Source organism: Lichenostomus cassidix, chromosome 2 (assembly GCF_008360975.1).
Source record: "Lichenostomus cassidix isolate B80296 chromosome 2, HeHo_3.0, whole genome shotgun sequence".
Lineage (NCBI taxonomy): Eukaryota > Metazoa > Chordata > Aves > Passeriformes > Meliphagidae > Lichenostomus > Lichenostomus cassidix.
The window spans coordinates 52,663,743-52,724,690 of record NC_139482.1 but is presented as its reverse complement, the minus strand read 5'-3'; the positions used below and the strand labels follow the sequence as shown (position 1 = coordinate 52,724,690).

The 60,948-nt window shown below is 44.1% G+C and overlaps 1 protein-coding gene and 1 long non-coding RNA gene across 7 annotated transcripts in view; one reads left to right on the top strand and one right to left on the bottom strand.

Annotated features, from left to right (window-relative positions):
- The first annotated feature begins 2,646 nt into the window (after positions 1-2,646).
- On the top strand, positions 2,647-37,125 carry LOC146441374 (uncharacterized). 3 transcript variants are annotated; one of them, XR_014849871.1, is made up of 8 exons: positions 2,647-2,799; positions 3,666-3,701; positions 4,275-4,418; positions 12,667-12,807; positions 14,724-14,949; positions 16,474-16,548; positions 34,372-34,470; positions 36,828-37,125. It is a non-coding gene; the product is annotated as an uncharacterized LOC146441374 (long non-coding RNA). The 3 variants fall into 3 exon arrangements; XR_014849872.1 differs by lacking the exon at positions 4,275-4,418; XR_014849873.1 differs by lacking the exons at positions 3,666-3,701; positions 4,275-4,418.
- A 17,127-nt stretch (positions 37,126-54,252) lies between these two features.
- The window catches only part of GLI3 (GLI family zinc finger 3), a 217,461-nt gene continuing 210,765 nt past the window's right edge, over positions 54,253-60,948 (bottom strand). For all 4 annotated transcript variants that reach the window (XM_085051565.1, XM_085051567.1, XM_085051566.1 and 1 more), the window contains one exon: positions 54,253-60,948. This exon is cut by the window's right edge and continues 249 nt beyond it. In XM_085051565.1, the coding sequence (XP_084907691.1) occupies positions 58,907-60,948 (2,042 nt within the window). In that variant the 3' untranslated portion in view covers positions 54,253-58,906.

Here is a 60,948-nt window from a genome sequence, read left to right as displayed (position 1 = left end):
CCCACACAACTACTCTCCTCATTTGTTTTATTTTCCCTGTTGGTAACCCATCAGAAATGATCCCCATCCTGATTGGTTTGAGAACAGATAATAATGAACAGCAACTAGCCACAGAAAATCTTAAATCTGAACAGGATGTTTTCAGATAAATAAGAAACATGCTTCTGCCTGGGAAAAAAAAAAAAAAAGAAGAGGAAATTCAAATGCAATGGCTGTTTATGTACATAAAGTCTTTCCCTTCTTTCCCCCTAGCTGCTAGAAAACTATAGATTGCTGATAAATTTAGAATTGGATATTTTTTCCACCTTTATGATGGAAAATCATGAGGGAAAAGAGCATGGCTATTGCAAGGACTGAGGTGGCTTCACCTTTTCACCACAAGCCTGGCATATTAGAGCTTATAGAAAAGTACCTTGCTGGCCCAGAGACTGGGCAGTAATTTGTCTTCAACTGTCAGAGGTAGTGGTGGTTGGGAAATGAGTCACATCTCCCTGTGCTTCTGTTGTTGAAGCAGAGGGATTGCCAAACTAATGACCTGCAGGATTGTCTAGCTTTCTCAATTTATAAGGTCACAAAGGAAAAAAAATCATAGCTTGTGATTTGGGCCATCTCTATGTACTTGCATTGCAGCCAGCAGAAATAGGTTTCTGCTTCATTTCAGCCTTCAAAATCCATGGGATTTTTTTCTTACGTCCTTGAAGGCAATGCAAAAGGATTGGTATTCCTGAGCATAGAAAGAAGTGGTCCAAGTGATGCCCTGGACTGACAGGAAAGGGGAAAAATCCCAACAAGCAATATATTCAAATCCAGGGTGGGCTGCTGAAGAGTAGGTCTACATTTTGATCCAAGTTCATTCTGGCCTTGGAAGCAAATCCTGTCTAAATCAAGCAATGATCCACATGGACATTTTCTCTTCATCTCTTTCCCTCCACCGTGCTGTGACTGTCAGCATACTCCCAAGCCTTGCCTAAATTAAAACATGGCGCTGCACACACAGCTCTACCCTAAGCAGCAGATGAGAGAAATGTTGTATAGCTTAAGCCATCTTTGGAAAGTTTAAAAGTGTTATACTGATGTAAAAAGAAGTGTCATGCTCAATGACAGTAGAGGCTTTTATTTGTTCGCTGACTGTTGGAGATTTTGATTGAAAATTTCTGTAAGTTCTTAATCTTTGGCGCAAGTTTTAAGTCTCTGTTGAATCCATTAAAACACTAGGTTGTAGCAAAGAGGCACATCATTCCTTCTTTAAGCACTTTACTCCTGTTTATATCAATGGAAATTAGATAATTCACACATCTGGTTCTTCTAACTTTTCCAACAGTGTCCTTGGGGTCCTGAACATGAGAAACTGAAAAGGGTGTACTTTTAATATAAGAAAGAATACTTTCAGTATTCTAGGTGCAGTTACAGTGAGTAAAACTTGGCATTCCAAAGTGGAGGCACCTAAAGTCCCTAATTAATTTCAATCTATTTTATACCTTTATTTGCTCTTATTTAAAGGCAGGCAAAACAATATACAACTTCTCTAGCTATATTTGCATCTCCCATCTTTAGTTTCATAATAACACTGAGGTCATGGGTTCAATCCCTGCATGGGCCATTCACTTTCAGAATGGGAGTCAGTGAACCTTGTGGGTCAATTATAACTCAGAATATTCTGTGAAATCTGTCAATTTAAGGTACATTGATAAGTATGCCTTTTCTTAACTTTGAGGGAGGTTTTTCTCCACTATTCCTTGCTATTCCTTGATCCATCGTAAATGTCCTTCTTCATATTTTTTATTCTCATTTTTCAAATTTGTTTCTAAAAATACACACATGCACATATACCACTACACATACATGTACATCCATAATTACTGTTTAGGTGATTACACATAAAGGCTGTGCATTTTACTTGATATAGTAAAAACCTCATTAAAATACGGTTTTTATTGTGCAGTATTCATAATGTCCACTTCAGCATCATTCTCATTTATGTAATATGTGCATGTTTAAATTTAACACAGATTAAAAGGCAGGCAGTTGCTTTTCTCTAAAGAACTTATTTTTCTCTAGGTAGGTAAGACACTTGCTTTTAGTTTCTCATCACAGAACATCCTTTCAAGTCTAATGATAATTTCACTGGTTTTGTGCCCAGAACACTTCCAGGAAGTTAACTGGTTTCAGAAATAAATACAAAAATTCAAATTATGTCAAAACCAGTATGAAGATATCTTACAAAGTAGTAAGTACACTGAGTGCAATCCAGAAAATACATTTATCTGTAGGCACTCCCTTGTAGTATTTGTATGACTGAAACTTTAAATACAGCCATATCAAAGTGATATCAAAGTGAGATCCTCCTTTCAGCCCTGTAATGCTGGGGCTCTGCTCTGCTGGTCTTTAACTGGTTGTGAGCACACTGCCATTCAGCTGGGAAGAGGGATCCTTATCTTCAGTGACCTCCTGCTCCATGACACTGACTCCATAGCAGTGCCTCAGCTACGATCCTTCTCCTAAAGCACCACGCGTGTATTTGGGTCAGATAGAATGACTTTATTTTGTGTCTTCCTGGACACACATCTAAACATCATGCAGGGAGCTTGCCGGGTTGGCTCTGCCTCAGAAATATGCTTGGAGTCCTTTATTGGCAGTAGCTGTAAGAAGCCACCATGATGTAAAATTGGAGGTAAGTATGCTGAACATATTCTAGCTGCTGGCCTTTGCAAGGGACTTCTTTTTTAATACAGAAGAGTGGAGACAAAAGGGCCAAGGGTTCCTGGTGGGGACACTGAAGCAGACAGCAGCTAAACATGGGTAAGTCTTGTGTGAGAGTGTGTGGACAAAAAGGATGGGCTCATCCCAGCCCTTGCATTCACAAGAAAGGGTGACTAAGCCAGGACTTTGCCCTTTTTCAGAAGTCTATGATTTTCAAATCCATTTAAGAGTACCATGTCTGTGGTTCAGACATTCTTCTGCTTAAACTTTGATCCTTGCTTTCGCATCACATTGTCTTGGTGGGGAGGTTAAACTGGAAGTGTGGAAATGCTCCCCTGAAGCCCCAGATGAGTTTCCGAGAAGTGTGCATGAGCCTCAGGCAGCACAGGGTGGGGCTGGCTGTCCTGTAGGGTTTCACCTCCCTGGAATGGAGTTATAGGAGCTCTGGGGCCCCAGGGAGTGCAAGGGGAGGGCATTTGCCTCAGAAATGTCTGGGTTTGAAGCAGGTGGGACCCCATGGATAGAGCCCACTCACAGCAGACTGGTGACCTTACACAATGGGACTGAGCCAGGTTGTGACAGATGGTATCCCTGGATCTGAAGCTGGGTCCTGCCTCTTACTGTTTATTTAATTGGGAGGAACACAAAAATTAACTTGGTAAATTGTGTATACTGTATAAAACCCCCTGATTTTGTAGATAGAGAATCCTGTGCTGGAGTAAAGTGACAAGTATAACCAAAGTTGCTGGTGGATTTTGGTGTTTTTTCTCATGGTTCTTGTCAATTGATTCCCAGAAGTAATTTTGGAAGGATGCAGCTGAAAGACCTATGAGATGAAGAGGTTTATTGGACGGGCAGGACTGATGGGATAGAGCCATTCCTGGTGCTCATATATACCTCAGTAGCATTTATCTCTAAGAAGTCCTCATAGAAAAACTGATTTTGTGGAATGTATTTTTCCACAGCAAACAAAATCACCTAAGTGATGTATATTACAGCAGGTAAGTGTTGAAGTCTTATTTCTGAGACTTTTGCCTGAAATGTTTTACTTAGTAAAGAAGGAAAGAAAAAGAGACAGAAATATCCACCCTCTGTTGATACTGGCTGATATCCCTGTGCCAGTGGGAGAAATGAGTAGATTGAGTTCCTTGCTGTGCTTTGGGGTGCAGGCTTCCACTTGGGGAAGGGCTGCACCTATCAGATGCAAGCCATCATTTTGTGTATCCAGAATGGCACAGGAAATCAGAGGTGGCAAGGAAAGGATGAGCATTGGCATGAAGCATTTTCTTGCAGGCATTTCCTCCATGCCAGCAGCTCAAAGGGAGTCAATTGTCCCAGTTAAACCCCTAGAGAAATGTCCTTCCTTTTGGTGAGATTCCAGTTAACACACATACACACACACACACACACACACACACACACACACACACACACGCACACTTTAAAGCATTTTTCTATCCCAGCAGTGCCAGTCTCAGGGCACGAAACCCACCCTCTTTAGTAAGTTCTTTGGAGATGTGGATGATGCCTCTGTGCCAAGATAGTCCGTTTAACTCCACAGTGGCTTTTTCCAGCAGGTTTCCAGGAATGAGAAGAACAGCTGGAGAAACTGAATGCTATGCTTCATTGGTGGGGGGAAATTCTCTGTACTGCAATACTAGTACTCACTGCCTGTTGTGGTCACCAAGCGCTGTCATCGAGAAGATTTCAAGGGGCTGGTAAGGAAGTGGGATGTGCTGAAGCACTCACGCTTGAGCAATTCAAGTCCAGAAGGGTAATGCAGGGAGTTTGTTTATCATGTAAACAGTGAACCGTCGGTAAAAAGGGAAGTTTTGTGCAGTGATGGAGTTGTGGGAAATGAGAAACCACAAATTAATGAGAAACCCAACCAAGGTTAAAGTTATTTACTGATTAGTTTTGATTTCACTTTAGTCAGAGTGGAAGGGGGAAAAGACATAGCCTTGCATGATAAATCTTTTATTGGCATAGATCTGAGATTATTCATAAGTGAGACTAACCCACATCAGTACCAATGGCTTATGCTGTGCCATTCTGCCAGCTGGATGTGCCAGCTGAACAGCTGTTTCAGGCAAATTTTCTTAAACCTTACTAGAAAGTGTCTCTTCTCTGTTTACCTGTACAGGTCCAGTAGGGTTTTCTGGTATTTATTCTTTAGGGGGATTTTGGAGAAATAAACAAGTCACTAAAAATACCACTGCAGTTATGTTGTGATTAAAAGGAACCTAACTTCCCAGTCTAATTTTTTGGGGCCTTCCAAGTATAGTTACTGGGTTGTGTAATCAGGAATCTCCCCTTTCTGTTCAGCCCATGCCTCACCCTCAAGGTCAAGCAGAAAATTACTTCCCTCCAATATCAGGATTTAATCTGATTGTTCCTTTTGGGTAAGGTGATATAGTTGGAATGTTTTTCCAATTTGAGGAAAGGCTGAGAATGGTGGGATGGTAGAGGATAGTTTCATTTTTAGGAGCAGAGATGGGTCACAATTTTAAAGGTTGGGTATTTTTTATTGATGCAATTTATGACAAAATGCCAATTTCTGATGATATAGAAATCAGAGTAATAACTTGCAGCCCAGTACAATGACACTTGAGGTGAAGGAAAGGGTGTTTTACTAAGGTAGGGACAGCAGTGGAAATTTATTTTGCAGCAGAGTTTCAACTGTTTGCTAAACCTTCATTAAAGAAAGAAGGAAGAAAGAAAACATCTAAATTCTAAAGCTGGCTGGGCCTGAAGAATTCAGGGCATATTTAGCTCACACATAATTGCCATGCATCCATTACTTCTAGCATGCAGCTGGTTTGCATTTGACCAGCTCAATGCATGGCAAAAAGTTGTTTGTTGCATCTCTCCTTTGGACTTGGCTCAATTGCTTTTGTTTGTTGCAAAATGTAAGGTAATTTATGCAATATTGCTGTAAAAGCGAGCTTGAAAGAAATAAGAAATCTTTGGGTTGCTTCAGGAATGTTCTTCCTGTATTGTGGTCATGTTTCACTTGTACTTTATGGCCAAATTTTTAATTTCTTGATGTTATGATATCACTATGATCTGAATGTACAAAATTACTTATTAACAAGGTAAAAACATGAGAGAAAGAGATAGTATTCCCCTCCAGATTGCATTATATGAGAAAAATATAGCCATTTGGGAAATTATTGTCCTACATATAAGTAACAGGGTAATTTTAAAAATGAAGTGTCTGCACAGATTGAGAGCAAGACTTTTGAAATTGTTCAGAACTCTAACAGATGAAACATGCCTAAAATGCTGACAGCTCCTATCAAAATCTACATGAAAATACTTTAACTTTCCAGGTGATACACATGTGTGTCACTATTTCAGAGCATCAGAGTTCATGGTTCCATATCTAGAAGTACAGCTTTGACTTTCTGTGTATAAGCCAAGAGAATAATTTCTGGATTTAAATCCAGCTTAGGACAAGGTCAGGTCTGAGTTCAAAGAAATCTAAGGTTTCAGTTCAGATTTGTTTACTCTGAAATCTTGCCAGACCTCTATTGTCCATTATGTCCTCTGTGTCTTTTAACATAGCAGTTCAGTTATGGTGATTAATACACAGGAGCCCACAAAGAGCTTCTTGGTCATGTTTTACCACCTAATTGAAAATAAAGTTGAGAGTCTTCTTTTCTTCTCATGATGCTGATGGAGAAGTGGTAACCCTGGGACTCATAAAAATATTCCTATCTGTATCACATTTTACAACAATAAAACTTCTGACGGATAAAATCCATCTCCACATTCCAGCTTCTCCCCGCTAATGATGCCTATTGTGTAATGCTGTCATAGTTACTGGGTCTTATTAACATAAAAGCTCTGATAATCCTTGTATCTAGACCAAGAAAGAGCAAGATACTTCCTGAGATTTCTGAAAGGAAGTTCAGAAGACCTAAATAAAAAACTTGCACCTGTGAAAATATATAAGCATTTCTTCGTAAGGCATGTCTCTTTTAGGCCACTTGATAAACGACTGACAAGTCAGCAATGTGAAAGCTGCAATACTAAAGTCACACTTCTACTAATATTTCTACCATCAGGTCTCAATATTTCACCTGATATCAAACTCAAAGCAGACTCAGTTTCCACTGAAAATTCACAGTGCCTGAGTCCAATAGCCCCACTCACCTTTGGCATTTTGCATATGATTCCCTCATTATGGAGTACTTGTGGGTTTTGATTCAATTATCCCCCTAAGACCCCGTGCGCAGAAATGCGTCATGTGGTGCTGTATGTTTGGAGTGCTATTCTCAGCATGAGCAGTTTGTCACAGTCAGGGCCTTTCACTCTAGTTCAAATGTTCCTGAAATCCAGAAGGACTCTGATTTCATAGGTCTAGTAGAGGTTTCTCACAAAACCAGAGGTATTTTCAAGATACCCAGAACCACAAATTCAGCCCCCATTGAATTTCAGTTTCCCTTACAGGTCATTACTGTTTTCACCACTTTATAGAGGTACTGGCCTAAATCAATCTTTTACAACTCCACTTCCTACTGAAATGAAAAGAAAAAGGTTGGGGCTTTTAATTAGAGCTATTTATATTTTCAAAATAAGGAAGACATTCTGAAAAAGGAATTGTTTCTGCAGCCAATTCAGGGACCTTCTGTCTACAAAATCTGCTCTAGACACTTTCCCACCACAACTTTCTTTCCATTATTAGGAACTTACACCACTTTGTATTTAGCTTGGTATTTTGCCAAAAAATGTTCTTTAGGTCTCTATAGTACAAAATCTGACAGAAAGCATAACACAAGGAAAAAAAGGTATTTTTAAGTCCCTACTTTTTTCCATTTTCCCATCAGAAAAAAAAATTAAAATATTAGTAATATAAATCCATCTCTGTTCCAGTTTTTGCTCTGGTTATTTATACCCTTTAAATGTGATCCATGTAGAGAAGTCAAAAGTTATTAAATCCATTCAGATAGTTCTTCAATCTATTCAGGAGCTGAGTGTACCTGGCACAGGCACTGAATATTTCCTTTTGGTTTCTGAGCTAGAAATAATACTTGAAGTAAATTATTTTCTGTGATAATGATGATACTACCAGACGTCCTGAGTGGAAAAGGCCAGGGAGGTTCTGACCCTGACTCTCATTCTGATATTGTGTCTTACTTTTTTGCCCTAAGAAAACTCATTCCTTCTGTGGTTTTCAGTAAGAACAGTCCTTTTCCCTTCTTCCTGCACAATTTTTCAGCCAGATTGACTGAACTATGAAAAGGTCAAATGACTTACTTGAAGGGTAAACCATGAGTCAGTAGCACAGCTAGCACTGAATCAAATCCTTTCCTGTCTTCCAGTCCAACCACTAGACAACACACAATTGCTTTCATTGACCAGGGGGCTTTAATGAAGTCAGCATTAGCTGTGGTATATGCTAGCACGAGTCTCTGAACAGTTTTAGTATACATGAGTATGAGTCTGTCAAAATCAGTCACCTTTTACCAGCAATTCATAGGGTGTGTGGCAGACAGCAGACCTTGGCTCCCTCTCTGTGCATGCCTTGTGTCCTGTCTGTGCATTTTGCTGCTTGCACACTCAAGCCATGCAACTGTGCTCCTGTCTGCACCGGGGCTGGTGTGTGCTGTCCTGGTCAGGGGTTGAACCTTTGCTCCCAATCCTCAGTTCAGCTGCCCTTCCTTTACAGTCAAGAAGAGGGAAAAGGGCCTTGTATTCTGCACTGTAGTCATATGAGATCATGATTTGGAAAATGTTCAGAAACACTGGAAAAGATAAACTCAACAATCTGTATTGACCTTAGAGTCTACTGATGCTTGCTTTAGCTGACCTATATGCATCTGCGCGTATTTTGGCAGATTGATGTCTGGCAACTTTGCAGAGAAACCGATGGAAAATACTGTAAAAAAAAAAAAAAAGAAAAGGCTAAAAAAAAAAAAAGGCTGAAAAGGAACTTGAGCAGGCATCTAATCTCTCCTCATCTAAAGCAAGATGGGCTTTGTCTACATTACTTCTAGCAGCTGACTCTACTGCTCTCCTCTACCTCTCCAGGAAATTTCTGCTGTCACTTCACAACTCAAATTATTAGGTTAAACATTCAGGAAACATTTACTGCCCTCCATTACTGAAATGAGAGTGTGTCACTCATGTATACGATGTAAAGCAATCAAAAAATAGAGCTCATGCAATATAAAAAGGTATGTATTACAAAGTCAACAGTACAGAAGTGTCCTCAGTGAGAATTTCCTTTCTCTTATTCTACCTTTTGCAGTACAGACAGCCTTCCCTCACCTCCTATTTTTACTGAATAATGCTCAGTACTGCCTTTCTCCTAATAAGACTCTATGTGCAAAGATTTTCCAAATGCTATTCTACACAGTTGCCTGAGTATGCGAAGAAAAGGTAATAGGAAAAAGAAATGGTTTTAAAATGGCACTGAAGATTTGACATCTCAATTCTTCAAAGCCAGGAAATTAATATTGAATCATCAGACTGTGCTTTGCAGTGATGTTTTAGCTCATAGGGCACTCAAGATAACCACTATTCGCAGACCCTGCAGTAACTCAGCAAACTGTGATGACTGGAGGATGACGTTTCTGCTATAAATCATCATGTCTGTAGTGTATATGTGTAATAAACAGGACTTGGGAAGTAGGGAAAAATGGGACTTTTGTGGAATGCCAGAAGGACTTTTAGCATGTTTCTTTTACTGATGACTGGTTGGCAGCTCAAAAAAAGGCTCTCTAGTATAAGGTCATCATATAAATTAAAATGGAAAGAGCTACTATTAGATCCTCTTTATCATCCCCTGTCACTGTGGAATTGTTCCCTACAGTGTGTTCTTGAGTGTTTTGTCCAGTCTTCCCTGAAATAACTTAAGCAACAGGGTTTTCGTTGCTTCTCCTTGGAATTCTACCCCACACTGTAGTAGATCTCATTAATAGGAAATGTTACTCTAAAGCGTAAATCTTCCTGCTCTCTGTTTCATCTCATTAATTCCACTTATACTCCCTTCTCTGTTCCTAATCAATCCCTTTGCCTCTTAAGTGTTTATATCCTCCTAAGACTTATGGGGAATTATCATACCCCAATTAGATATCATTCAGCCAAGATATGTGCAAAGTCCATTCCCTTCATGTTCCTTCAGCCCACATCTAAGCTCTGGCTCATTTTTTCCCTTCTCTGAAGTCCCTTCAGTTTGTCATCAAGTTGCCCTCAATTTAAGTGGAAGAGAGTTCTGGTCCCTACACTGCAGCCAGAGATGTGGTGATCAGGTTTCCAGAACACCAGCGATCCCCAGCTCACCACAAAGTCAGATGGAGTGGCAACAGAGACCACTCAGGAAGAAGAAAATAAAGGAGAGTAGCAGTTTTCTGGGAGAGAGTAAAGTAAAATGGCGACCAAACAGCACAAGCAGTGCCCCTGCAGGAAGAATTGCCACGGCAGAGCTCTGCAGGAGTGTTGGAAGCTGCTCCATGGCAGTGAGGCATGGCACCAATGGCTTACACCCTGGCTGGCAGCCCTGGGGAGTGCTGGTGGGGTAGAAATGCCCCCAGGTCACTCCATGCCCACCCCACACCAGTTGTGGCAGACAGGGCTGGCATCACCTCTTTGCCAGCATTGCAAACCACTCCGCACTGTCCTGCACCATGACCTCATGAGTGGCAGCCACCTGGGTGAGCGTGTGTTCTGCAGATGGACAAAGCCCACTCTGTATACAGGTTTTTTCCTTGTGGCCATAAAATTAAGGAGTGGGAGCAAAACCTGGGCTGTATCATAATCTCCTGGTGGTCCAACCCCTCCACCCAGCCCTGCAGACCATCCAAAATGTTGTCATTTTACCCCAGAAGGCAAGCAGGCCTGGGGTAGATCCAGAATGGATTACAACATAATCCAATTCACAGGGAGGGGTATTTCTGAAAGAGGACTATTTTTTTTCTCTGGCTGGGTGCCAGAAATAAATACATGCTGTAAGTATAATGTCATGTTTTAAGAGAGCATGGTGATGGAATGCGAAAGCTCGTTTCCATATCCACATTAGAGAGAGAGAGAAGGTAATTTGCTTTTTTGCAGCACTGTGCAAAGCAATCTGAGGATATGTAAGGTATAAATGCTGGTATTTCACAGTGGAATTTGAAATACGGTCAGAGTCTGAAGAAAACAGTGCTTAATTTCTAATCAGAACAATGTACTATGGCTGTTTGGTCTGCATTTCAGCATCAAAAAGCCTCTGCCTGAACCTTTTGTGACCTTCAGAGAGTTTTGCATAATTAGCTTGATTAAAGACACAGCACAGTTTTAGCACCAGAGACCAAAAACCACAAATTACTGAGGATCACATGTTTTGCAAAATAATACCATTCATGTGATTATTTGTTTTGCTCTCATCATTTTTGAAATATTACTCCATTGCTTTGACTTGAATTTCTGGTTGTAACAGATAGCCAGTTCCCAAATAAAATGTAAGTCTCTACAAAAATGTTTCCATTGCATAAAAAACTGTTATTGGATTTCTGTAATGTCATAGGGCTGAGCTTGATATTTGTATTAGGGATATGACTGAAAAACACCAGCAGTACGAAGACTTTCAGCTATGTAGGCTGTCATTTCACAGGGCCTTCCTTAGACTTTGCTTTCACCATCTTGATTTTAGTGTGTTAATCTCAAATTTTAAAGTGTGACAAAGCCAATAAAAGACCAGATCAAGAACATATGGTAGATAACATATCAATCAACTTTCACATCCAGAGAGCATTGGGTCATTTTACAGGGAGCAGTTTGAGGACTGCTTTTATCAAAGAATCCAAAAGATAGCTGTGGGGGCTTGCAACACAGGGGAGAACTTCTGTAATGTTCCTTGGACCATGCATACACAGCACATGCCCAAAGTATTGCCAGAATGGACATTGCTGGCACTGGGACCCCCCTATCTCCTGCATGCTGAAATGGAGACTGCCTAGTTCTTTTCCTCTCCACACTCACAAGAGGTAGTAATTTCCCATTGCCTGAGGGCGGTGGAAAGAAAAGTGCTCAGAATGTCCCAAGCATCCCAGATGGAGAGCCCTTTTATAGGATCCTCATCCTCTGCCAAACACCATTTTTCCCTCACTGCTTTAGTGCAGAGTGGCTGTGGATTCCTGCCCACCCGCTTGCCTTTTCTAACAGGTTTCCTGACACACTCCCTGTCCCTCAAACTATGGATAAAAAGGAATTGGACAAGTGCAGTTGGGCTCAAACAATCTGTGTTCACGTGCCTACGCAGCTATGTGAGGCCAAGTTTACATCTCCTGCTCCTCTGTCCTGTTTCCAGTAGCTACCAGGCTAACGAAAATGGTCAGCTACATTACAGGGCTGGCAAGCTACTTAAAGTAACCCTGCCCTTTTTCACACTGTACCTACAGCCTTCATGTTCTGCTGGAAAGGCTGCACAGATTTATGCAACCCTCTGCTGTTAGCACACCCTCATTGCTGCAAAAGATCTCAGCTTGAGACCTTCATGCGTTAAAAGAAATTAAGGAAGTTGCAAAATCTGTTGGTACAATAATAACAGTGGGTGTTCTTACAGAAACCAGTATAAGCTGGTTGAGTGGCACATCTGGGACGGTTTTAAGAAGAAACTTGATTAATACCACAGATGACTGCTATTTAAAGCCATTCATTTTGATGCATAGTTTGGGGGAGGTTCAGTTTACCCCTAAGGAAAAAACAGGAGTTAATACAGACAGTGAGTGTTTGTGCTCCACTGGACGGTATTGATCTGTGGCAACTTAGATTTGATATTTTAAAAGTGGGGAACTTGATTACAATAAATATGAGGACATTTCAGTGAGGCAGAAAGTGCAAGAATAACAGTAGCAAATCTGTCTGCCCATTAGATCAGACATTTAAACTGAAGTTCAGGTGTGACAATCTTATTGGGAAAATAAACACATTTGCATGTTGGTCATTCAAAGATTCCTGTTTCCAACACTCTCCTTTCAGGGATGTAAGCTCATGATCAGACTTGAAGACTCTTGGATTGGAAGAACTTGGAAGAAAGTCATATTCAGTAAAGTAATGGGATACCAGAGTACTCATCCAAAGGAAGTGAAGTATGAAAAAACAGGTGGGATACTGGCACAGGTATACATTCTAAGCAATTAGATATAGCTGTTGTTAGCCAGGACTAGAAAGTCCACGCACTGACTATTTGTAAGAGATGAGAGGAAGAAGCTGGAAACTTCCAAAAGTTAAGCTTCACATGCATCCTGGCGAAAGTGAGGAGTTAGCAAAAGTGAAGGACCACATTTGCAGTGTACGGCTTACAAAAGACCAAGGCTACATAAACGCTACCAACGAAATTGAGCTCTGCTCTTTACCAGAGAGCCTGATCTGAGCATCTCTGTTCAGAAGTAGGTGGAGATGGGTGGTGAATCCTCTGTAACCACACTGGAACTCTTAAGAAGCTGTATGAAAATGTCTGTGTATTTGTGGGGTGCAGGGAGGTGTTTCTCTTGGTGTAAGAGAGGCTAAGATGGATGCAGCTTTTGGGATGAACAGATTTTAGGCAATATTCAGTTCAGCATACGGACTGGTTGATGCACCATATGGAAGGTGATGATATTATAGCAATAGATGTAATGGATCTGATTGTGATCTGGCTTGCACCAGTTCTAGGCAGATGCAGCTCCTTCAGCTTTAATGGACTTACCACAGCTTCACACCAAATGAAGTGAAACAAGTTTGGGGTACAATACATCTACATTAAGCAATGAAAGACTGGTGATTTGTGTGATATCTTTTTTAATTTCTTTCTTTTTTTTAACTAAAGTGCTAGCATGTTGTGTGGGGAGGCATTTTTTATTCTTATTAACAGTTGGCATTCTGTTTGTTGTAAGCTGTGTGTGGGTTTCTGTGCAAGACAAAGGCATGGCACTGCTCTGGCTAGGGAGCTTTGTGCCAGCTCTTCACTAAGGAGCTTCACAGCAGTTTTGGACATATTTTTCTACACTGGGAGTGGAGGGAAGAAAACAGAGCATGTGTGCACAGCAAAGCGAACTTTCCAAACCTGGTTAATCTCACTGTACCCATGCTGTGCAAACCTCGGCTGCTCTAAATTAAATGGAGCTGGAGGAAGCAAAAGCACAAGGATTAAAAGGGAGAAAACAAAGGAGAGAAGCAATGAAGAACATGAGGAGGTAACAAGATAGGGAGAGAGCACCGAGCAGAAGGCAGGCTGTGATAGTAGCGCTGTTCTTGGAAAAGAAATACATAGAGAGAAATACTTTTCACAGATATAAAAGACCTAGAGATTTGGAGTTATGCTGCCTTTCCTCTGTGTCAGAACTTGCTTTCTGACAATCCATTTCCCATCACTACTCAGCAGCCTTTCCCAAGAGTATGTGGCTGGAGACAATGGGCAAATGCTCTTCTAAAAGAAGAGCTCCTAGCTTGGTTTAGCACATATATACAATTCTCCCTCAGCTCTTGATCAGATCTCAGCTCTTCCCATAGCTGCATAAATTGATATTGCCTCAAAGCAGGCAACCCTGCATTTGGAAGGACAGGGAGGAAAATGGGGGAAGGTGAATAAGGTAGGGAAGATGGAAAACAGCAGAGAAGGTCAAGGCAGAAGAAAACAGCAAGAAATTAATTCCATGGCACTCTTCCTCCTCTCCTAGCCTCCTACTTGGCTGTGGCTAGAGCACATCTGATGTGTAGGCAGCACTCAGGGCCCAGGAATTTGTATGGTCTTGACATTCAGAGAAATAGGCTTCTACAGTTGTTAGAGATGCTTTTGTCTTGTCAACATGGAAAACAGCCTGGTTAAATCCAGGCCTGGGAGGCAGTTGCAGATTAGTGAAATTGTCTTTGGAGTTGTTTGTACAGGCCAATGTAAATTTGAAAAGGACAGTATGCTATTGCTTTACTTTTTTTGGCCACAACTAAATAAAGAAAATATGTTGTAAATATAAGAGGTATCTACTTTCAGCTTTGCAGGCTTACAAAGACTGATGATCTGGATTATAATCAAAGTTTGGGATTTCATTTTCCTATAGGCTGCTTTGATGAAACATGAAGAAAAATTGGCTTTTAAAATGTTATCCCCTGTGCAGAAAGACATTGCCGATTGTTCCAGCTGATCTGTCGCCTTTGCAATTGCTGTCTGGCAGTCGAGTAGAAGTCAATAGAAGAGTGTGCTGCAACAGCATGGTGGAGGGACTGACAGCACTTGATACCCACCTACCTCCTCTACAGTTGTCCATGCCACGATATAGAACAAGGGTAACCCCACTGAACTACACTTGTGTAAGACCAGGGCTTCAGCTGCACACACAAGAAGCTAGAGGAGAGTCATGATGTGACCACAGACAGCTGAGCAAGATACACCATGAGAGCAGCTCCTTTACCACTCTGTCTCTTCACACACATTCTGCCCAAGTTCACTGAGTGAGAGTTGGGCCACCCAGCAGAAATGGCCCTGCATAATTTCTCTTTCACATTTATCTGTTGGACCACATGACCTGTTAGAAAGAGCAGACAAAGAGAAACTCAGTTACAGTGCTTGAAAAAGGGAAAATAATTGTTGAAGTTCCCATGGTTTTTGGGGAAGTGATGAGGTGGAAGTGCAGCACAAGACACACCATGTGAGTGCATTAGCCATCCTTGCACTCATTTGGGTTGCCACAACAGCTGTGCAATGCCAAGGGCCAGGGTATGCACTTCTGCGAAGTTGCAGAAGGGAAAATACAGCATTTGTTCTGCTTTTAACTCAGCTGATGTCATAATCAACCCATGTGAAAAGAAAAGCTTTTCTCTTTTGGTGTTTTAATGTTTTAATCTGTTCCATACTTCTATCACCAATAACCTTCCTTTTAATGTTGCAATCTGTATTATACTTAACCCAGAGCAATCCTTAATAGTGTAATTTTTTCTAATATGTCAAATGCTGCTAGGAAGTTACTCCTCAGTAACGACTAGCTGTATGGAGGATTTAAGCTCTTGGAGTTCAGCTGGTTTTAATTACCCTCACAGATAAGTGTAGCCATTTATTTTCTTTGAACTGGAAAAGGTTGCTTTTCTATTTTTAACCCCTGAAGACAGCTGAGTAATTCAAATGAAAGTCCTCAGTCCAGAAATAACTTTTTTTTCTTTTTGCCCTGTGAGGATCGAATTGTTTCTCATGAGGCAAGGTTTAACCCATAGCTGCTCAGCTAAGTTTGACTATATTCAGGCCAGATTTTCATAGATTGGTAATAACCAGAGTATCTGATACTCATCCAGTGCAGCATTGAGCAACGTGGCTTGCAATTTCTTTTGAGAGAGAGTCCTTTTGCACCAATACTCACACAGAGAGGCTCTGCTTAGTAGGATTCCTCCCTAAGTAAGATGCTACTCAACATGTATAAGGGTGGCAAAGTCTGGTCCAAAACAAACATGTATGACCAATTTTCCGAAAGAGCTCAGCATGTTGCCATTAGTGCCACAATGGGGAGAAACTGCGTGGTAAGCACTTACAAAAATCTGGCCCTTGTTTGAATGTGAATGGGGGCTTGAGCTTTTTAGAAAATCTGGCTGCAATTGTGGGTGCTGAGTACTTAGGAAGCAGTGGTGGTCTTGAACCAGGGCTGCCATTACTGATTTACACCCTTGTCAGCCATTGATTTTCAACAGAGTTACACCCTTCTGAAATTAGAGCGACACAGTCAGACTACCCATCATTTATAAATCAGAGCACATATAGATTTTTATTTTATTTATTTTATTTTATTTATTTCATTTAATTTCATTTCTTTCTTTTTTTTTAAGAAAATTCTTTTGAAATATTACCCTGTTGCCTGAATCCGGACTGCTCCTGACTGTCTGCCAGCTCCCAGATTAAATGTAAGTCATTACGGAATGTTTTCCTCACATGGGAAAGACTCGAGTGGCTCGGTGTTAGTTTTGCCCTCCGACATTAATTCTAATTACCTCAAAATGCAAACATGTTTGAATTTCCAGCAGATGACATTATTTTTTCTTTGACATCAGACATCAAAGAAAGAAAAATAAACATGGGACAGTGACAGCATTAGGCCTCTAGTCATTTTTCAGAAGGTTTTTCATGTTCTGTTCCAGACTGGTTCTTCTTTAAGTCTTGTCTCGGATATTAGGGAGGGGAAAGGTTTACAGACTCAGAGACTGGTGGAGTCTTTTCCCTTCCAGTTCTCTGAGACAGATGGGGGGAAGGAAAGAAACAGTCTGGTTTAGATCAGCATTGGAGTCTTGGTTTTTAGAGACACACACACACCGCCAATGCTTTGGTTATTTTCTTAAATTTTTTTAGCTTTTTTCCTGAATGTTCATGGATGATACTGCTCCATTTAAAAACTGCAATAATTTAAAGAGAATAGAAATTTGATAAAGGTGGACTAGCAAACACAAGAACAGAACCTCAGAATTTTGCAGATGTTTAGTACTTTTGAGAGATCATTGTTCAGACAGGTATCACTGCAGCTGAAAGCTGATGTTGCCAGATATTCCCTCTACAGAGCATTGACCTTTCAGACTGTTCAAGTCCACAGGATTTAAAAATGACAAACCAAGGGAGCTGCCTCTCCTTCTACATGTCAGGTTTTGGGATGTGCTAGCTTGCACCCACATGGCTTTCATGAAGCTGTGGCAATGGCAACTCCCAGTCAACCTTCATGCACCCTGACACAGTGCCAGGATCCTCTCACCTGCCCCCCTGCCTGCACCCAGAGCCCACTTCTCCCCAGCTTTTCCCAGGATCCTGAGCTGGCCCTGGAGCAGAGCATCTCGGCATCTGAAAAATGGAAATAAATGGAAATAATACCACTGCTCAGTCTGACAGACACCATGGAGAGATGTAAAGGCTCCATGATTAGAGACCCTGACTGTGCTATGGTGAGGCAGGCTGTAGAAAAATCCATGCAAGAAATCAAATTATGAGAAAATTACAGAAGTCTCTTCCCAGGGCCTGGGATAACAAGGTTATCCATGTCTTAGCAGGACATGGCTAAGATGCACTGTGCTGGCAGAGCTGTGCAGGGAAGCTTCGGCAACATATCAATGCTACCTGCTCCTCACTTTCTTAAGCACTTCAACTGACTCCTGAGTTTTAAAAAAGGTCAGCTTGTGATGGACCCAACCTGCAGGAGCTCATGCTGTGGCTTTGCAGCGCACCAGTTCAGGATGCTTCTTTCTTTCCCTGATGGAAAAACAGCTCCTTCTACTGCATGGGTCAAGTAGTAGCTTTTTATGTCACACACCCTCCCCCCTCCACACTTCCAGTCCCACCTCCTTTTAAAAAGCGTAGAAAAAATTAATTTTCAGTCAATAAATAACAATAAATAAATAAATAAGCCCTGTGCTCTGCAGTTGTTGCCTGTGGTATGAGCTCTGGTGTTTTGAAGTGTTTGGGACCCACAAATGTTTGTAATAAAACTGACTGGCAAAATCTTGGGCTGGAGCCTCTGGGCTGCTCAGCCAGCTTCACACCAACCCTCCTGATCCATTTTCCCTTGATGCATTCCCAGGGCAGGCAGCAGCTCCCCAGGGGCCCTGCAAGGGCTGTGGGCTGGAGTGACTGGGCCAGTGGTCATCAGCCAGCTCACTTCAGGCTCCCTGGAGAATGTTAATCCTCATGCTGAGGCAGCTGCGTACGGTGGAAAGATGCACTAAAATAATTTTTTGTTTCTCTCTCCTCTTCTTGCAGTTTGACAGCATAGCCTAGAGGCTGATGCTGTCAAACTGGGTTTTTTCCATACCTGGGGTTTTTTTTTGCAATACCTGGAAACTACACCATGACACTTCTCCTCCCAGGAAGCACTGTAAGAAAGAACACGGTAGAGAGAAAATACTTGACTGAGGTTACCTTTCCAAAACTGCCTACAGACTCTGAGAGAGGTCTAGCCGGATACATCCTGAAGGGCTCTTTTGAAAAAGAGAGCACTGAAAATCTGCCCTACAAAAGTCAGTGTTTCCATTTGAGTGCTCAGAAATGAATGTACTTAAAATCAAGCTTTGTACGGAAATTCGAACCAGCCTGAATACTAATATTGGCAACAGCTCTGCATGTTGGTAGAGCATACCAGTCCTCTTCAGGCAGAGTGTGTCATTTAGGGGTATGTTTTCAAAATTAGATAACCCAAATGTTCTCTACAAATGGCTTTGATTATTCTCTGTCTGTACAAGACCAGGTTTTTGTAAAGGAATGGACAACTGCCTAAGGAGAAATGGTGGTGGGGTATGTGAGTATCCTTTTTCGCACACATCAGTGCATATTTGGCATATGAGGTGGTGCTTACACAGTTTTCCTTTCACTGTTCAGGCAGCCAGTTTTTAAAAATGTGGCCTGTGGTGTTTCTGTTTCTTTGATGTTTTCAAATGGGATCTAGTTATTTTAACATGTCTATTATATCTAATTCTCTGCTAAGGCCACTTCAAGGCTCTAGAGGGAATCAGGCTGTATGTTGTCCGAGCTATTTCACCCATCTCTAAATTAAAAGAAAAGAGAGACGTATCCTCTTCTGAAATGGCATTCACCCTTCTTGTTTATGATGTGAGAAATCCTTTTGGTTCACAAATGTGCAGTCCTTCCTTTTCACTTAGCAGAGTCCATTAGCTGCTAGAAACACTGGACCAATGAAGAATGGGTGACTTGTTCTCATCTCTTCTGGACGCTGCGTGATGGATGACAGTCATAGTTACATGCACACTTTCAGAATCAGCCTGGTGCTTCACCCAAGGTCATAAAATGAGACCAATTATGCTGGAGTAGGGTTATATCTTTAGCAAAATCTGAACCAGGCACTTCTAGGACTCCACCAAGACAACAAGCCTTATCCAAATCAGTTTGTGCTCAAGCTGTTGCTATAAACCAGCTGAATGTTTTGCAGGAAGTAGGAAAACTGGTACAACATGGGCTTTTCCATGAGGCATACTGGGCACCCTCAGCCCTTTGCTGGGACCATTGCATGTACAGAGACTGCTCAATCATTCCTCTGGTCAAGTTGTAACTAAATTGTATGACTAGCAACAGTGTAAGTGTACAAAGTTATGTGCATGTTTGATAAGTAGCAATGTGTTCATTAATATTGTGTGACTTTGTGGAAGAGAGATTTTTCTAGCACAACTTCAAGTGCTTAGGACAAGAAGATATAGATGGAAAGACATCTACTTTCCACACGGAAAATGCATGATGGGGTTTTGGGTAGAATTGGATATATTTTGCTGCTTTGAATTACTGTCTGGATGAGTCAAGCTATTTTTTGTCCTGTCAGATCTCTGCGGTATTGGTGAATAGTTATTTCTGCATGGACGGTGCATTAAAGTTCCCATTAACAGTCAAGTTCTCTTCAGTGGCAGATGTTAATCTTTTTATATAAAAATAAGCATTTAAAAACAATTCCTCTGTTATCAATACCTGCTTGGCAGTTTCACCCTTTGTGAAGCATATGTCTGGATAGGAGTCAGAGTTTGTTTTGGAAGAGATGGCCTGTTGCCATACCGCCTTGCTGTTTCTTTAAAATCTGGATTTAGTGCATCTTTGAGCTTTGTGGAGGATTTTTTTCTCTCTCTCTTTCATGCCTAACAGTGGTGCTTTATACATTCACTAAGAATGAGTCCAGAGATACAGATAAGCAATTTAGGAAACTGTAAATGTCCTTATCTCTATTGCTTGAGTAAGTAGAATGAGTACCCCAGAAAAAATTTTGTTTTGTATGAGGTAACAGCTGCTGTTGCTGTAGGTATTGAGTAAGACTGTGCTGCAGTCATTAATCTTGTACTGCTCCTGTAGCCTTTCACTAACGAGAAATACAAGCAAGACCATCACTGTTTGGGGATTAGAAATGGAGACTGCACCATTCAGGAAGGAAGACCCAAATCCACTAATGGTAGTAGCTGGGCATCTTTTCCGATGCAGCTTGGACTTCCGACCTAAGACTACTAAACTAGAAGCATAGTATATCTTACGGTGCAATAGTGTCTAGGTGCTTTCAATAGTTGCTGTGGGCAGGAGGCAACCTTCACATGCCTGTTCACATTAACTGGATAGAGTGCTGTACAAAAGTATACAATTCGTTGCTGAACCTACCAAGAGCCAGAACCTTTTCACTGCTGTGTGAAGACCAGTGGAGAGCTCCCATCAGAAATTGATTTATTATCCATTATCACCATGCAGCTAGTACACCAAGGAATGATTGTAATGAAACAATCAATAAGATCTAGATACTTAAAACCAGCATGTTTTATACTTGCTTGAAATTTTAAGAACTCTTGGAAAGAAAAACCTTCCAAACCCAAAAATATAGGACAAGAATGAACAATGTGTACTGTGCTGTCCTGAACTACTGATGTTTGGATAGTTGTTGCTTGTTCCTCTCTGCTGCAGATTAACCTGGCAATATAGCTGCAGGAACGCCTACAGAAGTTCTTCATAACATGTTCGAGATGAACTCTTCTAGAAATGCCACATAAGAAAGACAACAGGCAATCAGGATATTCTAGTAATTTACCACATGCTTTGAGGAAGGAAAGTGAGTGCCTTGGATGGCTAACAAGCCTCTTGTGTGTGCAGTGGTGATACACCATGAAAACTGGGCAGCTTTTTCACTCCGAGGCCCTCAGGAGAAACTGGTTATGGAAGATTCTAGATACTGGATCATGTCACATGTTGTGTGACATTTATAGGGCTCCATCTGTCCTGTGTGACCTCTTGACAGTCCCACCTCAGAAGGTACCTTTCACATGTGCCTTTCTCAGCCCATCTATGAACTCCTCAGTGTGCTGTGGGAAATGCAGACCAACCCTTCTGTGATGGGGTGACTACATTAGTGGAAAAGAGAAGGGGTGCAAATGTCATCTATCTGGACTTCTTGTAAAGCCTTTGACATGGTTCCCCAGAGCACCCTTCTCTCCAAACTGGAGAGAGACGGATTTGATAGATGGACTATACAGTGGATAAGGAATTGGTTGGACAGTTGCATCCACAAAGTAGTAGTCAATGACTCATCTGGGTGGAGATCAGTGACAAGTAGTGACCCTCAGGGGAATACTCGGAACGGTGCTGTTTAATAACTTCATCAATGACAAACAAAGGGATTGAGTGAACCCTCAGCAAGTTTGCAGATGACACCAAGATGAGTAGTACCATTGCTTGAGGGAGAGGATGCAATCCAGAGGAACCCGAATAAGTTTGGGAAGTGAGAAAAACATAGGAGTTTATCCTCCAACTTCATGGCTAAGAGAAAAGCAGTGTGGTTAGCAGCTGTGGCAATTGCTTATTTTTTTAAAAAATAGTATAGGAGTGTAAATACCATTACCTTTACCTAAATTACCTTTAAATTGGTAATTTGGAGTGTAAAGAAGGTGAGGCCAAGGTTTACTAGGTTGGATAAAATAAGGCTTCTACAGTCAATGCTGTTAGTGGTGTCTAATTCCTTTTGATTTCAAATGCCTCTGAAAGTCAGAGTCTACTTTCATATTGTGGCACGAAAGCAGTCCACTTTTCAAATGTGATGAGCCCAGTCAAAACTGGAAACTGAGACCTCTCCATCAGACTGTTCATGCGAGATATCCACAAAAAGCTTCCCTTGGTACCTGTAAGGTTTCTGTTTGTCATTCCAGAGCTTCTCATGGCCTTTTCATGGCACACATATACTGCATGTACACCTCAATATGACATGTGTGCATGGACTAATGCTTCTAGCACAGTCCAACTACCACAGCTTGAAACAGTGCTCATTTTTCAGTGTACCAAAGAGACCAAAAGAGAGACATATTTTCCTCTCAATATTACTGCGCTAAGCCTTGAACTATGGGAAGAAACGCTTCTGCATGTAAACATAGGGATGGGGGCTGAGCTTGAGCAGACGGAATGGAAGAAAAAAAGTTTTTGGGGGATGATAAAATGGTACCAGTTGGAAGCAAGATGCACCAACTACTTGGTTGTTGGGGAGGGGGCAGCATTTTACAGCAGAGGTATGTTATAATAAGAAGTTTAAGGAATCCACTGTGATTCAACAGTTGGTTCAATCAAACCAGATGAAACTGCCTTCAATACCATCCTGGACCAGATTTTTCAGAAGAATTCAGCAGCTTGGTAGCTAAGCCCTTTTGCAAAACATCTTCCACTTACTGTCACAATAGAAGCTGCTGGATGCTGACCACTTCAGAGAATCTGGACTAAACGCAAGATGCCAGGCACTTGAAACTCTGGCACTGGACTCTGTAGAGAATTCGATCCATTATGTGCTGCTCCACTTCAAAGTGGTTAGCAACTTGTGACAACCATACAGCATCACAGCAAATGTCACTTTTTGTGCAAACATTTAACCAACATAAAGCGACTTTTTAGCATGGTAGTAAATTTCACCCAAATCTCAATTTGCTTTGATTTTTTTTTTTTTAATATTCACTGAATGGAAAAGAAATACTAAGTTTGGGCCTTTCTGATGGAAGTATTTGCAAAATTTTTCAGGGTAGCTCAGGGTGCAAGAACTACATAGGAGTGTTTCCTCACCAATCTTGTTTACCGTTTTCCGATACAACAAAAAGAACATTATTAGGACAAGTTTAAAAACAGAAAGAGAGATAAAACTTATTCTTCTGAGATTTTCTGTTGTTTTCTGCACAGTTTCATGTTTTAATTTTGGGAGAAGAGAAAGGACACACACTTTCTTGAAGGAAAAGAGGAAGACAGTTTGCACAGACTAAGAGCTGAAGTTCAACTCTGCAATCTGGGTTCAGACCCATCTCCAGCTTTCAGCATAATCTTTCTTTGCATATTCTTTTTTTTAAATCAAACCCAGGAATTATACAGCTGTTGAGATAAGAATAATTAAGAACAATGCATTTCCTTTTAAAGCTCGTCAAAGGATAACCTCTAATAAGATGAATGGAGCGTCTCATGCAGGCCACACACAAATGATTGCTCATATTTAGTAAAAACATTTTTTGGGGTAAAGATAAGCTAATTTTGCTCAAGAGCAGAGGGTGGTCTTTAAGCCTTGCATTTGTCAAAGAAACAAGCAGTTTTTTATCTATTGCCTATAATCTTCTACAGCTCAAGAGGAATAATGTAGGGGGAGGGTAATTCAGGCAATGTATTTATGTTGGAGCACAGGCCTGAGCATTTGAACAGAGCATAAAGTTAAAGAGACAATGGGCTGGATTGTGAAAACTTCACTTGCAATCCAAGATTTATATGTGCTGATGCTATGGTGTTGCTCCTGTAGGTACTCAGCCTTTCAAACAAGTCCTGGGTGAGCTCTGATGTGCCACAAAGCTCATTTGGAAGTATAAGGAAACTGGAATTAAGTTCATCATAACTTTCATGTCTGTTGCTTTTCTTAACGCCCATCTCTTTCTATGGAAAAGTTTCACTACTGATCTAAATGGAAGGTCAGAAACATCATCACAGTGGAAGTGAGCCTGCAGGATGCTGGGGGATCCCTGTGGTCCTCTATTCCCTCCCCAAATCTGCTGTGATCTATGTCCTCTGGATGCTTAGCACTGGATAGATGGTTCAGCTCTTGGAGTATCCCGAAAGACACAATCAGGTAAGGCATTAAGGCCCAGGTCTTTTATGTGGTCCCTAGAGCCCACAGAGAAAATTATTCTCACTTTTCTCCCCTGCACACTAGAGTGAATCCAGAAAAACACAGTGAGAATGCTCCTTGGAAGCCTTTGTGCAGGATGTTGGGGAGCAGACCAATCTAGTGCTGGTTCTCTGTGCTCATGAAACTGGCCTCATTTGAACAGCTCATAGGGGAAAGCCTAAATATGAAGAAAAGGCAAGACATAGTGCAAAACACGCCACTGACAGGTTCTCCTCCTCCCCTCAAGACATTTCACCTGAAAAAAGAGAAGTACCAGCTGGAGTTATAAATTATTCCAGCTCTGAATTGCCAAATGTTTCCACTCTCCCCTTTGTATCTGTTACAGATGCATCATCCACATATGAATGTTTCCTGGAATTTGGTTCCAGAGATTTGAGCATGTGAAGTTTTGGGGCCAGATTCAGTCAAATGGAACTCCCAGGGAGCAGAAATTGCTTTTCTGTTTAAATCAAGAGGCTTATCAGAGAATGTTAAATTATGTTTTTACAGCTTAAGTCAAAAGACCTAGCCAGTCTTCCCCTTGCTATTTGCTGCATAACTTTCAAATTAAAAACAAAACAAAACAAAAAACCCAAATCCAAGAAAACACAAACAACTACAAAAAAAACCCCAAACTCTTTCCAGTCCCCCTTGTCCTCTAGACAGCCAAGTCTGTTCCTGTCACCACCCTTCTAATTACTGGAAAGACCCCACTTGGCTGGAGAGATCAATGCAGGATTGTTTTACACCAGCACAGATATTTTGCCTGCTTAAGCAGAATCTAAAAGAGTAACAGACTGATCCATTAACCAATGAAAGAGCATTCAATCAAGCAGTACTCTGCATTTCTCCAGCATTTTTCACCAAGAGCAATTAAGCATTCATTGATTACAAGCATTAATTAGGTCTAATCACATGCCTGCAAATGAGGCGTTACAAAAACATGAAAATGAGTGCTGTGTTTTAAAATGGATTTGGGTGGTGAAGAAGGACATAGCCAACTTATGGGATTCCCAGAAGCCCTTCATGCACAAAATTCATAAAGACCAGGTACTGATCATCTCCCAAAAATCAGGCTCCACTGGTCCATCCCATGCAGGGCCGTCAAATACTGAAGCCTCTAATTTTCTTTTTAGCTGAACTACAACCACTACTCCATATTATTCCATTATAATGAAATAGAGCACAACAGGAGAGAACAGGCAAGTGAGCCGGAGGCCTGGCAGCACTGAGATCAGTGGCACAGCCATCCCAGCCAAGGACCACACACTGAACTGCTGGGGACAAGAGTAACTCAAAGCAGTTGCAGAGTTTGCCAGACTCCCTAGGACTACCTGGTGTGATTATGCTGTCATTTTTCAATCCAGGGTTGCTTTTCTCCTTTTTTTTTTTTTTTTTAAGGCAATTCAATTCAATTTACACATATGCCCTCATGTATTTAGTGCTTTTAGCTAAAAGTGAAGTCCCACAGTTTGTGCCTGAGGCTGAGTAGTAACTTAAGCCCTGGTAGCAACTTTGTACCTATCTGTTCTTCCTCTGTCTACTGAGTTGGTACTTGGTGCATTCGTAACACAGCTGCAAGACAATGTCTAAACACTTATAAGGGCTTTTCTCTCCCAAGCCTGGTCCTGCTTTTCATAAACTCAACCTTCTTGTTTTGTACACTCCTCCATTCCACTCTCATTTCCATTGTTTAATCTCACCCAGCTCTTTCTGTCCCTCCCCTCAGCAGGACACAAAAAATAAAAATGGCCAATGCCTTCATTTTGCAATGTTGCAAAGTTGGGTGGGTTCATAGGAAAATATCAAAACAACAAAAAGGAAACCCAATCCTTTCTCCCAGCACCCATGGCTTGATCTGAGGGCCAAGAAAAGACTGAAAGTCTGCATTCACAAGGGATGCATGCACACCTGGCTGCATGACTACAAGACTGCCAAATTGCTCCTTGGGAACAGAATAATCATGAGTGAAGCCTGGATGCTCCATGCAGTGTGCACACACTTAACTTTTCATGCATCTCTACACCTACCCTTTTTCTAAAAGTTAATCAAGTGCAAGGAGATGAGGAGACCTAATGCAATTGCATAAGTAAAATCAGTCGGCATGTAAAACCCGACATGCCTCATGACACAGACTGCATTCCCATCCCAGTGCAGCCTGCTTCGCCCTTCCTCTATGCATGGGGCACAGAGCAGGTGCTCAGACTTCCATTTGCTCAAAGGCTGCTCTTGACATTGAACATCATTTGCACCCAGCATAATTTTCTTGCGTCACTTCTTATTCGTGGTGCAGCAGCAATCCTTGCACACACAGAAGAGGGAGGCTCATAACCTCATATCTCCCATCCCTGCGCATTCAGAAGGGCCTATGTAAAGAATGTTGCTTTGACTTTGACTTTTCTCTCAACAGCAAAAATGAGGAGGAAGGTCAGGGGTGTAACATCGCTGTAAACCAGAACATATGGCCCAGTACATAGTGAAAAGGCAGTCCCTCAGTGAGGATGATAATGATTATAATGGGGTATATTGCAATTAGGACACCAGAAACAGAGCCTTTCAGAAGAGAAGGTGCTGCATTAGCTCCAGTATTAAAGCGGTTGCAGTATATGGCAGTAATTTAAGAGGGAAGAGAAATCTGGGCACCAAATGGTACAGCAAAGGACCCTTACAAAGCCTGTGAGCTGGAATGGTGTGCAAATGGCAGAATGCAGATTATGACCTCCTTGTAATACTGTAAGGAGGTCCAAACCAGAACAGGTCTAGATAAACTCCTGACCTCTTGCTGCTGGAGGTGGTCCCCCATGGACTCAAGGGTAAGACAATGGGCAAAGCCAATCACAGAAGACCTTGCTAGTGCTGCTGCTATTGCTCAATGGATGAAGTGTTTGGGAAATGCCTGCTGTTTCTTGGCATGGCAAGTAGGGTGGCAGCATCTGAGTCTCCGCTTTCTTCTGTCAGTTTTTAATGGCACCACAGGTCTCAGTGGAATTGCCTCCATGTAAAACTGGCACATCAACAAGCCAAATCAGGCCTCAACATCTGTAAAACTGGATAGGTTCACAAGGATTTAATTCCCTCTTAAGTATGTACAAATCACATGGGATGACACTGCCTAATTCCCCACATTTCTACATAGCACGGTACTGTCACTACTCACTGGGAAAGAATTTCATATTTGCATTTTTCCAAATGCGGTAATACTGACATTGCTCATCTTCTCCTAACAACAGCAATAATTTTTGTCTCTAACTCTGGAGAAAAAGGCACAGATTTTCCATATTTCATCATACTGCTTGTGTGGGTCCTTGTCGTGATTCAATCACCTCTGCAGTGAAGTGAAGAGTAAGCACATCTAACCATGCATGCTTAAAAAATCAGAAATAGAAGCAAGCATAGGTTTTTACCTATGCCACTTTTAAAGCTGCAGACCAAGCTGAAGTTCTGCCAGCAGATATCTGGTAAGTGCCAACAAGTAATACAGGCATTGGAGAGCAGATCAACATCATGTAATGCTTGTGTCATTTGCTTGACTGCAACACCAGCTCCAAATCTGGGAGTACTGCAGAGCCACTGGGGACCAGGACTTCTTGTATCGGGTGCAGTACTAGTAACCTGACTCTTCTTTCAAGAGTCACACTAATCTGTTCCCATGGATTAGTGAGCAGTTGAACTAGCTCAATTGTCTGCAGCATGCACCACTAAGAGCGAGTGATAGGTCTTGCTCTCACGGTGCGAGTAGGGTTTTCTCCTTGAAGAGACTTCATAAGTTTTTTGGGTTTTACTTAGAGGACTGTATGTCCATGCAGCCTCAGGAAAGGAGGTTATGTCCAGGAAATGTAATAGACTTTGCTCTTTATTTAGATGAGAGGCTAGCTCAAATGCAAGAATGCTTTTAAATGCCCTTCTGAGTGCCAGTAGAGGACAGGTTCCACTCCATGAATCCTGAGGTCCTGCCAGGTACCCCAGAAGTGCTTCATGCCCATGCTAAGGCATCTAGATCTGTGCATGTGGTACAATCAGATAATTTCAGGGCAGGTACACCTGCAATTTAAGAACCTGACCCTGCTCTATTGGTTTCTGCCAGCGCAAGGAACAGTCTTAAAGAACACCATCTGACAGTTATCGGTGAAGGGGTGACATTCCTACCCCTTCTGAAAGGGTTGTCTCGCTAGACAGAGACATGAAGCTGCTTGGGTGTTACCCATCCACCTACACTGAAGCTTGCCCCATCCTCTAACCAGGCTTCTCATACCCCGGAGAGCCAGTCTTAGCATTTATTCTGAAGGAGAATTGTCTTCTCAGCACAGAGACCCTGATCTGTCAGTGCAGGCAGTGGCAGACTCCTGTCCTGTTTGGAGCCCTGGTGAGGGGACACAGTGTCATGTGGAGGTGCATCAGCAGTGGGACTGCTGTGTGATGCTATCAGCCCAGCTGTGCAGAGGCTGCATTGCAGCTACTGCACCACATTCTGTCCAAACATATTTCGTGTAAGAAACCATACTTCCAGGCCTGTGTTCACCACAGCATACTGGGGCCATGTTTCATTTCACCCAGGAGTAAAGGGCTGTGCTGATCTGGAGCAGGGTCATTCCCAACTGTCAGAAGCAGTAGAGAAGGGAAAGTTGGCTGTGGTTTTGGCTCTGAGTCCAGCTCCCAGAGGCTGTGCAGATCCTGTACCATTAGACAAAGCTAAGCTCATGAGCTAGACTTGTGTAGCTATTGTCTTTGCTGCTGTTTTTGTTGTTAATACCTTGGCTGCTGCTAGTATGTCTGGTGTTTTTAGCATGGGAGCCAAGAAAACAGCATTAACTGAACAACCTCAGCACAGCAGAGGTTGCCAGGCTGAGAAACCCTCTGATGGTGGGAAACAAAGTGAGTGTCTCTCCCCACTGCAAGTCTATGACCTGCAATGGCTTAAGACTATGGAAACCCACACAGCCCTGTGGCTGAGTGATGAGCATGGTAAGTACAAGTGCTAATGGCAGGTGCTTGGGTTTGATTATATTGTTTTGCAAACCACACCTGTCAAAGGTGAGAGTGAAAGCATTGGACAAACAGGTTACTTGAAAACATAGCTGCAATAGGAGAAAACCAGTTGGTTATATCGGGGATTTTTTAATTGCTCTGAATTATTCATAATATCAGTGGTTTCCTGTGACATCAGGCTTCTGAACATTGCTTGATTGCCATAAACTGTGGTGCATCCAATTTTCCATTCCTGACTACACCCAAGCCACAACTCGTCTGAGAAGCTACTTCTGCAGAAGGCGTGTACTGCCTGGCAGCTGAATAGCTGATAGACGGGGGTAACACAGAGGCACCTGGAACAGGGCACTTGGTACTGGCACAGATGGATTCATGTGATTTTTTTCATTGTATTTCCAGAGAAATGATGGTAAAACAACTAATCAGTCAAAGGGAGGAAATGAGAGCAGAGGCTAACTAAGAGTGTGTGAAAGACAGAGCTCCGTGGACTGCACTGCCTGTGCCAAGAACTGGGGAGTTTCTGTCAGCTGGTTGTGAAAGTCGAGCAGCCAGAGTGTAAACTACTGCCTTGACTGTGTCTGTGTGTCCGTAAGCACCACTGCCCTCTTTTGGGTGGAATTAGAACTGTGCGGCTGCTTCGTCCACCAGCACACGCTGCTACGTTTCCTGGGTGCAAGGAAGAGGGACCGCAGCGATGCTCCTGTGAGGAGAGTGGAGCAGCGGGATCCCGATGTGGGAAGGCTCTGCTCAGCAAGGATGCTGTCTGGGAGCACAGTGGCCATGGCATTACGGGTGCAGCACATCGGCCTGTTACCATGCTCTGAGCCAGCTGTGACAGGCTCCTCAGACAGGCTCCAGTTCCCTGGGTGAGTCGTAACACTCACCTGCAGTTCCTTCAGGTGGTGCTTTTCTCCACCTCTGGCACTGTTCTGCTCCATCCTCAGTCATGCAAGAGGAACAGAAGAGTGGCTGAGCAGATTTGGCTCCAGCCTTGCTGCAGGCAGGTAATTATGTCGTGTGTGGCATGCCAGTGACAAGCTCTGCTGAAAACAATACTTCTGAGACCTTCACTGTGGAGCTATCAAAACCTGTTAAGCTGGGGCAAGGTGCACCTTGAATCAACCTCCCCCCTCCTTTGTCCAAGTGCTTTGCTTGAGGATCCCTCACTAAGCTGCAAGGGCTGTTGTTAGCAGAGGCATAGATTCAGGATATAGGTCAACCTAATGGCCCAACGTATTTGGTGACCTATGTCCACCAACAGTCAGATCTTGTGGCGATGCTATTTGTCTCAAACAAGAGAACACACCCCTCTGAGAGCCAGCTCATGTCCCCAGACATATCTGAGTACACTTAATTCAGCTTCTTCAGCTACCGCCATGCCCGGTCACAATCTGACAAAGTCCTTACAGTGACCTAGACATAAAATTTGAGTTGATGAGTGACACTTTTTATAAGACCAACTGTTTCATTATGAAACTTTTGAGGCTGAAAAAAAATCCCAAGCAAATAAGAACATGTCCCTATTAAAAGACGGTCAGAGCATTTTTATGTATCCTCCTTGTAGCAATTGTGGCTGCGTGTAAAAGGCAAGCATGCCTTCTGATTGTGAGAGAGTGGCTAAAAAACATGAGTCACACAGTCGAACCTTGTGACTTGGTAGAACTAAGGAGGTCTCCTTAAAGGCAGTTTGTGGAAGAATTGGAAAGAAACGCAATTTTTCAAGGTCAGCCAAAGGCTAATGAGCACTCTTTCATAGTGCGATTGTATTGCCTGAATTTCTGTATTTCAAAGCCAGTCTAACTACTTTATTGCTGAAGCACTGTAACTGAAGAGGCTGTAATAATATTGACAAGTAATCCTGCCAGAATGTGAGATGGTATTCAGCATAATATGAAACATTTTCTCTTTGCCTGGACAAGTACAGAACAAAGAGTTAAACAAATATGTGGTTCCCCAGAGTACCACTTATCTTTCTTCCCAAAGGGCATGTGTACAGATGCTTTGTAAGCTGGGTTGTCAACAGTTGGAGCTTGTGGCCAGATTCACATGTTCTCTACCTTTTGCTTGTGAGCTGCAGAGAGTCATCTCCAGAGGGACAGTTTTTCATAACTTAATTAGATTGGTGCCATTTGCACAGCTATAGTTTCAGGTTGGCTCAGCTTTACTTCTGCTTCAGGTCTCCAGTTCAGGGGATTACAGTAGCACTGAAATTGGTTCTGAACTAAACATTTGGCAACTTCCTCGGGTCAAGGAGGCAATTTGTGTTACTGCTGTTGCTAAATTAGAAATAAATATATAATCGATATGCTGCCCTTAATGAGAGACTAAGAATGAGAGACAATGTTTTTGCAGCTCTCCACTGTGAGTGTGCTTAGGAATATGTTGCGGTTTTTTCCCATGAATGAACAACTCTAGTCTAGTAAACCACTTTAGTTGAAGAAGAGCAAGCTCCAATTGCATTCTCTTAGCACAGTTTTGCACTATGCTTTATTTAGTGTAGCTTTAATCAGCTGGGAATCTGAATTGGCTAACCAAAAATCAGGCAAAGTGTTCCCACTGGAGTTTCAGTGGTTTAACTGCATCAGTTTAGAAATGGATAGGAGTGAAATCACTGAGATTTTTAGCATGGGGACAAAGCCCTTAGCCTTGACTAGCTTCATACTACTAAACTACAACTCAAGAAAAAGAGATTTGCAAGCAGTGAGTGTAGACTGGAGGAAAAGTAAGAGTGGGGCCACCTTTCCAAGCACCACACATAAAATGGGCATGTCCTGCCTGTGATGTGCAATGTTCATTAAGGACGTCTGGGCTCACTTCTATGCACTGTGAGCCACAGACACTCACAGCCCACACTGCCCCCCACAAGCTCCTGAGCATGGCTCATGGTGCATAGGTGTTCACTGAGGATTTCAGGTTTTACCTGGACAGCTGGTAGCTGGAAAGCTGCACAATTGTGACTTCTATACCAGATTCAGTGACGGATGACAGCCCATCTCTAGCATGCAGTTTTGAAGATATCAGCTGATAAATGGCATGTTAGCAGGTGACAGATGTAATAAATTAAAAGGCATCTGGCAAACCTGCTCTAAGGAAGAAATACAGATGTTTGCAGGGATGGAGAAAAATTACCACTACTCACAGAGAGCAAATAAGAGAGGAAAACAAAGTGGCTTCATGTCCCTCTGAAAGGAAAGCGAAACACAGACAAATCCACAGTCCAGATTTTCTCAGAGAATCACAGAATTTTTTGGGTTGGAAGGGACCTCTGAAGATCATCTAGGGCAATCCCCCTGGCAAGCAGGGTTATATCACTTGTAAATAAATAAATGCAATTAGACCTTGTTCTATCTAACACAAGATTTTTGTTGCAAAAGTTCTTCCTGCCTCAGTGCTTGCAAGAGTAGGTTTGCCTGTTTACTGAAGGTACGGATTATTTTATGACTTTTCATTTTCTTTGTGATATGACCCATTTGTGAACTGGAAGTAACCTGTGGAAGCCAATTAGTTGCTTCTCTGCAATACTGCACAAATACTTTATAGATAGAGTCATGTCTATAGCGGGGGTTGTGACCTGTTTGGTGCAAGTGTTTTATTCAGGGTCTGAATTTTATAGGTAATTTCTGCATCTTCAGAAGTGGCCACATGCATCATTTTCACCAGTACCTGAATTGTGACCTTAAAAAAGAGCCTGTTGCACTGATTTTTTTGTAGAGGACTTTCCTCAAAAGTAGAAAGAAATTTGGTGCTACCCAGTTGCTCACCTGGCACACACCTGGTCTCCCAAAGATCTTTTGATAATCAGGGCATAGGATGGGGGACAGGGGGACGTGTTTCCCTCCAGAAGGCATTTCAATGCAGATGCTGAATTTAGGCACACTGAATCATCCCCTGTAGGAGTTTTTGTCTTTCTCCACAGACCAGGGAGAGGCTAGAGAGACTGGGTGAGTGACTTGGCTGACTGCAGTTGGTGTGAAATCTCTCCTTTCTGAAGCCAATGAAAACATCAAGAAACAGAGCCATCCACAAACTCTTTAAGTAATTTATTCGCCCTGATTCTTAACACTTGGTGCCAGCTTTCTCATTTGATCAGGTTTGAGTTCTCCTCCTTGAACTGTTTTGATGGCTTTCTCTGTGTGATGGAGAAAGATTTAGTGGGGACTGTTTCTGTCCTTCATGCAGAAATTGAGACACCTCTGAATCTTCTTCGGGCTTGCAGGAATAAACTCCTCTCCAAAAGTGTCTCACTTAGATGCAGTTTTGCCATTTATTGTGTGGCTTTTTGGCAGGTTTTTAGCTCTCCTTTGGCAGTCATGCCTTGCAGCACAGCCAGCGATCCAGGGCCAGAGAGCAAGGCTGCAGTGCTTGTTTGTCCACTGCCCCTGCCTTCTGCTCCATTCCACCTACCACTCCCAGCCCAGAGGAGAGGGCTCTTGACCTTTCCGCTTACCTACAGCCCAGACAGGTATTACACGTTGTTTCTGAAGCAGAGCTCTCTGCGGGATGCCTCTTGAGACCCCGGTGGCACAGCTCTCAGGCAGAAGAAGATGCTGCTAAATTTTAATAGTGATTTATTTCTTAATGGGCTGGTAGGTAATTTGCCTTTGCATATAAAATAATTACCTTGCCACTCATTTGCAATGCAGAAGTTATAGGTAACTATTTCAGCCTTTTCTGCAACAACTTTGCCAGTTTTGCTAGGATTATTTTTTGTTCTTAATGTATTTTTAACATTCTTGCTCTATCTAAATATGGAAAGCCTGAATATTGAAGCACCATCTCCATCAAGGCCCACAGCTTCCCTTACTGCATTTCTGCATTTCACAATGTCATCAATATTCTTTACTTTTTCCTCCTTCTTTGTTACCCATTTAGTTAGTAGTTTCCAGTTGCTGATGGATCTGTGTAAGTTTTTAGCTTAAGATGGATTGTGGAGGGAGGTGGATTAACAATTTCTCTTTTATTTTCATTATGCCTGCACAATTTTCATTAATTTCTTTTCTGTTTAGTTTTTCATCCTAACTAATTTTAAATGTTGTTTACAGAAACGTTGGGAAATCTTTTTGATACAACAGTTGGATATATTAATCAGTACTTGCAAATCTCTCTTTGCCCACAGAGACTGTAATCACATCACAATTAATGGTCCTGACACAAGCAGCAACTTCCAGCATAAATGACGTCCATAGTAAAGTTATCTTCTGTGTATAGCTGCTGTGTAAGTATTATCTGCTAGTTTTAGAAACTCTAGACTCTTTCACAATGGTATCAATGGAACCTCAAAAATATTTCTCTCTAACTCAAAGCAACTATAACAACCAATACATTTTTTTCTTTCCTGCATAAAAAAACCCACTGCTGAAGGAATAAATTAACCTTTCCTTTTCCTTATCTAAGAGATCCTGAGAGCCCCCTGTATTTCTTGGGTTTTCTCTATGCAGTCACCCAAGTTAAAGATTTTCTGGTCTGAGTCCCTAGAAGGTGGTGGCACCCAGAACACATTTGTCTCATTGTTTCTTCCATTCCTGATGAGATTACAACATCCTGGTGTTGAAGGTTTTTCAGCCAGCCTAATGTCATTTTTTATCTCATTTCCCCTTGTCAGCTATACCAACTTGCAGAATTTATAAATAAGCATTTGAAAGAAATTGTTCATTCTTTGAGTTAATTATCAGATCAGCTTGGTTCATTCTTGTTATGCAAAATTTGAGATTCATACAATGAAATTAATACAGTTGAGAATAAAATTTTGTTTTGCCTTTACCTTTTAACAAATATTTCTTGTCAAATAAATCTATGACAATTGCAAAAGCTTATAAGTTAAAAGAAACAAATACATACTTTGTTTAAGAATAGCATAATCAAGTATTTTACTGATTTTTAGATCCACATGGGCATTTCTCTCATTATTTGTACTTTATAGTCACAACAGGTATTATTGTTGTTCTTTTCTTTTATTAGTTTGCAGTTCCCTGCAGTTGTTTTCATGGAAACTGTTCAATGTGAATAGGAAAACCCAACTTAAAAACTATTTAGAAAGGGAAACAAGAAACTGTATGTTTCTTGTGGAGGCTGTGTCTGTGAAAGTTTCACCAGCCATCTCTCAAATTTGTATGTTTCTATTGAGGGTTGAATTTTTTGATCAGTAATGTGTTTTGTGTCCCTGTTTTGTTCACTCAGACTTGTGTCTCATAAAGTATCTGATTTTCTGAAGGCGTTAACCATGTACTGTCTAGTCTTGGGTTTGTCTTGTCTTAAAGTGTTTCAAGTCTCTCTATAGAGCCAAACGAACCAGTAACTATTAATAGTTCCATTGTTGTTGTTTTTAATTGGGTCCCCATTAGAAGCATGAGAATGTTTTTGTTTTCCATTCTTGTTTAAAATCAAGCCAGATATCAAAATCTGGAAGTCCTTTGCAAGACAGGGCTTCCTTCTTCATGCAATTCTCTGGTTACTTCATCACAAGTGCCCAAGATAGAGCAGTGAAAAGAGGACAAAAGCACAAATGCTACAAAATTAATTGTGCTTCGCCTTGTTCTTGGGGGCGTTTAGCCATTGGCAAGTTATGCCTATTGATTGTGGATTTATAGTGATTTACCTTTAACCTGGCTTTGGCCCCCTTTACCATAGTACCTGGCGAGGGCCGGAGCACCTGGGCTCTTGAATGAATCATCCACACTGGCTTCGGAAGTAAACCTTCCCAGTGAAACAGCAGCAATATCCGGACTGGCCATCGGTTTCTATTCTGTTCAGCTCAGCTGATATATTTCATATGTTTTTGTAGCTGAAGCTGGGCCAGGACTTCTCTAGCTTTGACAGGAGGGCTAAATGAGAGCAGGGAATTTTATGTGCCTCTTCCCACAGCATTCCATTGACCATGCAGGAAGTCATTGATCAATGGGATTTAGGCAACATGTACAAGAAAGGTATGTGTGTGTGGCCTGGTGGCCTCTGCAGCATGTGCTGTGACAACACCAGCCTCTGATTCAGTAAATGGAGGGATAAGTGCCACACACACCATGGCTGGGATGCATCTCTGTGGCTGAGCAAATGCAGCATGGGCTGTTTAAAGCCTGCGTGTTTCCTGCTAACGCTATAGTTTAGATGTGGTCATAGGAGAATGATCTTCCTGGGAAATTGCTTAACATTCCATCACAGACAGAGGGAGTGTTCCCTGACATGGTGGCTCATCCTGCAGGAACAGGATCTGACCTCTGGTAAATCACTTAATATTGTTTGATTGTCCTGATCGGTATGGCTCCTCTGTGCCATAGCCCAGGAGAAGAGCTGAAAAGCCATGTCATCTCTTCAGATATTCAGGCTACACACATAGGGAGGGTGAAGGAGCTGGTATGCCTGCACACTGAGACAGAGCTGTTTGCAGAAATGGTTTTGCAGGGTATTTCTGACCCTAATGTCACTAAACTCATTCCCAGGATAAGTTTATTGACCTTACTGGAGTTGCATAGAAAAAATGTTTATCCTCTTGTCAGATATGCTGTGGACATAGAGAAGATTTAAAAAAAAAAAGTATGTATCCAATAAATGTGTGTAATTTCTCTGTAATTGCTTTAGAGCATTAAAATTGCCTGGGAGAAGTCTTCCAGACTTCTGCCTTCCTACATTGTACCAGGAACTGTTCTACTGTAAAGGAATCCTCACTGCAGCAGTTTGTGCACATTATTAGCATGCAAGGTGACAATTTGATTTTTCATCTTTCCTGTGCCTCAGTTTCTCTGTTTGGCCATATTACATGGCTTGGGGTGCAATTCAGCTGTGTTGGGGTGGGCAGGAAAGGGGTTGATGTCGGTTCAGTTGCTCTGTCATTGCGTGACTTGGAGCAGAATATAATGAAGTAAATCTGTTTTCCTTCTCTCTGTCTCTCTCTTTCTTATCTGTGATTTTCCATATACAAAGGAAATAAGGAGGGGGAGGCAGTGAGAGGTTATCCTTCAATGATGAGACAGGCTGTGGAGAAAAAGATGCTACTCCTTCAGCAATCCCAAATGTGCTCCCAGATCTCAGAAGAGCTGAATATTTCAGCTGAAAGAATCAGCCATGAAATAATCTTCTCCCCGGACACCAAAATAGTTGTCACTATTGTACAGCATCAACAGCCCATTGAACTGAATGGGGGCAGCCTGTGCAGAGCTTGTGTTTCAGTCTGTCCACCTGCAGCCCAGTAAATAATGGCAAGGATAGTTTACAGTTACAGAGGGATCGGAATTGCTGGCTGAATGGTCACAATCCAAGAAAATGTGTTTTAATTTAGCTAAATGAAAAGTAATACATCTGGGAACAAAGAGTTCAGGCAGTACCTACAAGACAGGAGACTCTGCCTTGGAAAACAGGATTATGGGGTAACTGCCTCCACAATAGCTGCTGCTTCAATGGGGCTAAGAGGGCTCAGCTGACTCTGGGAACCTAGAAGCAAATTATAGGACTTGAGGACGGCAGAAGCATCAGCAAGAGCATCCCTGGGCTGCAACACCAGATGGTGGGCTCACTGTGACCACACCTCAGCAAGAAAGAGGAAACACTGTGGAGCACCACTGATATGGTGGCTGGGAATTCCTGCATGGTCACTGGGATGCTGTGGAAAGAGGCTGGGAATATAAATGCCTTTAGAAGGGTTAAAGTGTGCAATCCAGTCAACTTTTCTTAGGCAAGGTTTGTTATGTCTTTGGAATGCTGGACCACAGCAGTGCAGTGAGGGGCCACTGGAGTGACTCTAATTCAGCTGTGACATGAAACTGTCCTTCCTAATGGTGGGTAATGCTGAGCAGGCAGGAGATGGTAAAATTACCTGAGGGGTTTGCCTTTACAGACATGCCTAAGTCCACCACAGGACAGAAACTCAGAAGCTGTCCAACATGAATGTGTAAAATTTGACTGGGATTGTCATCTCTCAGTTCTTATTCCAGTTCCTTCCTGTCAGGGTGGTGGAAAAAAACAGTAATCTACAATTTCCCTCAATTTGCTCATTGATGCAGCTTTGCACTGAGACAGTGATGGTGTCCAGCCTTCAGTTTTAAGGGTTTGGGGCATAGGTAGTCTGTTGTTGGGTATCCCTAGAAGCACTGGACATAGATGAGGGTAAATACTTTGAAGCTGTGAGATGGTGCAGTACATCTCTCTCGCCTTGGGACCTGCCTATGGCTCTGCCTACAGCTGCCACTTCTGTGAGGATTTGCTGAGCATTGCCCTGCCTCATAATCACTTGCCAAAATCACTTGGTAACATTGCATAAGCCAGTTCGCTGCTTTGGTTTTTTCTAGTCTTTATATGTGGTACCAAGCAGCTTTGCTTTCAGAGAACTGTGGTGTTTTGGTCTGTCTGAACCATTCAGTCTCAGTGCTGGCACTGCTGATCACCCTGAGCAGCACAGGACCTCTTGCCAGTTGTTCACAACAGGCCCAATTTCAATGATGAGAGCTGGCGGTCAAAACATGATCTTGTAGAAAGCATCAGGTCATATTAAACAACAGGTCCAAATATGCAGTTTCCTCAGCAAATAAAGGCCATGAGATCTTAAAATACATGGAGAGAGATTAACGCCACCTAGGGACAGGAGTCCTATATTATCGTCATCATCATCATCACTATTATTATTATTATTATTATTATTATTGACATTAACTTTGATCTCTCTGTTGTCTCCTTTACTGCTTCTGGAAGTCAAGGCAGCAGCTGGCTTTCCCAGCCTTCCTTAATTACTTTCTTTCCATTAAGGAGTGCAGGAAGCACATGCTAAGGCAGAATTTAAGTCTTTGCACATTGTTTTATTCCACCACAACCACAGACTGGCCACACCTACAGAGTTTGCACTGCAACTTGTACTTGAGCTTCTCCAGCTTGACCTTGGGTTTTGGATCTGCACTTTAGTAAGAGGAAGGCCAGCTGAGATGTAGGGGTCTGACTTGCTTCAGATATTCCCAAACCATGGGAACTGCCTATTGTGCAGCTCTGATCCAAGCCCATCTCTTGGATACAACCATAATGCAATAAAATGCACCAACCCCCCCCAAAAAAAAACCCAAAAAACAAAAAAATCCACCAAAAAACAAAAAAAAAACCCCAAACAAACAAACAAACCAACCAAAAAACCCCCCAAAAACTCCAAAACAAACCACCAAAAAACCAAAAAAAACCCCAAGAAATATGTCAAACAGTGGTTATTACCACAGTTACATCACATCAGAAACAGGTGCAAGGAAATAAGCCTCCCAAAAGTTTCTATTCAGGAGGGAAATGACTGAAGAAAGCAGAAGGAAAGGAGGAAGGCGGAGGTAAGGGTAGGAGCCAGGGGACAAAGCGGAAGTTGTTTCTCTTGGGATGTGGCCAATTTAGTAGCTGTGCGTACCCAGGAGATGTCTTGGATGCTCCTTCTGTTGCTGAATTTGATTTTTCCATTTCAAGGCTGCCTGCTTGCAGTGTGTGGTAATCCCAGTGTTGTGCTGCCCTTTAAATGCCCTGTTACCTGGAGCCTCCACAGTCTGCTGAACCTTGCTTGGGCCTGATGCAAGCAGACATCCTCCTGAGCAGATTTTGCATAAATTTCAAGGAATCCTTCAAGGATTCATCAGCTCAAATAATTCTCTCTGCCCCAAAACTATGGGGAAGGAAGGGAAGTGATTATGGGAAAGCTCACATTCCTCCAGCAGCTGCAGTCACTTTGGGTGGGATTCATCTGACTAATCATAGATGGCTCCATGTGAGCTAGTCACATTAGGCTCCCTTTATGGAGGAGAATAGGGGAAGCATAGGCACAGCTATGAGTCACCCCCTCCCAGTTCAGTGTCTAGAACAGGTCAGGTGAATCATGCCCATTTCTCTTCTTTGCTTTTAAAAGGAGTTGCAATGAAGGGGCCAAGTGTAGGTCTGTAAAGTTAGACAAAGCTCATCCTTTATCTGGTATCCAAACCAAATTATTTGATCTGGAACCAAAGGGCCAAGCTGTGATGAGGGCATTGCCAGCAAATGCTGAGTAACCACAGCAGACTGGGGTAAATTGGCTCACCCACAGCTTATTTCACTGCGGGAGAGGATGCAAGGAGTGCAGCGCTCGAGAGGAAATGGCCTAAGAAAAATGCCTATAAAAGTCACCGTGGGATGTCACCCTAGTGCCAAAACTATGTTTATTCTGAACCAGATCAGGTACCTCTGCTTTTCTGTCTGCAGGCAAAAGTTACTGCCCTCCTGACACCACTGCAATTTGCTGTGTGACCAGTTACTTCCCCACTCCCAGCCCCTCTTTCGTTCCCACTTCTCTTTACCCGACTTCAGTAAAGCAGGCCCATCTTCAGATCCCTGTGGAGTATCAGGGGGTGCTGGCTCAGCTCTGCCATGTCATTTTCCTGGACGCCTAGTTTCACACTGAGCTGTGTGTCAAAACAGAGGAGCATTTCCCATGCAACGTGTGCTTCAGGGACACGTGGGGAAAGGAAGTGCAGAGGTTGCCAAAAGCAGCAATGAAGTTGTGTTGTTATCTGATGAGAAAAGTAATGAAACAAGAATGCTTTTGAGCGTGTCATGAACCAGCTCCTCTCTTGAGGGGTTTGTGCTGAGGACCCTCAAGACCTTATGTGCACCCATCACTGTAACCCATGAATAAGAGTGGGAGGTGGCATGCACACTAGGTAAATAAATGATTAGATGGAGCTGCTCCAAGCCCACTCCTCCTCCCACTTTTTTCTTTTCCTTTCTCACCATTGAAAGACAAACAAAAGCTTAAGTGATGTCATGGGGCAATGCATTTGAGAAGATCCTTGCCACAGCACCCCAATATGCAACAAGCCTATTTACTAGCAATATTTTTGCATTTGCCAGAGGTGACACGTAGAAATTATGGCAGAGCCTGGCAGAACAAAGCATAGTGCAGAGGACACATGAGGCTTTTCAGATCTACTGTAACTGGTTCTGCTCAGTGCTAACCTGCAGCTAATGCATGGGCCAAATGCTGAGTTTCCAACTCCTTGCTGTTGACTGACAGAGGGGAGCTCCTGCTTTAGGGGATTTTAGTTTCCATCACAGAAAAAAACCAGAAAAGTGAGTTAATTTGCTTAAAAATAGACAAACAAATGAACATGAGTATATCTGTATATATTTGCACATGCACATGATGTACTTTGGAAAGACCTAAACAGGGGATGTCTTCAGAAGGTGATGTTGGAATCTAGTGCCTCTCCTGAACTTGGGACTTGGGCTCCTCAGTCTCAGGAAGATGCTCACGGACGGTTTGTGCTGGGACTTTTCAGACATCGCCTTTCTTTAGCTGACAGGCAGAACTGTGGTTCTGGTGCCTTTAAACCTGCCAAAGGATTTGGTATCAAGCCAGCTCCTTGCTCTGTACTCTGATATTTCTGGGAAAGCTGGCTGGTAAGTAAGGAAAGGTATGTTCATTAAGTGCCCTCACTAGGAGTTAAAGGGCCAAACACACTCCTGCTTCTGCCCCTTCAGCTGTCTACAAGAAGGTCACTGGGGATAAATAAAATCATTAAAGGTGTGTGATGAGAAAACAGCCTAGTAATTTCATTACCCCCATGGTGGAGGGGCTGCCAGTACAGCCCTGGATGAGCACTGATTCCTGTTCCCTCCCTCTGGCCACAATCCCTCTCTGGGACAAAGAGCCATCTTTGCTTCTCACTCATTAACCCCCTGGCGCTGTGATTTGTGCGTTTGAGCCAAGAGCCACCATCTTACCTTCTCTGTAGGATCAAAACAAGCTGTCCCAGATCATCACCCTCCTCATCAGAGATGCAAATGCATGAGATGGGTTTTCCAGGGATCCTGTGTGCCTGCACCCCATGGCTGCATTGGTACTAATGCCTATTATCACAAGTAAAGGAAGAGATAGGGAGAAAATCCCAGTTCTTTCCTGACAGTGTGTTGTGATAATAGCTGCAAGTCCCCTACCCATTCCTTCTTAATGTGTTTACCCTTTCCCATTGTTCTGCCTTTCCCTACCTCACATGGTCCTGGCCATGCCCCTGGTTTTCCCAATTGGTTCCTGTACCCTAACTCCGCCCATATACCTCCTCTGTTTACAGAGGTCACTGGGCCAATGTGTTGTCCCACCCCTCTCTGTTTCCCTATAAAACCCTTCACCCTCCGCCATCTTGTTGTCTATGCAGCACACATCTATGCTCACATGTCTATGTGCATGTGAGGCCTTCACCCTCGAGGCATCTCTGCCTCTGGGAGGTCGTTGGCCTCTGCTGCACCATGCGAATAAACATCTTCCATGGACATAACACACAGACCCTCCTCACCTCCTTTATCACCGCCGGTTGTGGAAGCAGACCAGAGAAGCTAGGCTTATGGCTCCCCGGCTGGTGAGAGTGCAGTGTGCAGCCCTGGGACAGAGGATTTGGTGCACTGAGGCGCTGAACCAGGCTGGGTAGAGAAGCTCTCGGTAAGGTCTGCTGTAACATCCTTTAAACCGCAACAAATGGCACCCAACGTGAGGCAGAAGCTGTCCTGGAAAGCGTCCCCCTGCAGCCACTGCTGCAGGAGAGAAGTTGCTTTTGGGAAGCCATTTCCCCAACGAGAAGCTTGCATTCAGCAAGAAGACTCTAGAAAAAGTCACGCTTTTCAAGGAGGTCGGCCGAACGGCGGTGAACCATCCCGAGTGCTTTTTTGTTGATTCTCCGTGCTTTGTAAGCCTGCGGGAAAGCCCCTTGGGAGGGGAGCCGGTGGAGGCCTGGTCAGCTTAGTACACGGGTCCCTCTTTTCTTTTTAGTTTATTCTTTTTGCCTCGGGGTGGGTGGAGGGTTGGAGGTGGCGTCTTGTTGAGGTGAAGGGAGTCGCGCTCCATGCAAAATCTCGACAAGAAAAAACCCACTTCTAACAAGAGGAGAACTAAATTTTGTACCCCCGTTTTGGGAGAAATTTGTCTTTTCTTTTTATAAGGAGTGGGGAATCAGCAGTTGTGTGGAAAGTTTTTGCGCGCGAGAGATAAAGTGAACTAATCTTTATTTTGTTTTATTCAGTTATCTGCAAGTGAAAAACCCTAGTTCTCTCCCTAATAACCATATTCCCCCGCATGTATCCCCCAACATGGTGCCGGCCACGTGTTGGCAGCACCTCTCCCCCTACCAACTCATGTTCCCCCTCTGTTCCTCAGGAGAGAGCTGACTGTATGTTTTTCAGTCTCTTCTGTCCCCTTCCCAGGTTAGAACTGATTATTCTAGCTCGAGATCCCTGCTAACCCCCTTTCCTGTGCCCAAACCTCAGCTGAGCCGATGCCACATGTTTTCCAATATGGCGCCGGCCGCATGGTCGGGTGCGCCATATTGTCTTCTTTCCCTTGAAATTTTGCCAGGCTTGCCCAAGCCCCGCCCCCCACATTCCTCGTGTTCTGGCGTGGCCCCTCCCCCACATTGGTGGGCATTCCCTTTGGGTGCAGATCCCTCCCCCTTTTGGGGTTTTTCCCTTCGGGCTTGGGTCCCTCCCCCTCTGGGTGTTTCCCTTCAGATGCGGGTCCCTCCCCTTTGGAGCATTCCCTTCAGCATTGGGCTCCTCCCCTTTGGGACATTCCCTTCAGCATCAGGTCCCTGCACCTTTTTGGGGTGTCTCCCTTCGGCATCGTGTCCCCGCCCCTCCCGCCATCCTTTCAGGTGTTACCTCTCGGCTGTGAGCAGGCATGGCCTGGCGTGGAGCAAACCCTCACCTCCAGCTGCCTGCGGCAGACTTGGAGGTACCGACGGAGCCACACCAGGATCTGGCGGGGCCGCTTTGGAGCAATCCCCAGAGCCGTGCTTGAGTCCGGTGGCGCCGTGCTGGAGGCTGGCAGAGCCGCTCTGGAGCCGGCAGAGCCACAGCAAGCAAGAGCTGTGTGTGACCTGGCAGAGCTGCGCCTCATCCAGAGACTTCTTCCCCTCCTAAGCTGAAAAGGATTTCGGCAAAAACCCCATCGTTGCTGTAAACCTTGCCTTCATCTTAGCAGCGCTGGCAGGAAAAAAAAAAAAACAACTGCAAAGACACCCGCAGTCCGAAAAAACAGCCTGCACTGGTCTCCAACATCAGTACCAGCCAGCTGCATCATCATTTTCCCCATATCCACAGCAGAACTAATTTTGTCATTGCTTTACCACTGTTGTTGTTTTACCATTTTTCTGTTGTTTAAAAATTTGCTATGAAAGTTTTTAGGAAAAGCCTTTCCCTCTTTAACTTAGTAAAAAATGGGGAAATGTTGTGATAATAGCTGCAAGTCCCCCACCCATTCTCTCTTACTGTGTTTACCCTTTCCCATTGTTCTGCCTTTCCCTACCCCACGTGGTCCTGGTCACTCCCTTGGGTTTTCCCTGTTGGTTTCTGTACCCTAACTCTGCCCATGTACCTCCCCTGTACCCAGAGGTCACTGGGCCAGTGTGCTGTCCCTGCCCCTCTCTGTTTCCCTATAAAACTCCTAACCCTCCACCATCTTGCTGTCTATGCTCCACATGTGTGTATGCATGTGGCTGTCTATGCAGCACATGTGGCTGTGCATGTGAGGCCTTCACCCTCGAGGCATCTCTGCCTCTGGGAGGTCGTTGGCCTCTGCTGCACCATGCGAATAAACATCTTCCATGGACATAACACAGAGACCCTCCTCGCCTCCTTTATCACCGCCGGTTGTGGAAGGAGATGAACCAGAGCTAGCCTTATGGCTCCCCAGCCGGTGAGAGTGCAGTGTGCAGCCCTGGGACAGAGGGTTTGGTGCACTGAGGCGCTGAACTGGGCTGGGTAGAGAAGCTCTCGGTAAGGTCTGCTTTAACATCCTTTAAACTGCAACAACAGTGCCTAGCTCTGCTCAGGTGAAAACCCTTCCTCACTGTAGTGCATCAGCCCAGTCCTTGTACACCTTGTTTTTTATCTATCATTTCTACCAGGATATGGAGGTTTTGGTTTTTTGGGGTTTTTTTGTTTGTTTTTTTTTTTGCTTCAGAGAGCTAAGAATCCACCCTACACAGCTGAGCCCTCTCTGGCACCCATGTGGTGTGTTTGCCTCACACTGAAACAAGAAGCTTGTACAATTTTGCTCTGAGGTTTGTCCTCTCATTCCTTGCTTTCAGCAGTATGGAGAAGAAGCTTTAAGCTTTCCTGAAGGTAGTGAGGGAGAAACAGCTGAAACCATGGATTTGCTTCCTCCCCCAAGAAATATATACAAAAATGTTTCACTGTTCCAGTCCATGGAAAAAGAGGGCTGGACTGGACCCCGTGGAGCTCTGGGCTTGCAGTGCTCCAAGAGCCAAACAGGCGTGTAGGCACTCTAGCTTTAAGAATTGATTTCCTAAGTTATCTGTCAACTCCCAGTGGCTGAAAAAATCTGCAAACAATTTCTAGTCACTGAACAAAGCAAATCTTTGTACTGTGCTGTAATAGTCCATTATTAAATAAAAGCTCCTTTGTTAGGCTATAAGAAATGGTGTGTACTCTGCCACTCTTCACAATGTGACTTTGCAATGCATATGAAATTCTATTTCATGTCCTGTGAAAAAAATGACATAGTGGGTTATTTTAATTTCAGTAGGAAAAGCTCAGGGTGAAGCAAACATCACAGCACAGCTCTGGTGATTGAACCTTATTGCTGATGCATTTGATTCAGAACCATACAAGAGAACATGGAGACTGGACTTTACCTCATTTGCAAAGGAGTAAATGAGGAACAACATGTGCAAATGACTAGCGAGGAGACTGAAGGAAAACTTTAGCAGCTGCAATTCCTACAAGTTGTGTTACTTATTGGGCTCTCTTATTGCAGTTCCAGGCTTAAATGAGTCAAAAAAGGAATCAAAGCGTGTCAGCATTTTCCCATCCAGAAAAGCAAATGTGTTTCCAGCTCCCTCCTTTCTTTCTCTCTGCACCCAGTGAGCTCCCAATAATCTGCCAGTTTGGACCCTACAGCCACACAGCCCTGTTACCCTGCTCAGCATCTGCTTGTGTTGCACATTGATGTTGCTTTGCAGCAGACCAGGCTGAGACACAGGCATGACAGCTGTAAGCCCTTCACCTGTACATTTTGTCAGGCTGTGACCTTTTAACCAACCCCATCAGATCATGATTTAAGATTGTATTCCCCATAGATTTTCTTCTCTTGCTATATTTTGCATAGGGTAGGCAGTGCATGAACAGGGATGTAGTTTTCCTGATCCTTCCTTTCCCTTGTCACACCACTGGGGCCATGGGAGATTCCCAGAGCTGGCACTTCCCTCTCAGCTGGAAGAGGTGGCAGCCAGGGCTCAAGTGGGCATTGGGCAAGCGATTTTTCTGAGCCCTGTCCACTTTTGTCTCTTGGCTGGGCTTAAATGAGGCTTTTCCAATAAGTGTCCAGCTCGGCTCAGGCTGAGGCTTCTAATTCCAGCCGTGCGGGTGATTCATATGCCATCTAATAATAGCAGCTTCTGGCCATGCCAGCACTATAACTGACCATGGAAAACTCCACACTGCTTTGGGCTGCCAGCCCATCAGCCTTCCCAAGCTGAGCTGGCCACGGCTGGTGGTTTGTCTTTAAGGGCAGCACTGTGCAGCTCAGCAAGAGGCTGCAAATTGTGCTGTGGGCATTGCTGTGAGCAGTGCTGGTCCTCCAGCCGTGAGCCCTGTGCCAGTGCCAGTGCCACTACCCAGCCAGTTTAGGAGCTATGGAAAATGGACTGTTCTTCCTGCCGCTTTACATAAAGCAGTTGCTATTAATTACCTGCACCAGCAGCCAGCTCAGGTAGTTTGCTTTCAAGGGCAAAGCTGTGTTTGTCCTTATTTGCCATCCAAATACTCTTTAGAGCATATACAAAAATCTGCTACATGGCTGCCAAATTCATCTTGGCGGCAGAGTCACTGCTGTTCCTGCTACTGAAAGGCAGCAGGAGGTTTGCTTGGGATGCCTCATTCACTTGTTTGGATGCTTCCAGGGAGGAAGGGTGATGACAGGGTGAAATGGCACATGTGTCCCCCAGAAAGATTTCTGCACCACCTTTTTCCATGCTCCAGTGGGATTTACTTTGCCTGGTTTGACCATCTGCCTCTGACCATCTAAAAAGGCAGGAAGGTGGTGGTGGAGGCTGGAGAGGTCTCAGTCCTACAAACATGCAGCTGCAGTCTTTACAGGTGATGGCTCTATATCTTGGCTGCAGACCAGAAGCCAGTCCAGGGTGGGGGTTAGAAGCGCATCGCTACCCTGCATTACAGCCCCAGTCAGTCAATTAGGGATCTCCCTTCACACAGGGACAGTGGTCCAGCAAACACCGTGGATGGGAGTGGCATGCCCGCAGTGGGAAGTCTCTGCAGCCAGGCTGGCACCGCACAAGAGCCGTGATTCCCACAGTGTGGCAGCACTGGATTGGTGACACAGCCACAGGTCCTTGGGCACAAAAATGGCTCTTGCCCAGCTGCTCCCAACCGTTTGAACTGTGGCCCAGGGGAAAAACACACATCCAGAGGAGACAGGGTCGCTGCTGAGTCCTCGGAGGTGAGCATAAAATACTGGAAGAGGATTATTAGAAGCCAGAAAGCCAAAGTGTGATGCAGCCAAGGAGGCGTGTGAGACCAAGCAAGATGTGACAGCAATGGTGAGCAGCGCAAACCAGGGGCCCAGCCCCACTCCCGGGTGGAGGGACAGGGGCAAGGTGTACCCCTTCCCTCCTGCTGTCAAACCCTGTGGCTGTTTCCTGCACAGGATCCATACAGGTACCTCTGAACTTTGCAGACTTGAACTTGTGGGGCTGGTAGCTGGCTGGGCAGGCCAGGCTGTGCAGGCCACGTGCTCCTTGGACACCATCACTGCCATGCCCCTGGCTCTCAGAGCTGTCTGGAAGGACCCCAACTTCCCAGTAGTCATGGGGATGGGGCTGTGCTCCCACACCACCCACGTGGCTGCTGGGGGGTTTTCCTGGTAGGCAACTGGCTCATTGTTTCACTTTTGCATTGTTTGGTTTTCCTTTTATTCCTCCCCTGACCTAAGTTGGAGTTGGGGTTTTCCATACCCAGGGTCAGGGTGGCACAGGTCAGGTCCCTGTCCCAGCTGTGCTACCTGGGGAAAGGCCTGAAAGCCAGGCACCAAGGTCCAGCTATCCTTGTACCAGTGGTAGTGAAACAGCAGTGGTACTCAACTCTTGAGGGCTTCAGACATGCTTTTTGGAGCCCTCCTGTATTGCAAAACACATGAAATGGTCCCTGGGCAGAGGAGGAAGAGCTATCCCTGGAGCCAGCCCCGAGGTGGTCAAACACAGCTACAGGTTTCAAGAACACCCCCAGTTTGAAAGTGGGCTGGCTCCATTTTTGCTGAGTGCATGTGGTGTCTCTAAAATTACTAAATGCTGTCTTTTTGCTTTGTTTGCCTTCCTCTAAATCTGATGTTTTCATTGCAGTGGACCAGCACTTACCAGCTAAAAGACTAACCAAATACTCATGCTCAGCAAACACAATGGCACCAGCAAATGTAAGCAATGCCACTATCTAGGGCACACTGGGAACAACATTTGGGGTTTTGAGGCTCTCCAATTTTAAGTTTAGCACAAGGCCAGCCAAGCATGAGATGACTTAAGTCAGGACAATGTGTATATCTGGTGTAGGACAGGAGAAGAGAAAGCCTGCCAGTGTGCAGCCTGTTCTCTTGAAGGAAAATACTTTTTTTGAGAACATGCACAAAGAGAGGAGGATCCAGTTCACCAGGGCTCATATTTAACTGGGTAGATCAAAGCCTTCTATTTGCTTCAGAACTGTTGATTTTGTTTTTGACCAGCTCCTCCTTCACAATGAAAAGTCCAAGGGGATTTCGTATTCTCCTGGGCTTTCTGCAGAATGGGGCTCTTTGCACCAGAGCTTCTAAGCAAAGCTTGGCACACAAGCTACTGAAACTATGGGAGCTGCTAAAGGCAGAGCCGACCCTGGAGCAGGCAACCTGAGCCCCCACTCCTGTTTCAAACAGGAAAGACAGGCCCTGGATTTAGCATCAGCAGAAATGGGGGCAAAAGGATTCCCTATTACATTTTGCTGGCTGATGCTCCATCTTTCCCTTTCTCTGCTAATGCTCCAGCTAAACTGGAGCCCATCACTTTCTGGCTGCCCATGCCAAGCAGAGCTCAGGTGAAGAGCAACTGAAACCTAAGATTGAAACACAAGATGTCTCAGGGCACAAAGGTAAGCAAGAAGCGCTACAGTGGTTCAAGACTGCACTCCACAGAGCTAAGAAAGGCATTGCTGCCTCTCTGACTGTGTGGCTAAGCCTCTGCACAGCTTCAAGCATTTTATGTAATTGGGAGAAAACAGCAGCAATCTATCTCCAAGGGACCAGCCAAGGAGAGGAAAAAACATCATGCAGTATTTTTGGTTTTCCCCTATGCTACAGCCCAGCCTTGGGAAGAGGAGGAAAGGGCAGGGAGGGGCATCCGAGGCAAGGAAAGGACTGGACACAGGGCAGGTGTAGGAGCTGTGCCACTGGGCTTGTTTACTCTGTGCCAGCCTGCAGTGATGTCACATCGTGGGCCTGGACTGGGACACCGCACTGCAAACTTCAAAGTGACACAAATTCCTTTAATTCCCTACAGTAAAAGAACAAGCATGGCATGGTTTGTCCCTAGTAATGGTGTCCAAAGGAGATCTTTTGCCAGCTGGGTCAGCAGTGGGAGCTTGCCTACTCCAAACGTGATGGGAAGAGGAGAGAGCAGCCCCAAGGGACCAACCACACTGCTTCTCCCTGGATGGCTGCAAAGGGCAGCTGGATTTACTGCTGGTGAGGGGAGCAAAGCCCAGTGCCCACACATGCTGCAGCACACTTTGCCACTTACTGCAGCCCTGCAGACCTCGGCCTCTGTTGTGCCAGCCCCCAGCATCACCATGGGTACTGGGGCCCATGCCACTGAGGGTTCAGTGCCTGATGACTGCTTTCATAAAAGGTCAGCTGACTTGGGGATTTTTAGTCCTCTTTTACATCTGCAAACTTCTGATGAGGGCTTAAGTTCAGCTTCTAAAGCAGGATGATGCAGACCATTTCTTCTTCTTTGAAGCTCCATCCAAGAAGCGATATTCAAGCAATGCCATACTTTGGGGTCCCACAAAGTTGAAGGAGTTCACTGAAAGCAGTGACTGGAGGCTGAAGCAGTCAGCAATGACAGGGATGAGATACATCTGCCCTTTCCCAGCAAAAGCCTTCCAGATAAAAAAATTTGCCAGTGAAAACATTGCCACAATTCCTCGGTACTATGGGATGTGCTGTAGGTCCTCAAAACAAAACTGCCTCAAGGCAAAATAGGCAAAGTGAACTTTTCCTATGTCTTGGGAGGGCTGGCTGCTCATAAAATGGAAATGGGAAGTCTTCAAGCAGCAAAGGTGCCGGAGGAACCATGCTCAGGATGGGGAAGCACACATTTCTCATGGTTCTCCTTCAGCGGATGCTGCATGGACCTACAACCCTTTTTCTATCCAGCCCTATAGGTGCCTCTGCTTTGGGATTTTTCACTAAGCGTTGCTATAGGAACTTAATTGCTTCTGTTCATCCAGGTCTGAGCAGTTCCCTGCTCCCACTTCTCCTCTCGGGGCTGGCAGCGTTGCGGCTCTGAGGACAGCGGAGGATGCTCAGGTACAGCAGGAGTGGGGTCGTTCAGCTCAGCTAATTAGTGCTACTGTTTCTGTCTCTGTCCTTTTCTCGGTTCATATCCATCTGCGGCTCTTTTCAGTCATTACAGAGCTTTCCACCCCCTTGTTTTTTTCCTCTCTCCTCCTCTGTCTTCCAGATTTTTGCCACTGTTTCATGTTACTGTCCAAGTTATTTGTCTCTTCTCTCTTGCTCCAGTCGTGGGAACATTAGTAATGTTTTTCTGCAGAGCAGGGTGGCTTAGAGACTGCCTCGCAGACCTGACAGGCATCCTAGTGCTGCTGGCAAAGGCTGGAGCAGCTCAGCCAGCCCATGGGAAACGATCCTGTTTATGGTTCATCACCATCTGATCTACCCACTGCTTCTCGCTCCCGCCTGGGCCCAACTGTGCCACTGCCGTGCACGGCCGTGTGCGGGATGCAGTCCCACTCCCTGCTCCCCGCTCTCCTGCCGCAGCCACCCCACGTGTGGGGCGAAGGGAAGCGTGACTCACATGGGCCTCCCACCCATGAGTAACAGCATTGGTCTATCACGTCTCAGCCAGCTGGGGCAGCTCGGAGGGAGGGCGGCTGCTTCCTTGGCAAGGCATGAAATAGGTCACTCCGTCCCCAGAACACGGGTGAAAACAGAGGACCAAGATTGCAAGACATGGCAGCAATGAGCAGCCTCACATCAGATGCAGGAGCAGCACCCTGTGATGGGGAGGGCAGGCAAGGAGGTACACAGGCATGGGCTACAGGGATTCATGTTAAACACCGTCAGTTCTTCCTTTTTCCTTGCCCAAACATGCTCTTTTTTTTTCCTAGGAAATGTGCAGGGACAGTCTGAAGCCAGTGAGGGAAGACAGGCAGAGATGGTGGGAACACTAAGCAGTTATGTGCTTCTCAGGGTGGAAAGAGGCCCAGGTTATTAAATAGCAGGCAATTTTAGCATGAGTTATTAATATGAGTTGTTTGTACTGGGAAGTGGTGCCTAGGGGCTCCCATTGCACTAATCATGTAACAAAGCTGTATTCCTAACACAAATAGCTTGAGTTTCAGCCTGCAGAGAACAAGTCGTCTCTTTCCCATTACCATCTCTTTGAAAAAGCAGCTTGAAGATTACACAGTCAAGCCCGCAAAAACTGGGAAAGGGAAAAAAATTACACTGGCCTGCCCTACAGTGCCATCACTTAGACCCAGCCAGCCCAGTAACTCCATCAGCACTGTAGGTCCACATTGTCTGCTCTTCCCCTGCTTCATCCTTGACCATGGCAGGCCTGGCCGTAGGATTATTGGTGATTTTTGTGTTGCCCATCTTTGGGTCTGAGTGTAGTAATGTCATGCCACCTGTTTAGGGTACAGGGGACTGTGGGAAGCTTTTTCTTGCCTTGCTGATTAATGCTCTATATCTCTGTTGTATTTTTGTTTAGGCTTTGCAAACAGCAGTTCTCTCTCGGGTACATGCACTTCTGAAGTAAGAAACCAATTTAATGAATTAAATTAATTCATTTATAGCCTTGGCTCTAAAGTACAGACTAAAGGTCAACAGCATCTGCTGATTTTGAATGGTACAAACCACAACTACCGCATTATTTTTTGTTTTCCTGAGGACTTGGCATTATATTCCATCCACATGGAAACACAGGTCCTCCTGTCTTTGGCTGCAGCTTTGAACATGCAGCTTTTCATCAGCCCAGTCCCAGGTCAGGCTGGAGGACCAGGAATACACCCTGGAGCCCCAGCCTTTCATGTAGCAGCACTGAGCTCTGGAAATGCTTTCACCTTGGCGCCTGACCTCACACTGCCTGGCAGCACCTTCATCTGCACCTTCAAGGCAGCAAACAACTAAGGTGCCGAACAGGACAGGAGGCCTCATGGCATCTCCTGCCCCCTTGACAATCATCCTGAAGTAGATCCAGCTGGTGGAGGAGATCAGCTGAAAGATGAGCATGCAGGGGCTGGTTAAATGTAATGGCAGTGGTGCAAGTTTGGTAAAGAGAGCACAGAGAGGGGCTGTCAGTCCAGGTATGTGGCTCCCTTATGGTGCCAGGTGTGCAACACCACTGACATTTGTTTAGCACAATGCACTGCAGGTGTGTGTGTGTGCAGGACTTTACTGCATTAGCATGTAGGAAGTGAACCTCCCATGACCTGCAGGCAGCTGCTAAGGCTCAGAAATGCCACGACCAGCTTTAAGCCCCTGACAGCCATAGTCTGTGGTTAGCATGGATCCTGCTACTGACACCCAGTCCCCACAGGCCTGCTCATCTCTCTGCTGGTCCATCACGTCTTCATGTTGGTTAAAGTTGTGGGGAAGCCACTGTTACACACACCCACCCCACAAAGTGAGCCAGTACTGAAGCACTGCCAGATGCTGGGAGAATTTTGGATTGCAGCACATAAGCTAAGGCACCCTGGCCACCATCAAGCTCCCCTTCAAACTGCAGGGTCTCCTTCACCCATACCAGGCCACTCCCAGGGTTCTCTTGCCTCACTGGCTTCTCAGCTGAGTATGCTTTAGGTCTCCATTCTACCCTTTGTCCCTGCCAAGCCTTAAGGCTGTACAAAATGACAAAAGCTTAATAATGGCTGAAGGGTGAACAGCAAAACCCAACAAAACAGTACACACAAAGAAAAGAAGTTAACATGAACAAACAACAATGCAAAGTTACCTCCCTTGGTCTGGGAAATGGCTCACCTATTTTGGCTGAGGAAGGACTAAAGCAGAAGCTGAGCACTGACAGCTCAACAGAGTGGTCTGGGTACTGCCACGCTGCCAGCAACAGAAACAAAAGGCTTTGAAATGAGAACAGCTCAGACACCTTGAAACCAAGCAGTGCTACTGTTTCTATACCATTTGCCATCACTAACTTGACACCATCCATGACAACTGTACTCAACAGGAGCACTCATTAAATATGTCCATCTTTGAAGATGACTGCATGTAGCTCTTTGCAGAAGATGCCGTACACCTGAGTGGACACCTACAGATTAACCCAGCCAGGCTAATTTCTCTTCCTCCTTCCCTCTTCATGGATGGACAAGTCTTTGTGAGACACCCTTGGCAAACAAGGGATGAACACACACCTCCCACAGAGTCTAGTAAAGCTTGGCTTTGGCCTCTGAACCAACTGCTCCTGCAGCAGAGTTAACCAGGTCAGTCTCTCTCCTCCTTTCAAACACTTCATCTGTGATACTGCATTTTCAGTTATTTTTCCACTGACACCCATCAGCCATTTTTCTTTAGAGGGAAGGTAAACACTCTGTTTTGTTTTCCCATCTGTATTTAAACTGTGAATGTAGTGAAGCAACAGGCTGGGAAGCAGAAAGAGGAAAGCGAGCAGCTCTGGGTGGAAGCGATACAAGCGCTGATTGCAACCAGGCTTTTCAGACGAAGGAAAAAATAACTCCCTCCCCTAAGGAGATACTTTAGAAGCTGAAAGTTAAGAACTTAAGTACAAAGGCTTTTGTTTTTATTGACATTGTAAGAAACATTTTTTTTCTTTGTTACAAAAAAGCTAAGTGGTTCTGAAAGCAGAAGTACAGTTCATATATGTACACAGTGCTACAGACCCTTCAGATCAACCTAAGGCTTGAGAAACATCAGATCATAACTGTAGGTTTATCAAATGAAGACCACTAAGGTCTGTTACAACTGAACACTATTCCTACCGTACATAAATGTATTTACACATTTTCTTCTTTATTTTTCTTAGAAAAGGATTACAAGCTTTATAAAAAAAATTAAAAAATGAAAAAAAAGCAACACATTTTTATCTTACACATCTGCAGGACTGACAACAGTGACTGTTCCATAGGCGACATTCCACCAATCCAAGGACAATAACACGTGAATACCAGAGGTTTACAAGACGTTTCAGACACTATTAACAGTGGTATGTGCTATTAGCTGAATGGCAAGTACAGCCTCATCAGGAAAATTTGGCAACACATCCTGGTCCCTCTCTTTTATAGGGTCAACGCAAAATAAGGCACATACATTGCAAGAATATAAACACTGCTGTTCAGGAGGACAAGCCATTTCAGGACAGGCATGAGCAAGCCAACCAACCATCTCACTGAGGGGCAGGGATAGCAGTGACTGGAAGTGAGCAGCCAGCCAGCATCTTAATGCACGTACCATTTGGGGCCATTCTCCAGGGAGAGAATAACATCATCTGCCACATGGGTGTGTAGGACCATTGTACTCCCCAGCAAAGCCCCTGTGGAAGCCCATTGACTTCCCTGCACACACACCTTTCCTTCACCTGGGTGTAACTGAAGGATGAACTCTCACTGGCAATTTCCACTTCGTGGAAAGTAAAACTGCCTGGAGAAACACACACATTTCAGGCAGGCTGAGTGTTAGTGATGTGCCCAAGGCCAACAGTAAGGAATATGGAAGACCCTCACAGAGCCATTAGAAGAAATGGTGATTCAGACTTAGGCTGCAATGCTTAAAAAATAGAACGTTCACAATATTCTGTGCATTTTCTTGTACTCTAGGGTGGTGGGTTTCTAAGAGCTATGGCAAGAATCAACTGATGTGCCAGGTACACAAAAGCAAGCTTTGACACTGTAACTGGAAGAGGAAGAGCAGAGGGGTGTCAGTAAACACATCCACCAGTGTTGATGGGACATTCCCCAGACTGCCACACCTTGAGAAGGAGTTTGACAAGTGAAAGCTGATGTCCAGTGTAACAATGTCATGCTCAGAGAGACCAGTCTACCTTATTAAAACAGAACCAAACCCCAAGATAGCTGGGCTGTGATGTATTGCTACCCTCACAGGTACCAAAACAGGCTCTTTAGTATCAAACAGAAAAGCATGAGAAAACACTAAAAACTGAAAAGTGACAGATGAACATAAGTTGCACATACACTTAATGGTGAAAATGATAACTCATTTGCATGAACTCCCCAAGGACACAGTGGAGTCTCTGATTCTTCAACTTCGTGAAATCAAATGGGATGCCTTTCTTGAGAATGTGATTTCTGCCAAGACACACTGTTGGCCCAAGACAAGGGTAAATGAGTGACGAAGGTTTGTCAAATCCAGGAAGGCAAATTAGCTACTCAAACAGTCCCTTTTAGCCTGGAGCAATATGAATAGCTCCTTCTAAGCTCTGATGGATCACATCTGTTAATAGCTTTCCCAGCATCAATTGCACCAGCAGATACAATTATGAACTGGAAAATTGAGTTTCAAAAAAATAGTTGGGGATGGTTGGGGTTTTTTTAATGTATTGGCTCAATAACAATAAGACTTCTCTCCCAAGCCACCTACTCCCAGGCTAGTCATAAGTCCCCCTGTTGAAATTGTTTATAAACATGTAATTGACGGCTTAATAAACAGCCAGTGATTGGTTACCGAGAACCATGTGAAACATGTCCAGCACAGCCTCTCCTCATGCCTATAGTGCTGCTTCTCTCTTCTAGTGAGCTGTATCCCAGCACTGCAATGCACAGCACGGCCCTTGGAGCATCCCTGACCCCAGGAATCTGCCCAGTGGGATGCATCCCTTCTTGTCCCAGCAGTAGGGTAGGGACGATGGTTGTGTACAGTCAGTAGGTCTCTACAGGGCCTCTGGGCAATGAGAGGGAAACAGGGAGCAGCTTCCTCCCACTGCCACAGCAAACCAGTCATTTGGCATGGTGAGCTGTGCCCAGCTGTCCATGCAGCCCAGGGACAACTGCAGGTGGGCTATGAGAGCTGGTCAGAGGCAGGGAGGCTGGGAGGGGAACTGGCAAAGGGCAAAGTGCAGGATGAGCGAATATGTGTGCATGAGACAGAGGAAGAAAGAAATGCTGGCTAAAGACACAAAGACAGGAGCTGGATCATGATAAAAGGTGTAGGATATTTACATTTGTTTTGACTTCTGATATTCCAGCTCACAGTGCAAATCTCCTGGTACATGCTGCGATAGGCCCAAATATGGCCCCTGCCCCAGATTCCTATGATGTTTTCCTACTGATTTACAGCTTCATCCTCTGACTCCAACAGCTGTTAACAGATCAGTGTTATCTAACTTCACTGAGATCCTATTCCTACACATTTCCTCAAATGCCATGTACGGAATCAGCTGGTATTTCACCTTTTTTTTTACAGTTGAAAAAAAGTGCTATGGCTTTCTAGCCTATAGAAGTCACCTTCTAATTTTGATTGGGCTAAAATTTATCTGTATTTCAAAATTGACCATGCTCCCTCTTCTCACGATATATCTACTATAACACCAGCTCCTTACAGACATCAAATCCATGACTGTAAGGGCCTGCACCATTTACATCCCATAGTAGGACTTAACTATTGGGATTTGACTGAGAAGTCTGCAAGGGCTAGAGCTCCATGCAGCTTCCAGGAGTGGGTGAACTTAAACCATGGTTTTGTTACTGTTCCCTACACCAGCCTGTTCACCCAGGAACACAGTGTGTTCAGGGGTGCAGACATGGAGCCTGGCAGAGCCAAAACCAAGCCAGTGCTCACAGAGCAAATGCCACTTCACCTCTACCAGTGAGTAGCTTCATTATCACAGTGCGTTGGTTTCAATTTCTTGCTGGTGTAACTGAGCCTGGGCATTGACCCACTGGTTTGTTTTGAAATTAAATGCATGTGGTGTCACCGTGAGAGAGAGAGAGAGAGAGAAACAAGCTGGGTTGGTCTTTCTGAGCTTTGATTAGTTGCCAGACAGCTCAGTTGGTTACAGCATGGTGCTAATAGCATCAAAGTTGTGGGTTTCATCCCCATACAGGCCACTCACTGAAGAGTTGGACCTGATAATAATTCCAGATCACAATGTTCTGTGATCTGTGAATACTTGCCATTCCCCTTGTTTCTTTGCTATTTTTAATGGCAGTTTAAATTTCTTAATTTTGTTAAGCCTGGACACAGTGGAAAAACATTTAAGATTATCAGATTGCTTGCAACTGCTTTGATTTATTTGGCTAGTCTGAGAACTGGGCCAGCCATTCATTTTCTACTTCTTTTACATGACATGCCCATGGTGCTTTTGAAGCTGTATGTATCCATGGAGCTGTCTGGGCTAAAAGGGATGTACACACTGTTCTTCCAGCAAATAAGAACCAGGGGCTCAACAAATTACACCTCAAGAATTTGCATTTTAAAAAAAAATCCCCAGTATGAAATACTGCTATTTTGTTATTTCATTGTATGAAATACCTAGTAAGACCCTGATTGTATCTCCACAAAAGTGGTCTGCAATGAGAAGATTATAGACTACCCAAGTCACTAAACACACCCATAATTTTGCTATCCAATCATTTAAAAAAGAAGGCTGAAAACCAGAATACCAAATAATGCAAAATACGAGAGTTGGACTCAGCTTTCTGGTTCTCTCCTTCCTCTGAAATAGATGAAACATGACACAATCTCAGTATCATTATTCAAGGCAGTGATAGCTATCTCTGTGTGTGTTTACAAGAACCTTAAGCTATCACTAGAGATCAAAGGGCTGATGGTTTTTTACATTTCTTATTTGCTTGAACCTCCCAATGTTTTCTGCTCCATGTCTCTGAAACTGCAGGCCAGGGTTACCATGGCAGTGCATTTCTAAACTGGTTTTCCACCTCAGTGTGACGTGTCCAGTGCATCCAGAGAGGATTTCATCACTGCATGCTCACTTCACATTCTGCGTGGTTATATGTTCAAGAGGAAAAGTTACAACAGTTTTACAAGGTCTATCTTCATTTGAGTAACAGAAAATTGCCAAGTCATTTCATCAGGCCTTTCTTTACAAAAAAACCCCAAAACAAAACAAGAAAACATGCAGTTCACACGTTTACATTGGTTTACAATTAAAAAACAAAAGAAAAAAAAAGAAGCATACAGACATTTAAAAAGGGCGAGAGAGAGAGAAAAGAGAGAAAGGGAGGGAATGGGTGTAGCAATACTGATTCAAAACTGAAATGGAAGACAGTTTCTCCCTAGAACACTTTAGGGTTTTCAGAGTCCTTATTCCATAAAAGGAATATACTTGAAACACATCCCATTTAGGTGAGATGAGATTGCTAAAATACATACACAACTAAAAAATATGAGTCTTTTTTTTTCCATCTGTTATCTCCTAAGTGTTTTTTGTTTTTTATGTCTATTGCATAACAGCAAGAAACTTGCTTTCTTCTGCAAGTGAGGTCAACAAAGAGCTCATGTCCCCAATAGCCATGTTGGTTGTGCTTACAGGCATAGCTGGGAATGTAAGAGATGCTCGGGGAGTGGTGAGGCGTGAGGAATTGCGGGAGACATTTTGAATGATACTTGGGCTCAGTGCTCCCGAAATTAAGCTGATATGGTCCCCATCATCTATGATAGCATCAAAATCTATCTGCACACCCTCTAGACTGTTGCTGTCAATACTGTCAACCGTGCTGGACACTTGGTTAGCCCCCGGGGAAAGAAGCTCAGGTGAGTTTTCAGTTGCAGTCCCCTGCAGCAGGCAGTTGGTTTCCGAACCAAAGAAAGAACCTGTTTTCATAGCTTGGTGGCTAAAACCCATGGTTTGGTCATATAACTGACCAGAGTAATTCTGCAAATTAGAGCAGAACTGCTGTGATTGACCTTGCATTTCCATCTTAATGGTGTTTACCCTGTATGTCTGGTTGCCGTCACCTATGTGTCTTTGCTGTTGGGACAGGCTGTTTCTCAACACATTTTGCTGTCTGTTGCTGCTGTAATTAGAGCATGACTGGTAACTTTTGGCCACTGACAAACCTGAAGGCTGGCTACCAATGGTGTGAGACACCAGTGGACAACTCTGTGCCCCTTGATACAGGCTGCCTTGTGAGGTAGGACTAACCTGCCCTAGCATCATTTGACCGGATTGGCTGACTCCCTGGTAATGAACGCCATCTCCGACTGGTTGGCTTTGCAAATATTCCTGTTCCATCATATTCCTGTTCTGCATCCCATTAGCCACAGTGGTGGTTTGATCGCTGGATGCCATGGGATGACTGAAATTTTGCTGGTTCCCGTTCACTGGCATGTTGCTGATTCTCAGCTTCTGCCCTTGCACTGCCATGCCACAGGAATTGTCTGTCGCCCCAGACATCATTGCTTGCCTGCCCATGCTTTCACTGTAAGGCTTGTTGGACTGCATGCTGAAAGAATTCCCGGCTCCGCTGCCAAGAGCCATGTTTTGCTGTAAACTGTAGGAAGTGTTGTTTTCCACCAGGTTCTGATAGCCATTCTGCTGGGCCATGTTGCTTCTCTCCAGGTTCTGCTGCTGAACCATCATATTGTTATACAGTCTGAAGGCCCGAGCCTGCTGCACTGCTGATCGCTGACCACATTTCAGCTTTGAAGGAGATAAGTCAGAACTTCCTGAGCTTACTTCATTCCACTGAATGGGCAAGTCACTCTTATTTGCCTCAGGACCCGCCTGCTGACTGCTCAGTGGAGGGGATTGGTCAAAGTTGCTGGGGTTGTTGTTTCCTGAAACTGAGCTGTGATGCATTTTGTTGCTGTCTAGAACATTGTTCAACAAGTGGTCGTACATGCCCTGGTTCTGGGAATTCAGATACTGGACCACGTCATCTGGCAGGAGATCCTCATCATTCAGACTGCCACCCACTTCCATTGTAGCAGCCTCCAGGGCAACGTTCTCGCTGATGCTTGGAGGACAGGGGGAGCTGAAGCCACGGAAGACGCCACCCTCAGAACGGGTGTAGTTCTGAAGAACAAGGCTGCGCTTTTCCATGGATGGAAGCAAAGCAGGAGGGTTAAAGCTATTAAGACTGTTGAAACGCTGGACTCTCGGGACGGAGAAGTTGTCGGAGGCCATTCTGACTGGATCACTGGCTCTCCTCGTCCCATTTCCGAAAGCTTCGTGAGACAGAAAATGCCTCCTGCTGTAACCATTTGCCCCGCCATCACTACATCTTCGAGGAGCATTCACTGGAGGCAGTGGAGATACTCCAGACTCTCTGCAGTCACCCACAAGTGCCATCCTTGTCTTGAGGCTCATCCTCTCCATGTTAGGCAGTGGAGTTGGTGGGGGTCCACCAGTAGCTGCTGCATATTTAGCTTTCAGCCTGTATTGCTGGGCTGGGGTGAGGCTGAGAAGACTTGGGAGGTCATCACACTGGCTCGCTTCACTGGAGCGCCGGGAGGCATCCGTCGAGATCGGGTCGTAGG